We start from the raw sequence: 72,089 nt of genomic DNA, 5'->3' as shown, positions 1-72,089 counted from the left end.
CGAAACCATTTGGTTTTGGTTTTTTCAGAGTAGGCAGTGGTCCATAGGACCACTGCCTGCTCTGAAAAAATATTTTTAGTGGTATTCACAAAGGGGAAAGGGTCCTATTGGGACCCCTTCCCTTTTGCGTATGAGTTACCATCCACTTCAAGTGGATGGTAACTGCGAGTTGGTTTGCGACCACATTCGCGGTCCCAAACTAACTCAGCATGGCGATGCGGTCGCAAATAGGAAGGGCACACCTCTTCCTATTTGCGAGTCGCAGCCTCAAATTGCAAGTCGGTACCGACTCGCAATTTGAGGTTGTGCATCGCGAAAAGCCTTTTGCGCCTCGCAAACTGCATTTTTCGCAGTTTACGAGGCGCAAAAGGCTTGCTACATCTGGCCCCAGATCTCTGTACGCATTGCATTCTCTGCCAGGAACGTTTCTCTTCTTTACTAGCACGTCCCTGCAGTGATTTTAGCTCATCTAATGTGTCAACTACCCTTAATGCAAAGTTTAAGCATGTTTCATTTTCAGTTTCAGGTAACAACTCCTACTGATCTCGAAACGATATACAGTTCAATGCACAAAACCTTGCGACTTGATCTGCATATCCATTTCCCATTGACACAAAGGGGGTTATTACAACTTTGGAGGAGGTGTTAATCCGTCCCAAAAGTGACGGTAAAGTGACGGATATACCACCAGCCGTATTACGAGTCCATTATATCCTATGGAACTCGTAATACGGCTGGTGGTATATCCGTCACTTTACCGTCACTTTTGGGACGGATTAACACCTCCTCCAAAGTTGTAATAACCCCCAAAATCTTGTGACTTAACATGAGCATTGCATTTCACCACGGCAATTTCAAGAGGTAACTGAATCGCGTGCAACAAATCCTTAATCTTTTCGCCGTTTTTCACTGGAGAACCAGAAGAGGTCATGAAACCTCTCTGTGACCACATTTGGCCAAAATCATGTACAATTCCAAATCCGTATCTGCTGTCAGTATAGATAGTGACTTTCAGGTTTTCAGCTGCGTGGCATGCCTTAGTAAGAGCAATTAATTCAGCCACTTGAGCAGAGTACACTCTTTCGAGCCAGGAAGCTTCTAAGATACCAGTGATTGTGCACACGGCATACCCAGCTCTCAGTACTCCTACTGCGTCTCTCAAGCATGAACCATCCTCAAAGATAATGTAATCATTTTCTTCAAGTTGGGTATCTTTAACATCAGGCCTTGGTTTGGTGCACAGATCTGTTACCTCAAGACAATCATGTTCTACCTCCTCAGCATCATCAATGTCTGCATTATCAATAGGAAGTAAAGTTGCTGGGTTCAATACAGTACATCTCTTAAGGGATACATTCGGTGACCCCAATATAATTGTTTCATATTTAGTTAACCTCGCATTTGTCATGTGCTGCGTCTTGGTTCGGGTTAACAAGATTTCAACTGAATGTGGGACCATTACTGTTAAAGGATGTCCCATCACTATTCCTTCACACTGGGCGAGGCTTTGACCAACTGCTGCAACTGCACACAAACAAACCGGTAAGGCTGCTGCAACTGGGTCCAAAGTAGCTGAAAAATATGCTACTGGGCGGTTTGCACCTCCATGGACCTGTGTCAGGACAGACAAAGAACAAGCATCACGTCCATGACAAAACAGTACAAAAGGCTTCGTGTAATCAGGCATACCTAAAGCTGGTGCCCTGCACATACTTTCCCTTAATTCCATGAATGCCTTCATCTCTTTCTCAGACATGGTTATGGCAACTGGGCCATCCTGAACTTCTTTAACAGTCAGTCTCACCAAGGGTTTAGAGATAATCGAGAAGTTGGGAATCCACTGACAACAGTAGCCCACCATTCCCAAAAACATTCTAACGTCTCTTTTTGTTGTTGGGGGATTCATCTGCAGTATGGCTGTCACTCTTTCCTTGGATATTTTTCTCGACCCTTTCTCAATCAGGTGACCTAAGTACTTCACCTCTTTCTGACAGTATTGCAGCTTCTTTGGGGACCCTTTGGGGGTCATTCCGACCCCGGCGGGCGGCGGGCACCGCCCGCCGGGCAGAGACCACCATAAGACCGTACCACGGTCAAATGACCGCGGCGGTCATTTTGACTTTCCCGCTGGGCAGGCGGGCGACCGCCAAAAGGCCGCCCGCCCGCCCAGCGGGAAAGCCCCAGCAACGATGAAGCCGGCGGAGTTGCTGGTGTGCGACGGGTGCAGTGGCACCCGTTGCGATTTTCAGTGTCTGCTTTGCAGACACTGAAAATCTTAATGGGGCCCTGTTAGGGGGCCCCTGCAGTGCCCATGCCAGTGTAAACCGCCAGGAACAGGCTGGCGGGAAGGGGGACGGAATCCCCATGGCGGCGCTGCATGCAGCGCCGCCATGGAGGATTCCCTGGGGCAGGGGAAAACCGGCGGGAAACCGCCGGTTTCCCTTTTCTGACCGCGGCTTTACCGCCGCGGTCAGAATTGCCCCTGAAGCACCGCCAGCCTGTTGGCAGTGCTTCCTCCGTCCCCGGCCCTGGCGGTCATGGCGGAATGACCCCCTTTATGTCTGTTCTTTCCCAAATGGTTCAGTAAGGCAATTGTGTCATACCTGCAGTCATCTTTTGTTCTGGACGCAATCAACAAATCATCAATATACTGCACTAGTGTCAAACTGAAAGGCAGTTCTAATGATTCCAAATCCTTCTTCAATATCTGATTGAAGATGGAAGGTGACTCAGAAAACCCTTGAGGAATTCTGCACCATCTGTACACCTTGTCCAGGAATTTGAAACTGAAGAGAAATTGGCTATCCTCATGAAGAGGCACCGAAAAGAATGCTTGAGACAAGTCTACAACGGTGAACCACTCTGCATCACACGGAACCTGAAACATGATCACAGCTGGGTTTGGCACTATGGGGCAACATTTCACCACTATCTCATTTATTTTCCTCAAGTCTTGCACAATTTCAAACTTTCCTACAAGTCTTTTTCAGACCCATTATTGGTAAATTACACGGGCTACTCAGCACTTCTTTCAGAATCCCTTGCTTCACAAAGTCCGCAATTATCTGCGCTACTTGAATGAGGACATCTTGTGCCATGTGGTACTGCGGTACCTGGGAAAACACATTTGGCTTCACCTCTACTTTAACCAGTTCTACTCCTTTTATTAGTCCCACTTCCTTTCCTGTCAGGTCCCACACTTTCTCTGTCACTGTTCCCTGCAACTCAGGTGGTAAGTCAGTCACTGTAAGCATCGGGAATAGGGTTATCAAAGGATATTCCTCATTTGCGGTCTCCGTCTCTAACTCTGGAAACTGACCATCGTCCCCTTCATCATCACTGTTTGTCTGCACCTCAATCCCTTCATTGGAACAGGTAATCGAACATCTTGTTTTGCACAGTAAGTCTCTTCCCAGTAAGGATACAGGACTCGAGTCACAAACTACAAATTTGTGTAATCCCTGGAAGTTACCAATCTCAACTTGGACCGGATCTGTAATCGGATTTGTCAGGAACTGATTTGCTACGCCTACCACCCTTATGGTACGCCCCGAAAGTGGTAATTTCGGAACCTCTGCACTTCTAACTGTAGAGCGTGTAGCTCCTGTATCAACTAGAAACGAAACCTTATGACCCATCACCTTTCCCTCTACATAGGATCCCCTCTGGTCTACTTCTAGGGACGCTGCAAGCCTTCACTCCTCACTGCCTGAACAATCATCCGACCATTCATTGTTTATTCCATCCTCACCACGCAATGGGAACTGTTGTACTGTGTTATTTTGACTCATTGTTTGACCTGTGACCTGTTGAGGAAGCATCACCTGTTGCTGTCCCATTGGAGCTAATGGTATCTGCATTTGCTGTCTAGGTACCATGGGAATCTCCTGTTGTGCCTGCTGCATTTGTGCTGGTTGAACACGTGGCATTTGCATCTGTTGCACAGGTTGGAGACCCTGCATCTGCACCATGTTATTCTGAAAATTTGGATTTTGGCCCCTCATTTTTGGACCCCTCACATTTTGAAATATACTGACATCATTGCTTTGTTGAACAACACCATCCTGCACCACCATTAGGCATTCCCGCTTCCAATGCCCAAGCCCCCGCACGCGTGACATGGTGACACCTTTTTCATCCCCTTTACATCATTTTGAACCACAACAGTATTCAAGTCTGGACCACGGCTCACAAAACCTCCTCGTCCTCGACCTCTTGGTTGTGCCTGAAACATCCCATTCCCCTGCGGCTGTTGCTGTACCACCTGCTGTATTCAGTTCCCCTGCATCCCTGCTTGCGCTGCCTTAAGCTGCATCTCCATCACCTTCTCTTTCAACTTTCTCTGTTTCAACTCAATCTCGTCACTACAGTATTTCGCATACTGCAACACCTCATCAATCGGCTTTGCTTGCCAACAGATCAAATGATTCTTAATCATCTGGCTAATTTCTGGTCTCAGCCCTTCAACAAACCAAAACACAAGATGATTCATGTCTTTCGGCTCAATTACCTCAGTACTACACTAGTGTTTGAATGCTTTCAACAAGCTCTCATAGTAAGCATGAATCGATTCTTTGGCCACCTGTGATGTTCGATCGATTTTCTGCCAATCAGTTACTTTCGGCGACACTTTCTGCTTCAAAAACTCAATCACTTTATGATAATACCTCATCACTTCTGCGGATGGTGCTCCAGTAACCTTATCCCTTGCCGGCTCCTCTGTCGGCCAATCTATGCCCCTCTTGCACTCAAGCCATAAATCAGGTGGGACTATAATCTCAAACAGGGTATTCAAGTCCTCCCAGAGACATTTCGCAAGCTTCACAAATCTGTCCGTCTGCTGGTACCACTCTATCGGCTTTTCTCTCAACCTGGGATAATCATTTGTGAATGACAGGATGTCACCCCTAGACCACGGTACATGGACTAGAACCCCTCCGGCTGTCTCTCTCATTGGTAACATTTTTATTGTCCCTGCGTCCGGTGCAGCTTTAGCCTGCTTTGGTTCTGGACCATCACCTTTCTCTTTATCTCTCTTCTTTGCCCATCTGCCTTCCCATTTCTCTAAGGCTCCCCAAATTTGAGAACTCTGCAGTATTTCTTTGAGGTGTGCCTTCATTCCAGTAGACCTCATGTGCTCGAAATCTTTAGGCTCGAAGTCTAATCTGTAGCTTCTTTTCAAATGTTTAGTACTCTCAATGTCTATGTTGTATTTATCCGCCAGGTTTGCCAAACTCTGATGCACCTTGCTCACTTCTCTAGTTATTTTGGGGCACAGATACCTCAATTCTGCTTCCGTGTATGACTCTACTCTGTTCACCCCCATTGTTCCTTCCACTAGTTCCATGGCTTCTACACCCAGTCTCCCAAAATTCAGGTATTCTTCCCTTTGAACCTCTCTGTGGTCACTGCAGTAGCCTGCGGAGTGTTGAGTTTGTCTAACCACTCGTTCAATTGTTGCGCTGTTAAGCCCTGCAACGAAATATTTCCAGACTGCACCATTGGTGTTTGTGTCGTATTTGTACTCATTACCTGTGGAGTTAGTGTTCCCAGCCCTTCTTGTCTCATTGTCTCCAAAGGAACCCCAATCGGACTAAAGTCTAACAGGGATTTAGACCTTTCGACTGTCTGTTCTCCATGCAAGTATACTGTGGACCCTCCTTTTATTGCCTCTTGGGTCATTACTCCCTGATCACATACGCCAGGTTTACCTTGCGCATACAGCGGTACTGGTGGACCAACAGTAATTAGCAATGATATGGCGGCTGGTGTCTGACCAAGTCCCAAACCCTGTGGAGCATTAACTCCCGTAGCTTGATTCATCATGGGTGCTGTAGGTACTGACTGCGGTCCTGCAGCTGAAGTGTAACTCGGAACCAGCTGTTGCTGCGGCTAGGGCAGCAATTGTGGAGTTGGTTCAATCTGCACTAACTTTGATCTTGTGTATACCGGATCAGGCGGCACCATCAGACTCGTAGTTGTTTCCAATACTGGAACATCAGGATAAATCCTTTGAATCTGTGGTGGCTGCAACTGTATCTGTGTGTCTGGCGCAGTGGGTACTCTGACACCATTCTGTATCAAAACTGTATCACTTGTCTGCACTGTATTTGAGATACCCTTATTTTGTGCTGGGTCTTCAGAACCCACACTAGTGCTCTTTACGTTATCATTTATGGCATATGGTGGCGGGCGATCATGTAACAATTGATTAAGAAACTCTTCATCGTCTGAATCATCTGCGTCTGCCCAAGACCTCTGAGTCTCCTTTGGTTTATTAGAACACCTGTCTGTCTTACAAGTAGCCTTCTTTCCCTGTGTCTCGTTGTAAGGAAATGCCTCCTTGGCATGGTTGCCCCCTGACTTTTTGCCTTTGCTGATGCTATGTTTACAATTGAAAGTGTGCTGAGGCCTGCTAACCAGGCCCCAGCACCAGTGTTCTTTCCCTAACCTGTACTTTTGTATCCACAATTGGCAGACCCTGGCATCCAGATAAGTCCCTTGTAACTGGTACTTCTAGTACCAAGGGCCCTGATGCCAAGGAAGGTCTCTAAGGGCTGCAGCATGTCTTATGCCACCCTGGAGACCTATCACTCAGCACAGACACACTGCTTGCAGCTTGTGTGTGCTAGTGAGGACAAAATGAGTAAGTCGACATGGCACTCCCCTCAGGGTGCCATGCCAGCCTCTCACTGCCTATGCAGTATAGGTAAGCCACCCCTCTAGCAGGCCTTACAGCCCTAAGGCAGGGTGCACTATACCATAGGTGAGGGTACCAGTGCATGAGCATGGTACCCCTACAGTGTCTAAACAAAACCTTAGACATTGTAAGTGCAGGGTAGCCATAAGAGTATATGGTCTGGGAGTCTGTCAAACACGAACTCCACAGCACCATAATGGCTACACTGAAAACTGGGAAGTTTGGTATCAAACTTCTCAGCACAATAAATGCACACTGATACCAGTGTACATTTTATTGTAAAATACACCCCAGAGAGCACCTTAGAGGTGCCCCCTGAAACTTAACCGACTATCTGTGTAGGCTGACTAGTTTTAGCAGCCTGCCACAAACCGAGACATGTTGCTGGCCCCATGGGGAGAGTGCCTTTGTCACTCTGAGGCCAGTAACAAAGCCTGCACTGGGTGGAGATGCTAACACCTCCCCCAGGCAGGAATTGTCACACCTGGCGGTGAGCCTCAAAGGCTCACCTCCTTTGTGCCAACCCAGCAGGACACTCCAGCTAGTGGAGTTGCCCGCCCCCTCCGGCCAGGCCCCACTTTTGGCGGCAAGGCCGGAGAAAATAATGAGAAAAACAAGGAGGAGTCACTGGCCAGTCAGGACAGCCCCTAAGGTGTCCTGAGCTGAAGTGACTCTAACTTTTAGAAATCCTCCATCTTGCAGATGGAGGATTCCCCCAATAGGGTTAGGATTGTGACCCCCTCCCCTTGGGAGGAGGCACAAAGAGGGTGTACCCACCCTCAGGGCTAGTAGCCATTGGCTACTAACCCCCCAGACCTAAACACGCCCTTAAATTTAGTATTTAAGGGCTACCCTGAACCCTAGAAAATTAGATTCCTGCAACTACAAGAAGAAGGACTGCCTAGCTGAAAAACCCCTGCAGAGGAAGACCAGAAGACGACAACTGCCTTGGCTCCAGAAACTCACCGGCCTGTCTCCTGCCTTCCAAAGATCCTGCTCCAGCGACGCCTTCCAAAGGGACCAGCGACCTCGACATCCTCTGAGGACTGCCCCTGCTTCGAAAAGACCAGAAACTCCCGAGGACAGCGGACCTGCTCCAAGAAAAGCTGCAACTTTGTTTCCAGCAGCTTTAAAGAACCCTGCAAGCTCCCCGCAAGAAGCGTGAGACTTGCAACACTGCACCCGGCGACCCCGACTCGGCTGGTGGCGATCCAACACCTCAGGAGGGACCCCAGGACTACTCTAAGACTGTGAGTACCAAAACCTGTCCCCCCTGAGCCCCCACAGCGCCGCCTGCAGAGGGAATCCCGAGGCTTCCCCTGACCGCGACTCTTTGAATCCAAAGTCCCGACGCCTGGGAGAGACCCTGCACCCGCAGCCCCCAGGACCTGAAGGACCGGACTTTCACTGGAGAAGTGACCCCCAGGAGTCCCTCTCCCTTGCCCAAGTGGAGGTTTCCCCGAGGAATCCCCCCCTTGCCTGCCTGCAGCGCTGAAGAGATCCCGAGATCTCTCATAGACTAACATTGCGAACCCGACGCCTGTTTCTACACTGCACCCGGCCGCCCCCGCGCTGCTGAGGGTGAAATTTCTGTGTGGACTTGTGTCCCCCCCGGTGCCCTACAAAACCCCCCTGGTCTGCCCTCCGAAGACGCGGGTACTTACCTGCAAGCAGACCGGAACCGGGGCACCCCCTTCTCTCCATTCTAGCCTATGTGTTTTGGGCACCACTTTGAACTCTGCACCTGACCGGCCCTGAGCTGCTGGTGTGGTGACTTTGGGGTTGCTCTAAACCCCCAACGGTGGGCTACCTTGGATCAAGAACTAAGCCCTGTAAGTGTCTTACTTACCTGGTTAACCTAACAAATACTTACCTCCCCTAGGAACTGTGAAAATTGCACTGTGTCCACTTTTAAAACAGCTATTTGTGAATAACTTGAAAAGTATACATGCAATTTTGATGATTTGAAGTTCCTAAAGTACTTACCTGCAATACCTTTCGAATGAGATATTACATGTAGAATTTGAACCTGTGGTTCTTAAAATAAACTAAGAAAAGATATTTTTCTATACAAAAACCTATTGGCTGGATTTGTCTCTGAGTGTGTGTACCTCATTTATTGTCTATGTGTATGTACAACAAATGCTTAACACTACTCCTTGGATAAGCCTACTGCTCGACCACACTACCACAAAATAGAGCATTAGTATTATCTATTTTTACCACTATTTTACCTCTAAGGGGAACCCTTGGACTCTGTGCATGCTATTCCTTACTTTGAAATAGCACATACAGAGCCAACTTCCTACATTGGTGGATCAGCGGTGGGGTACAAGACTTTGCATTTGCTGGACTACTCAGCCAATACCTGATCACACGACAAATTCCAAAATTGTCATTAGAAATTCATTTTTGCAATTTGAAATTTTTCTAAATTCTTAAAAGTCCTGCTAGGGCCTTGTGTGTTAAGTCCCTGTTTAGCATTGTCTTTTAGAGTTTAAAAGTTTGTTAAAAGTTTGAAATTAGATTCTAGAAACAGTTTTAGATTCTTTAAAAAGTCTTCCAACTCTTAGCAAAATAATGTCTGATACAGAGATGAATGTGGTGGAACTCGACACCACACCTTACCTCCATCTTAAGATGAGGGAGCTAAGGTCTCTCTGTAATATCAAAAAAATAACCATTGGCTCAAGACCTACCAAAATTCAGCTCCAGGAGCTGTTGGCAGAGTTTGAAAAAGCCAACCCCTCTGATGATGACCTCACAGAGGAAGAAATTAGTGACTTGGAGGCCAATGTCCCTCCTCCAGTCCTAAATAGGGAGAACAGGACCCCTCAAGTCCTGTCTCCAACTGTGTTAGTCAGAAATAGTGAGTCCCTCACCGGAGGGTCCCACATTTCTGAAATCACTGAGGATGCTCTCAGTGAAGATGACCTCCTGTTAGCCAGGATGGCCAAAAGATTGGCTTTAGAGAGACAGCTCCTAGCCATAGAAAGGGAAAGACAAGAGATGGGCCTAGGACCCATCAATGGTGGCAGCAATATAAATAGGGTCAGAGATTCTCCTGACATGTTAAAAATCCCCAAAGGGATTGTGACAAAATTTGAAGATGGTGATGACATCACCAAGTGGTTCACAGCTTTTGAGAGGGCTTGTGTAACCAGAAAAGTGAACAGATCTCACTGGGGTGCTCTCCTTTGGGAAATGTTCACTGGAAAGTGTAGGGATAGACTCCTCACACTCTCTGGAAAAGATGCAGAATCTTATGACCTCATGAAGGGTACCCTGATTGAGGGCTTTGGATTCTCCACTGAGGAGTACAGGATTAGGTTCAGGGGGGCTCAAAAATCCTCGAGCCAGACCTGGGTTGACTTTGTTGACTACTCAGTGAAAACACTAGATGGTTGGATTCAAGGCAGTGGTGTAAGTAATTATGATGGGCTGTACAATTTATTTGTGAAAGAACACCTGTTAAGTAATTGTTTCAATGATAAACTGCATCAGCATCTGGTAGACCTAGGACCAATTTCTCCCCAAGAATTGGGAAAGAAGGCGGACCATTGGGTCAAGACAAGGGTGTCCAAGACTTCAACAGGGGGTGACCAAAAGAAAGGGGTCACAAAGACTCCCCAGGGGAAGGGTGATGAGACAACCAAAACTAAAAATAGTAAAGAGTCTTCTACAGGCCCCCAAAAACCTGCACAGGAGGGTGGGCCCAGAGCCTCTTCACAAAACAATGGGTACAAGGGTAAAAACTTTGATCCCAAAAAGGCCTGGTGTCATAGCTGTAAACAGCATGGACACCAAACTGGAGACAAGGCCTGTCCCAAGAAAGGTTCCACTCCAAACTCCCATCCAGGTAACACTGGTATGGCTAGTCTCCAAGTGGGATCAACAGTGTGCCCAGAGCAAATCAGGGTCCACACTGAAGCTACTCTAGTTTCTGAGGGTGGGGTGGATTTAGCCACACTAGCTGTCTGGCCGCCTAACATGCAAAAATACAGACAGCAACTCTTGATTAATGGGACTAGAATAGAGGGTCTGAGGGATACAGGTGCCAGTGTCACCATGGTGACAGAGAAACTGGTTTCCCCTGGCCAATACCTGACTGGAAAAACTTACACAGTCACCAACGCTGACAATCAGAGGAAAGTACATCCCATGGCAATGGTTACTTTAGAATGGGGAGGGGTCAATGGCCTGAAACAGGTGGTGGTCTCCTCAAATATCCCAGTGGACTGTCTGCTTGGAAATGACCTGGAGTCCTCAGCATGGGCTGAGGTAGAACTAAAAACCCATGCAGCAATGCTGGGTATCCCTGAACTGGTGTGTGTGAAAACAAGAGCACAATGCAAGGCACAGGGTGAAAAAGTAGAGCTGGAGTCTGGAAAAATGGCCCAGCCTACCAAGAGAACAGGAAAGTCAGTTGGGAAACCAACTGCAACACAGCAAAAGAAAGGGAACCTCTCTTCTCAGGAAGAAGTTCTGCCCTCTGAGGGAACTGAGCCTTTGGAGCTTGAACCTTACCAGGTTGAGCTCTTAGGCCCAGGGGGACCCTCAAGGGAAGAGCTGTGTAAGGGACAAGAAACCTGTCCCTCTCTTGAAGGTCTTAGGCAGCAAGCTGCTGAAGAGTCCAAAGGCAAGAAAAATGGAACACATAGGGTCTATTGGGAAGATGGACTCCTGTACACTGAGGCCAGAGACCCCAAACCTGGTGCCACTAGGAGAGTGGTAGTGCCTCAGCTGTTCAGGAAGTTCATCCTAACATTGGCCCATGACATTCCCCTTGCTGGACATTTGGGACAAACCAAGACGTGGGAGAGGTTAGTCAACCACTTCTACTGGCCCAATATGTCCAACATGGTTAAGGAGTTTTGCCTCTCCTGCCCCACCTGTCAAGCCAGTGGTAAGACAGGTGGGCATCCAAAGGCCCCCCTCATTCCACTTCCAGTGGTGGGGGTGCCCTTTGAAAGAGTGGGTGTGGACATAGTTGGTCCACTAGAACCTCCCACAGCCTCAGGAAATATGTATATCCTGGTAGTAGTGGATCATGCTACCAGGTACCCTGAAGCTATTCCCCTTAGGTCGACTACTGCCCCTGCAGTAGCCAAGGCCCTCATTGGTATCTTTACCAGAGTGGGTTTCCCTAAGGAGGTGGTGTCTGACAGAGGTACCAACTTCATGTCAGCATACCTAAAGCACATGTGGAATGAGTGTGGAGTGACTTATAAATTCACTACACCTTACCATCCACAAACTAATGGCTTAGTTGAGAGATTCAACAAGACATTAAAGGGCATGATCATGGGGCTCCCAGAAAAACTCAAAAGGAGATGGGATGTCCTCCTGCCATGTCTGCTTTTCGCTTACAGGGAGGTACCACAGAAGGGAGTAGGGTTCTCACCCTTTGAACTTCTGTTTGGTCATCCTGTAAGGGGACCACTTGCCCTTGTTAAAGAAGGCTGGGAGAGACCTCTCCATGAGCCTAAACAGGACATAGTGGACTATGTACTTGGCCTTCGCTCTAGAATGGCAGAGTACATGGAAAAGGCAACCAAAAACCTTGAGGCCAGCCAACAGCTCCAGAAGTTTTGGTATGACCAAAAGGCTGCACTGGTTGAGTTCCAACCAGGGCAGAAAGTCTGGGTTCTGGAGCCTGTGGCTCCCAGGGCACTCCAGGACAAATGGAGTGGCCCTTACCCAGTACTAGAAAGGAAGAGTCAGGTCACCTACCTGGTGGACCTGGGCACAAGCAGGAGCCCCAAGAGGGTGATCCATGTAAACCGCCTTAAGCTCTTCCACGACAGGGCTGATGTCAATCTGTTGATGGTAACAGATGAGGATCAGGAGGCAGAGAGTGAACCTCTCCCTGATCTTCTGTCATCAGACCCAAAAGATGGCACAGTAGATGGAGTGATCTACTCAGACACCCTCTCTGGCCAACAGCAAGCTGATTGTAGGAGAGTCCTACAACAGTTTCCTGAACTCTTCTCCTTAACCCCTGGTCAGACACACCTGTGTACCCATGATGTGGACACAGGAGATAGCATGCCTGTCAAGAACAAAATCTTTAGACAATCTGACCATGTTAAGGAAAGCATCAAGGTGGAAGTCCACAAGATGCTGGAATTGGGAGTAATTGAGCGCTCTGACAGCCCCTGGGCTAGCCCAGTGGTCTTAGTCCCCAAACCTCACACCAAAGATGGGAAGAAAGAGATGAGGTTTTGTGTGGACTACAGAGGGCTCAATTCTGTCACCAAGACAGATGCTCATCCAATTCCAAGAGCTGATGAGCTCATAGATAAATTAGGTGCTGCCAAATTCTTAAGTACCTTTGACTTAACAGCAGGGTACTGGCAAATAAAAATGGCACCTGGAGCAAAAGAGAAAACAGCATTCTCCACACCTGATGGGCATTATCAGTTTACTGTTATGCCCTTTGGTTTAAAGAATGCCCCTGCCACCTTCCAAAGGTTGGTGAATCAAGTCCTTGCTGGCTTGGAGTCCTTTAGCACAGCTTATCTTGATGATATTGCTGTCTTTAGCTCCACCTGGCAGGATCACCTGGTCCACCTGAGGAAGGTTTTGAAGGCTCTGCAATCTGCAGGCCTCTCTATCAAGGCATCCAAATGCCAGATAGGGCAGGGAACTGTGGTTTACTTGGGCCACCTTGTAGGTGGAGGCCAAGTTCAGCCACTCCAACCCAAGATCCAGACTATTCTGGACTGGGTAGCTCCAAAAACCCAGACTCAAGTCAGGGCATTCCTTGGCTTGACTGGGTATTACAGGAGGTTTGTGAAGGGATATGGATCCATTGTGACAGCCCTCACTGAACTAACCTCCAAGAAAATGCCCAAAAAAGTGAACTGGACTGTGGAATGCCAACAGGCCTTTGACACCCTGAAACAGGCAATGTGCTCAGCACCAGTTCTCAAAGCTCCAGATTATTCTAAGCAGTTCATTGTGCAGACTGATGCCTCTGAACATGGGATAGGGGCAGTTTTGTCCCAAACAAATGATGATGGCCTTGACCAGCCTGTTGCTTTCATTAGCAGGAGGTTACTCCCCAGGGAGCAGCGTTGGAGTGCCATTGAGAGGGAGGCCTTTGCTGTGGTTTGGTCCCTGAAGAAGCTGAGACCATACCTCTTTGGGACTCACTTCCTAGTTCAAACTGACCACAGACCTCTCAAATGGCTGATGCAAATGAAAGGTGAAAATCCTAAACTGTTGAGGTGGTCCATCTCCCTACAGGGAATGGACTTTATAGAGGAACACAGACCTGGGACTGCCCATGCCAATGCAGATGGCCTTTCCAGGTTCTTCCACTTAGAAAATGAAGACTCTCTTGGGAAAGGTTAGTCTCATCCTCTTTCGTTTGGGGGGGGGTTGTGTAAGGAAATGCCTCCTTGGCATGGTTGCCCCCTGACTTTTTGCCTTTGCTGATGCTATGTTTACAATTGAAAGTGTGCTGAGGCCTGCTAACCAGGCCCCAGCACCAGTGTTCTTTCCCTAACCTGTACTTTTGTATCCACAATTGGCAGACCCTGGCATCCAGATAAGTCCCTTGTAACTGGTACTTCTAGTACCAAGGGCCCTGATGCCAAGGAAGGTCTCTAAGGGCTGCAGCATGTCTTATGCCACCCTGGAGACCTCTCACTCAGCACAGACACACTGCTTGCAGCTTGTGTGTGCTAGTGAGGACAAAACGAGTAAGTCGACATGGCACTCCCCTCAGGGTGCCATGCCAGCCTCTCACTGCCTATGCAGTATAGGTAAGCCACCCCTCTAGCAGGCCTTACAGCCCTAAGGCAGGGTGCACTATACCATAGGTGAGGGTACCAGTGCATGAGCATGGTACCCCTACAGTGTCTAAACAAAACCTTAGACATTGTAAGTGCAGGGTAGCCATAAGAGTATATGGTCTGGGAGTCTGTCAAACACGAACTCCACAGCACCATAATGGCTACACTGAAAACTGGGAAGTTTGGTATCAAACTTCTCAGCACAATAAATGCACACTGATACCAGTGTACATTTTATTGTAAAATACACCCCAGAGAGCACCTTAGAGGTGCCCCCTGAAACTTAACCGACTATCTGTGTAGGCTGACTAGTTTTAGCAGCCTGCCACAAACCGAGACATGTTGCTGGCCCCATGGGGAGAGTGCCTTTGTCACTCTGAGGCCAGTAACAAAGCCTGCACTGGGTGGAGATGCTAACACCTCCCCCAGGCAGGAATTGTCACACCTGGCGGTGAGCCTCAAAGGCTCACCTCCTTTGTGCCAACCCAGCAGGACACTCCAGCTAGTGGAGTTGCCCGCCCCCTCCGGCCAGGCCCCACTTTTGGCGGCAAGGCCGGAGAAAATAATGAGAAAAACAAGGAGGAGTCACTGGCCAGTCAGGACAGCCCCTAAGGTGTCCTGAGCTGAAGTGACTCTAACTTTTAGAAATCCTCCATCTTGCAGATGGAGGATTCCCCCAATAGGGTTAGGATTGTGACCCCCTCCCCTTGGGAGGAGGCACAAAGAGGGTGTACCCACCCTCAGGGCTAGTAGCCATTGGCTACTAACCCCCCAGACCTAAACACGCCCTTAAATTTAGTATTTAAGGGCTACCCTGAACCCTAGAAAATTAGATTCCTGCAACTACAAGAAGAAGGACTGCCTAGCTGAAAAACCCCTGCAGAGGAAGACCAGAAGACGACAACTGCCTTGGCTCCAGAAACTCACCGGCCTGTCTCCTGCCTTCCAAAGATCCTGCTCCAGCGACGCCTTCCAAAGGGACCAGCGACCTCGACATCCTCTGAGGACTGCCCCTGCTTCGAAAAGACCAGAAACTCCCGAGGACAGCGGACCTGCTCCAAGAAAAGCTGCAACTTTGTTTCCAGCAGCTTTAAAGAACCCTGCAAGCTCCCCGCAAGAAGCGTGAGACTTGCAACACTGCACCCGGCGACCCCGACTCGGCTGGTGGCGATCCAACACCTCAGGAGGGACCCCAGGACTACTCTAAGACTGTGAGTACCAAAACCTGTCCCCCCTGAGCCCCCACAGCGCCGCCTGCAGAGGGAATCCCGAGGCTTCCCCTGACCGCGACTCTTTGAATCCAAAGTCCCGACGCCTGGGAGAGACCCTGCACCCGCAGCCCCCAGGACCTGAAGGACCGGACTTTCACTGGAGAAGTGACCCCCAGGAGTCCCTCTCCCTTGCCCAAGTGGAGGTTTCCCCGAGGAATCCCCCCCTTGCCTGCCTGCAGCGCTGAAGAGATCCCGAGATCTCTCATAGACTAACATTGCGAACCCGACGCCTGTTTCTACACTGCACCCGGCCGCCCCCGCGCTGCTGAGGGTGAAATTTCTGTGTGGACTTGTGTCCCCCCCGGTGCCCTACAAAACCCCCCTGGTCTGCCCTCCGAAGACGCGGGTACTTACCTGCAAGCAGACCGGAACCGGGGCACCCCCTTCTCTCCATTCTAGCCTATGTGTTTTGGGCACCACTTTGAACTCTGCACCTGACCGGCCCTGAGCTGCTGGTGTGGTGACTTTGGGGTTGCTCTAAACCCCCAACGGTGGGCTACCTTGGATCAAGAACTAAGCCCTGTAAGTGTCTTACTTACCTGGTTAACCTAACAAATACTTACCTCCCCTAGGAACTGTGAAAATTGCACTAAGTGTCCACTTTTAAAACAGCTATTTGTGAATAACTTGAAAAGTATACATGCAATTTTGATGATTTGAAGTTCCTAAAGTACTTACCTGCAATACCTTTCGAATGAGATATTACATGTAGAATTTGAACCCGTGGTTCTTAAAATAAACTAAGAAAAGATATTTTTCTATACAAAAACCTATTGGCTGGATTTGTCTCTGAGTGTGTGTACCTCATTTATTGTCTATGTGTATGTACAACAAATGCTTAACACTACTCCTTGGATAAGCCTACTGCTCGACCACACTACCACAAAATAGAGCATTAGTATTATCTATTTTTACCACTATTTTACCTCTAAGGGGAACCCTTGGACTCTGTGCATGCTATTCCTTACTTTGAAATAGCACATACAGAGCCAACTTCCTACACTCGTCTTCTTGTGTTATTGCCGGAAACATTTTAAGTCCGTCAACTACTCCCCTTCTCCACATCCTGCTCTTGTTATACCATCTAGCCTCAGCTAAAGTCTTTTCTGCTCTTTTCATTCTTCTTTCAAATTTCTGCTGTCTCTGTCGTATGGCCATCAAATCCCAGATTGATAATGAGCTGGTCTCGGAGGTGGTTTTTGTACACTTAACATCATTCGCAAATTTTCCAAAATTCTTACATCAAACGTCCTATATTCCGGAAACGCTAAACATCCTTCCTTCTCTGTCAAACTGCACCATTGTTTTAACCAAAGACATGGCGCGACTCCCTTTTCCTCCATTACAATATAAGCTGGAGTACCCTCAGGCGGTGTAGGCTCCCCCACACTTGCTGTAATATATGTATCTCCCCTCAAAGCACTCTTTAGAGCCTTGAAAAACTTCATTTTTGCATCTTTTATTCTGCTTTAGAATCAAATCAGGAAGTGACTTTAATTCCCAGAACACTCTTCACCCACCTTTCTCAACCTATTGCCTCTCACGGACGGCTGCCAATCCGTGCGCGACCCCTCTCAGCAACTGACCTATCCCAGTGCGGCTCAAATGACGTCACACTCACACACACTGCAGCTGACAAAGTCTTGCAGCTTGTCCTCCTCACACAAAACTAATGCAATATATTGCGAGCACCTTTAACAACAAAACCGAAAATTTGCCGGTTTACTACAGGAAGGGTAACACAATCGCTTCAGAACTTTACAGAGATTTCACTTGAAGCCTCAGCTGCTACTCTCTCCTTCTCCGCTCCCGCACTCGCAATCAGAATTCGACCCGCAAATCCGACTCTCGACTTGTCAATGGTTTGTTCTAGTGCACTTTAGAACTTGCCAAATCTCCATCGAAGTTTTCACTCACACAATTTGACTCAAACTCGACTTGTCAACCATGCCCGATTGACCTATTAAACCGCACAAATTACAACATAAACCCAAGTGTCTCCTACACTTGTCAATATACTCCGGAGTCTTAGACCACGACGGGTTCGTACATCACCAACAACCACGTGGATAATTTTTTAGCACAAAGCGCCACATTCACATGAAGTTCGCCGACTTCCCTACTCTCATACTGCGGAGTACGCCCACTCCTACTAAAACAACTTTACCTGACCTGAATCCACACAAACTTCACAAAACACCTGCAATATGCATAAGCTGAGCAAGCACAAATTCTACACCACACATGCTAAAACGCCGAGAACATACCCAACTTACTTAGGCGAGCTCCGAGATTCCGGGAAAGTCATGGGGAATTTAGAAACGCATCATACCTCCAATTTGCATTATTTCGAAAAACACTTTTAAACAATGGTCCTTCGTCCTAGGGCCCCAAAGGGCCTAAACCGTCGCCCTGCTACCAGAACTGCTAACGCGTCCCTTTATGACTAATTTACTCACTCTGGGACTTGATTTAGGACAATGAATCTTTTGACCCTGATTGAAGACACCTTAGGACGAGATACCTAATCAGCATGTCAATCAATATATCAATAACGTCATCAATATTTACCATAATAAGACAATTCAGATTAGTCAAAGACATTAATAAAACTCAGAAACCACTATGACCTTGCAGTCATGAATAACCACACCAGTTTAGTACTATTATATGAAGTTTATTCCCTATTGATTACAATTCTACTAGTAAGTTTATTAATCTCAAAACAAAGAAACACATTAGCATAGTCACAATATGGCAACTCTGATAAGATTTCATCAAGGCAAGAATCACGAATATTAGAATATAGCACGTCGTCAACATAGTTTATTCTTAGCAGAGTATCATTATCACGTTATTCAAAAAAGCATAGATTCAGTCATTTGTCTATTTCCGTTAGTTTAGTGAACCCCTCAACTAACCTCGAATTAGCATTGGCATGCTGGGCTTCATGCAAAACAATTTAGCAACATCAATTTAGAAAACATCTAACTAGGGTCTCTGTCAAAAGAAGCAGTTGGTGCCTAGAAAGGAAAAGCAAACAGACAATTACAATTTCATTGTCACATAGTTACCCTCCGTATTGGTTCAGCATACAGGTTCGCTCTTCGTCTTCAGGACATCAGTTGATTCACCATCAGCCAGGAATTCAGCAGTCGGGTAAAAGGGCACTTCCCTCATAAGGAGGTAAAGTGTAAACGGGCAATATAAGGGCAAGGATGGTTTGAAGAACCAAACAGCAAAGTCTCTATGCAGAGTAACAAAGGGGGTCATTACAACCCTGGCGGACGGTGTTAAAGCTGCGGTAATACCGCAAACAGGCCGGCGGAGAAAAAAAGTGAATTATGACTGTGGCGGAAACCGCCAACATAGACAGCCACTTTAACACTCCGACCGCCACGGCGGTACAGACAAGCAGTGCGGCGGTCACCACCAACAGACAGGCGGGAGACAAAGTACCGCCCACAGTATCACAACCTACCAATCCGCCACCTTTTCCGGGGCGGATTCACTGTGGATAAAAACATGGTGGAAACAGCTTTTGCAATGGGAAAACGCTCACCTTAACACACTCCACGAGGAAGGAGGGCACCATGGAGCCCGAACTCCAAATACTCCCTGCGCTTGTCTTCCTGCTCCTCTACGAACATCAGCAACGGCAGCGCCGAAGACAACGGTGAGTACTGCACCTACGACATAGGGGAGGGGGGAGGCAAAAGTCAGGGACACACACACGCAACACCCCCACCCCGAACCTGACCCACTACAACACACACACCAATGCATATCCAAACATCACAGTAACAACCCCCAACCCTCCCGGAAGAATGCAAAGAAAAAATTGAATCAGTATAACTATTGTAATTAATAAAAATACAGTAAGCTCATATATACAGAAATATATACACATTCCAAATATATACATCACGATTAGTAGTGCAGGTGTGCACAATTCAATGTCCGTGGACCACTGGGCCCAAAAAGCATGGGCGAGGCCCACACACGATACCTGTCCAGAAACAGAGAGAACACTGCAGGGGCATCAGATAGAAATACAACAGGCACCTCAGGGGGAAAGGAAGGGGGGGCACCTCAGCCGGATGAGTGCAAAGCCAGATCCACGACGGGGCTCCATGCCCATTGATGTATCCTGGGGAGTGCAAAGCCACAGTCTCACAAGTCCCTACAGTGGGTGGGTTGCCCACTGTACCATCCTGGGGAGTGCAAAGCCACAGTCTCTCAAGTCTCTACAGTGGGTGGTTTGCCCACTGGACCATCCTGGGGAGTGCAAAGCCACAGTCTCTCAAGTCTCTACAGTGGGTGGTTTGCCCACTGGACCATCCTGGGGAGTGCAAAACCACAGTCTCTCAAGTCTCTACAGTGGGTGGTTTGCCCACTGGACCATCCTGGGGAGTGCAAAGCCAGTCTCTCAAGTCTCTACAGTGGGTGGTTTGCCCACTGTACCATCCTGGGAGTGCAAAGCCACAGTCTCTCAAGTCTCTACAGTGGGTAGATTGCCCACTGATCAATCCTGGGGAGTGCAAAGCCACAGTCTCTCAAGTCTCTACAGTGGGTCGGTTGCCCACTGATCAATCCTGGGGAGTGCAAAGCCACAGTCTCCCAAGTCCCTACAGTGGGTGGTTTGCCCACTGTACCATCCTGGGGAGTGCAAAGCCACAGTCTCTCAAGTGGATAACAGTCTCCACTGGTTCTGGAGGGGGACTGGTGCCCAGAGTGCTTCATCCTGTGAAGGATTCAGGTAGTGGATGCAGTTCTCCACTGGTTCTGGAGGGGGACTGGTGCCCAGAGTGCTTCATCCTGTGAAGGACAGAGGTAGTGGATGCAATTCTCCACTGGTTCTGGAGGGGGACTGGTGCCCAGAATGCTTCATCTTGTGAAGGATTCAGGTAGTGGATGCAGTTCTCCACTGGTTCTGGAGGGGGACTGGTGCCCAGAGTGCTTCATCCTGTGAAGGACAGAGGTAGTGGATGCAGTTCTCCACTGGTTCTGGAGGGGGACTGGTGCCCAGAGTGCTTCATCCTGTGAAGGACAGAGGTAGTGGATGCAGTTCTCCACTGGTTCTGGAGGGGGATTGGTGCCCAGAGTGCTTCATCCTGTGAAGGATTCAGGTAGTGGATGCAGTTCTCCACTGGTTCTGGAGGGGGACTGGTGCCCAGAGTGCATCACGCTCCTCGTGACGGTCCCAGTTCCGTCACTGTCCCAGCCGCACATGGGCTAACGATGCTTGAGTTGGCGGCGCTTGCCCTGTTCAGCGGTGCTTGCCATGGCGGTCTTTGCCCTGTTCAGCGGTGCTTGACTTTGCCGTTTCTGACCTGTTCAGCGGTGCTTGCCATGGCGGTCTTTGCCCTGTTCAGCGGTGCTTGACTTTGCCGTTTCTGACCTGTTCAGCCGTGCATGCCCCGTTCAGCAGTGCTTGCCATGGTGGTCTTTGCCCTGTTCAGCGGTGCTTGACTTTGCCGTTTCTGACCTGTTCAGCGGTGCATGCCCTGTTCAGCAGTGCTTGCCATGGCGGTCTTTGCCCTGTTCAGCGGTGCTTGAATTTGCTGTCTGTGACCTGTGCTGCGGTGTGTGGCGTGACGGTCCCTCAGTGCCCAGCGGGGCTGTGGGTGCTGGGGCCCTCCAGGGCACTGACACTGGCGGTGGTCTCCGGACCAGTGACGATAGAGCTGCCTTCCAGGGCACTGACGCTGGCGGTGGACTCCGGACCAGTGACGATAGTGCTGCCCTCCAGGGCACTGACTCTGGCGGTGGTCTCCGGACCAGTGACGATAGTGCTGCCCTCCAGGGCACTGACTCTGGCGGTGGTCTCCAGACCAGTGACGATACTGCAGCCCTCCAGGGCACTGACTCTGGCGGTGGTCTCCGGACCAGTGACGATGGGGCTGGCGGTGGCGTCCTGGCCAGCGGGGAGGATGGTGGCCTTCTCCGCCGTGCTGCTCTTACCAGACTTTGGAGACTTCTTCTGCCCCTTCACCACCTTGGGAGGGGTCACAGCTGACTCGACACTCCCCCCGGGACCCTTGTGGGCGGCTTTGCCAGCAGGAGTCTTCACCCTCTCCCGTTGGGCACTATCCAACTTCTGGTGCTTTACAGGGGGTGGACTGGCAGTGCTTTGGCTCCGTGTCACACTGGCTGCCCTGGTGGCCAGTGCACTCCACATACCTCTAACACACACCACTGGTACCGGGCTTTTTTTGGCTGAGGTGCTAGTACGGGACCTACGAATTGGAGGGGTGGGGGTGGTGGGACAGAGGTCAAGGTTGCTCAGGAAAAGTTTCTGACGAACACTGGGACGGGTAGCTGGAGGGGGTCTGGGAGTGGAGGAAGAGGAGGTGGTTGTAGGAGGTGTAACTTTAGATGATTTGGGTGCAGGTGCAGGTTCTGGAGGCTGTCGTGAGGTGGATGGATGTTGGGTGTGTGGGTGTCCGCGTTTGTGTACTTTGGGAGGGGGTGTCACAGACACACTGGGAGAGGACACAGGGGACGTGTAAATGGTAGTGGGGGTGGTGAGTGCAGGTGAGCGGGGTGTGGTGCTGGGTGTTCTGGTGCGAGTCCTAGTGGCTTTAGTGGTAGTGCATGCAGGTGAGAGTGTAGACGAGAATGGGAGGGAGGAGGGAGACGACGAGAAGGGGGACACAGTGGAGGCAGTGGATGTTGCTGTGTCTGTAGGTGGGTGATGCTTGTGTGAGTGCCTGTGGGATGTGTGGTGCCTATGTTTGCCTGAGCTGCCCCTGTGTGTTGAGGTGTGTGCAGGCTGGTCTGATGGTGTGCTTGGGATAGGCTGGGGTACAGGGGATTGGGTCTGTGTGGAGGAAGTTGGAGGGGGGAGGCTAGACACAGGGACAATGGCTGCCATCAGTGCTGAGGCCAGAGATTGCAGGGTTCGATGATGGGCAGCCTGACCAGAATGAATGCCCTCCAGGAATGCATTAGTGTGTTTCAACTCCCTTTCTACACTCTGGATGGCATTCACAATGGTAGACTGCCCAACAGTGAGTGACCTGAGGAGGTCAATGGCCTCCTCACTGAGGGCAGCAGGGGTGACAGGGGCAGGGGCTGAGGTGCCTGGGGCGAAGGTGATGCCCACCCTACTGGATGAGCGGGCACGGAGCGAAGGCTGAGGGGCTGCTGAGAGGGCGGTGCTGGTAGGGGGGGTGGCGGCTGTACCTGTAGAAGTGGGGGGCACAGATGGTGCCGCCACCACAAGGGAGCTCCCATCGGAGGACGAGTCTGTGTCGCTGTTTGCTGATCCGGTGACCGACGTGAAGCTCCCCTCGCCCTCCGTCCCACTGGTGTATTCTGTGTCCGTGGTGTGGCCCTCCATGGCCATGTGGGATGCATCCCCCAATGCTCCGGTGCCACTGTACCTCCGCCTGATGATGCTGATGCACAAAAGAACAGGGAGAGCACAAAAAGGGGTCGGGAAACAGAAGAAAGACAGGTTGAGTGCATGGCTTACCGCTACCGTTGGTCGACAATACAGACACAGCAGCACACTGCACTACGCCGTGCTCTTGGCCTCTACAGATGCAGTTCCTGGGATATGGCCTACATGGCTATGAGTGTCATCTACCCACATAGATGACACAGGGGCATGTATAACTGTACTTGGCACTCTACAGAGGTTGGGTGGAGTGGCACATGACCTGGATTCCGGAGGGGCCTAGCCTACGGAACTCGCCTTGGCCTAGGGAAACCCACAACCCTCCTCCCCCACCCAGACCACTCCACTGCGCACAAAGTCATAAGAATGTGAGTGTACTCACCCCCTTGTGTCTGCTGTGATGCCCTCAAACGCCCATCCAACTCAGGGTAGGCCACCGCCAGGATCCGGAACATCAGGGGGGTCATGGTTCGACGGGCACCCCTCCCACGTTGGGAGGCCATCCCCAGCTGAGCCTCCGCCGTCTTCTTGCTCCAGCGGCGAATGTCCTCCCATCTTTTACGGCAGTGGGTGCTCCGTCTCTGGTGGACCCCCAGGGTCCGGACGTCCTTGGCGATGGCACGCCAAATATCCTTCTTCTGGTGGGCGCTGACCTACATGACATGTACAGGGGAAGAAGAGAAGTCATTAGCAACAGCACCGTCGAAGTGAGTGGCCCACATCCCTGCCCTTGCCATGTGGCACATGCAATCACACTTCTACATGCTCGCAGGACTCTGCCCCCTTCCTACTGACATCCAGCCCTCTCCACCCAGGCATAGCCCATACAACGTGCTCCCTGTGTACTTACCTGTGGACTGGAGGACCGTAGAGTAGCGTGTACTGGGGGAGGACCCCGTCCACGAGCCTCTCCAACTCCTGTGCAGTGAAGGCAGGGGCCCTTTCCCCAGACGCACCAGCCATTGTCTCTTCCAGACTGAGGTCACAGCAGCACTTGCAGTGTAGGTCCTCTCCTGTCGCAGATCAGGTATCGAGTGATTGAACAGCTAGAAAATGGCGGTCACGTCCACGGCGGTGACGTCCGCGGCGGTGCGTATCATCACCGCCGGTGCACTTCGTCATTGGCTCCTGGGACCCATAGGGTCCAATGTTAACCAATGCAGCATTGCGCCGTGGTCTACGACCGCCTACTACGACGGTGTACAACGCCAGCGCAGTTACCTCACATCCCATTGTCCCACTTTAGAGGTCAGGCAGCCGCCATTTCAGGGGCCCACATGGCTTAATTTACAACTGCGTCACACATACCTAGGCCTACACGCAACACACATACAGGAAGGATATTGTATTTAGTGTTGTGTTCTGTGTAGCTGTGGGTACATACCTCAGAATTTGTTGACTCTGTGGTCGCTGTTGTCCTTCCTAGGCACCGTCAGCTGGGACATGTGAGGAGATGGCGGAATCCTCCGGTGTACCGACCGCTGGTGGACCTGTTGACAATGGAGGAGCGACATTTAATCATCACCTACAGATTTGACCGTGCCACAATCCAGGAACTGTGTACCCAGTTGGAGCCTGACCTGATGTCACCAATCTGCCATCCCACAGGAATCCCCCTCAAGTGCAGGTGCTATCAGTGCTCCATTTCCTAGCAAGTGGGTCATTTCAGACAACAGTGGCCATGGCATCAGGGATGTCCCAGCCTATGTTTTCCAACGTGTTGTCCAGAGTGTTGTCTGCCCTGCTGAAACACGTGAGGAGCTACATCGTTTTCCCTCAGGTGGAGGATTTGGCTACAGTGAAAGGTGACTTCTATGCCCTGGGACATATCCCTAACATCATAGGTGCCATTGATGGGACCCATGTGGCTTTGGTCCCCCCCCCACAGGAGTGAACAGGTGTACAGGAACCAGAAGAGTTATCATTCGATGAATGTACAGATGGTATGTTTGGCAGACCAGTACATCTCGCAGGTAAATGCTATGTTCCCTGGCTCAGTGCATGACGCCTACATCCTGTGGAATAGCAGCATCCCGTATGTGATGGGTCAACTCCAGAGGCACCGTGTGTGGCTATTAGGGGACTCTGGTTACCCCAACCTGTCATGGCTACTGACCCCAGTGAGGAATCCCAGGACCAGGGCAGAGGAACGCTACAATGAGGCCCATGGGCGGACTAGGAGGGTGATCGATCGCACCTTCGGCCTCCTTAAGGCCAGGTTCAGGTGCCTCCATATGACAGGTGGTTCCCTATTCTACTCACCAAGGAAGGTGTGCCAGATCATCATCACCTGCTCGATGCTTCACAATCTTGCTTTGTGATGCCAGGTGCCTTTTCTGCAGGAGGATGGTCCAGATGACGGTGTTGTGGCAGCTGTGGAGCCTGTGGACAGTGATGAGGAGGAAGCAGAGGAAGAAGACATTGATAACAGGGACTCTGTCATACAGCAATATTTCCAGTGACACACAGGTGAGAAATTTTTTTTTACTATTACATTCACTTTCACACTTCTACCTCTATCCTGTCTGTCAATTTGAAGTAGTATCTGCTAACTGGGTGATACATTTCCATTACGGTTTCACAGGTGTGGTTACCAACGTGTGTCATCTGCTTGCATCCTTCATGGACTTGTGATGTGCGACATAGGTATGTTGACATTACTATTGAGAACGGATTTTGTCACTGTCATAGCTAATACACATTTTCAAAATCACAGGCTGACTCCATATTGTTTTGTGGTTCAAGGGTGTTTATTGAAGTGCTAATTATTGGAGGGGGTGGCAAAATGGTGATGGCTGATGGTGGAGGAATGTCCATGGCAGAGTCCAGTCTACTAGTCTCACAGGTGCATTGCCCATATGGGCATAGGAAGTGGAGCTGGGGCAGTTCCAATCTGGACAGGGTTACAAAGTGGGACAGTGGGAGGACAATCAGGGTGGTTTCATTTCCTGGCGGGGTCTTGCCATCTTGCTCTGTCCTGTTCCTGGATCTCAGGGACCGCTTGCGGGGTGGTTCTCTGTCTGCAGGGGGTGGGGTGCTGGTGTGGTGGTCCTGTGGCGGGGCGTCCTGTCCACTAGCGCCGGCGGAGGTGGTGGGCAGTTCATCATCCATGCTAGTGTCAGGGGCTCCTTGGAGTGCCACGGTGTCCCTCATGGTCTTTTGTATGTCCTTCAGCACCCCTACGATGGTGCCCAGGGCGGAGCTGATGGTTCTGAGATCCTCCCTGAACCCCAAATACTGTTCGTCCTGCATGCGCTGGGTCTCCTGAAACTTGGCCAGGACCGTTGCCATCGTCTCCTGGGAGAGGTGGTATGCTCCCATGATGGAGGAGAGGGCCTCGTGGAGAGTGGGTTCCCTTGGCCTGTCCGCCCCCTGTCGCACGGCAGCCCTCCCAGTTCCCCTGTGTTCCTGTGCCTCCGTCCCCTGGACCGTGTGCCCACTACCACTGCCTCCAGGTCCCTGTTGTTGTTGGGGTGGTGGGTTATCCTGGGTTCCCTGTAGTGGTGGACACACAGCCGACTGACGTGTCCTGGGTACGGAGGTATGGGCCCGCTGGGTGGGTGCTGTGCTGGTGTTACCAGAGGGTGGAAGGTCAGTGTTGGGCTGTGCCTGTGCGAGGGAACCGACTGTCCCGAGGCCCACGATGGTCCAGGCTGGTCATCTGGATCCAGTTGGCCAGAGCTGCTGTCATCACTGTGGGTCTCTTCTGGGGGTGGAGTGGAGATGTCTGGACCCTCCTGTCTGGTGACGTTAGGTAGTGGTCCTGCAGGCGTATAAAAGCATGATTATTGCATCTGTGTGTGTCATGGTGTGCAATGGGTGGGTGTTCGTGTACCCCAGTGCAAGCATTCCTGTGTGGGGGCTTGTGTGATGATGGTTCGGGGGGTGTTATGGGTATGTGCAGTGGGCATGTGTAGTATTGTGTTTATTTCTAGAACTATATTGTAGGTAGTGTTTTGTTGTAGTATTTCTATGTTTTAGGGGTATCTGTATTGTGTGGGATTTATTTGGTATATTCCAGCTTCACCTGCGGCATTTAGTATCTCCCTCAGCTGGTCAGCATTCCGTGCTGGACAGTTGAAGGTACTGGAGGTTTTATTGAAGGCTGGAGTTCCTGTTATTTTACTTGAGAAACTTGTACTGAATAAAAGGCTGTTATCAACATCATCTGCGTGGACCTGTTCCCATCAACATACTTGATACTACAGCATGCTTTAGTGATGGGTGTCCATGTTTAGTTGTGTCATGCAGGGCTTGGTGTTGGGATGGGTGGTTTGTGTTATAAGTACATTAGTGAAGAGTTGGAGTGATAGGGGAGGGGGTGCGGGTGGGGGTGTTAATTAGCATGCAGGTAGGGTGGGGGATATGATAGTTAAGATTTGACTTACCAGTGATTCCTCCACCGACTCCTCCGAGGCCCTCAGGATGCATAATGGTCAAGACCTGCTCCTCCCATGTTGTTAGTTGTGGGGGAGGAGGTGAGGGTCCGCCGCCAGTCCTCTGAATCGCGATGTTGTGCCTGGAGACCACTGAACGCACCTTCCCCCGTAGGTCGTTCCACCTCTTCCTGAAGTCCTCCCTATTTCTTGGGTGCTGTCCCACTGCATTTACCCTGTCGACGATTCTTCGCCATAGCTCCATCTTCCTGGCTATAGAGGTGTGCTGCACCTGTGATCCAAATAGCTGTGGCTCTACCCGTACGATTTCCTCCACCATGACCCTGGGCTCCTCCTCGGAAAACCAGGGGTGTCTTTGGCGTGCCATGGGGTGGTGTAGGTGATGTGTGGGGTGGTGTATGTGGTGATGCGTGTGGTGATGTGTAGTGGTGTGTGGAATTTTGTGCGTGGATGTTGTGTGGGTGATGGTGTTTTGTGCCTCTGTGTGGTGGGGTTCTCTATTGCTGTGCTCTCTCTCTGTCGCCTTCGTCTCTGATTTTGGGTCGTAGGGGTTTGTGGGTGATGTGGGTGTGTGTTTTATATTGTGTTGGGTGTGTGGGAGTGTTGTTTGTATGTGTATCAGGTGTGTGTATTTTGAATTGTCCAATGTGGCGGTGTTTTGGAGATGTGTGAGTATTTTGAGCGCGGCGGTGTGTACCGCCAATGGAATACCGCGGTTGAAAGACCGCTGCGTGGATTCGTGGGTCATGATAGCATGGGTGTGTTTCTGTTGGCGTGACGGTGGAGGTTTTGTTTTCGCCAGTTTATCACTGACCTTTGGTGTGGCGGACTTGTGTGGGTGTCTGAATTTCGGCGGATTCCGAGATGTGGGTCATAATAGCTGTGGCGGAATTCCACGGCCGCGGCGGTGTATTGGCGGTCTTCTGCACGGCGATAAGCGGCTTTTACCACCAATGTTGTAATGACCCCCAAAGTGTCTGGGTCATAGCAAGTCGCAATAGCATCTCCCTAACTAACTCATTTCCTTGTGTCAAGGGTTTTTATCCCTTTTCTGTTGTACAATCCCCTAAGTTTTAATTGGTTGGGGTCAGCACCCCACTATCCCCCTCCAATAGGGTTTCAATGACTTCATTAAATTTGTCACCCCATAACAGTTCTCACGTAGTTTATTGGTCCTTATGATTGACGTCTTCAGCGGGTAGAATGTCCGGTATGATTTCATACTCTCGTGGTCATCTTTGCATCTTCAGTCAGTGGTTCCATTGTCTGTACCGGTTCAGGCGACCTTGTACCTGCGAGTAGGCTACAGTTACATTCAGCAAGAATGTTTCACTAAGCAAGTCGAATTTCATGAGAACGGATCTACTACAGTTACATTCATTTTCTAGCTTTGGAAAAATACAAGTTCATGTCCTTCAGCAAGTCAGCACACTGCACGTTAGAAAAGCACATTTAATATGAAACCGGGCAGCTAGGCCTCGACTCATGCTAACTAAGGCCTAATGATTTATTAGCAGAACTTTAACATATAACCTTTTATTATTAGTGCAAATCATACTTCAACATAACATTTCATCATTATTAATAAGTTTCATTAGTCATTGTATATATTGACGGCCACTCCCCGTGGGCACATTTCAAGCGCACGTTTTAGCAAAATACATTAATACATTTTCTATGTGGCATTATTATACATTAGTTCATAAACATTTTATGTTAATTTCTAAGTGAATAAGCTGCACTCTCTCACTTGTAACACACAGTACCTGGGATGCACCAAAAATAATGACGCACAGGGGCTGAAGATGAGGAGATGCGTTAGAAAATAAGTCACGGCGTCGGATTTTCCAGCTGGGCACAGATAATGTGTTGTTTCTTTCCATGCTGCAAGGTGATGCATTGATTTCCAGGAGAACAGCCTTGGTTCCTCACTGTGATGCAGGGATATCGAAGGCCTACCTTAGGGGTGACTTGTATGTAGAATAAGGGGCTTTTGAGGCTTGGCAAGTAGTTTTAAATGCCAAGTCGAAGTGGCAGTGAAACTGCACACACAGGCCTTGCAATGGCAGGCCTAAGACATGGTTAAGGGGCTACTCATGTGGGTGGCACAATCAGTGCTGCAGGCCCACTAATAGCATTTAATTTATAGGATTCGGGCACCTCTGGTGCACTTTACTAGGGGCTTACAAGTAATTGAAATATGCCAGTTGAGTATGAGCTAATATTACCATGTTTTAGAGAGAGAGCACATGCACTTTAGCACTGGTTAGCAGTGGTAAAGTGTCCTGAGTCCTAAAGCCAACAAAAAGGAGGTCAGAAAAGGAGGAGGAGGAAGACAAACATTTTGGGTGACCTTTCAGAGAGGGCCATTTTCCAACAATGAGGAAGCAGAAGAAAGGATAGGAAAGGGGATTTCATATAGTTGGTAATAGCAGGTTGCACTTCCTTTAGTTTCTTCTTCCTCTTCTTGGAAGAGAAATGATAAAGGTGACCACCCGCAGACGTCACACATTTGTCCCTTGAAATTCACTAAAAGGAAGGTGAGGAGACACAAAGCATCATGAAAGGTTACAAAGATGGCAGAGACAAAGAAGAAATACCCAAGAGAGGAAAAGCAAACAAGCTGCAGAAAAAACAATAAAAATACACAAGCAAAATTATTTTAAAAATGAAACAATTTGTAACACAAGAGCTTTAACTAGAACTCAGAAGAAAGGAATAGCAAAACTTCTAACTCTATAATTCTAACTAGAACATGGATAGCTGAAACAAGGAAAAGAGGTGCAGTGAGTAATGAAGACAGATTATGAAAGGTTAAGATACATCGAGTGTCAGTATTTGAGCCCTTATAGAAGGCACCTGGGCAGAGCTCTCTTCCAAATACTCAAAAAAAGTGAAACCTCCATTTTGTATTTGTAAGATATACAAAATAACATTATATGTCATGTTCTTAAAAAGTATATTGTTTTGTCTCCTCTGACCTCTAAATGTACCAGACCTATAAATACACAAGTTGTAAACCTCTTTCCCATTTTCCATTGTTGAAAGAAGTGTTGCCTCAAGATGTAGTAGTGTAACTCTTTTCCCAAAAGGCTATTGTTTGTTAACAGTGTTTCCATGGGGTATGTGGGATTGATGGATCCTGTTGCTCAAGGCAACTGAGTGAGGTTTGCAAAGACTAAGGGTTTCAGTACTTGTTTGCATAACAATGATATGAGTAAAGAAAACAGGAGAGGTATGGAGAGAATGAAAGGGAAGGCAAAGGAAAGGAGGCGGGCAAAATGATTTAAGGAATCAAAGGCACAATAATTGAGAATTTGACTAATGAGAATAAAAAAGTTCCTCATGAAGGGAGGAGGGAAAGGTAGGGGGAAACAAGTGAAAAAGAGGGTTTGAGGTACACAGAGCTGGTTAGTAAGGCAGAGGTATAACTCTGTACTGAAGCTGATACTAAAAACACGTCTTCATGGTACATGCGGATCAAAAAAAGATAGCAAGTTACTGCACCCCTTTTTGCTTTTTCATAATACTTGTTTCTGAAAACAATTTAAGGTAATTTAATCTCTAGCCTCTGAGTCTTTGTTTTATATTCCACTGCAGAAGGTTGGAAATGCTGTGATCTGCCCTGGCCTCATTGAAAATCAGGATAGCAGGTAAAAATCAGTAGTGAGTAGCGCTGCCAGAAAAGCAGCAACCTATCGCCTAACTCAAAAGCAGGCTAGTATGCTTTGACACTTTTTTAGGTTGAGTCTAGGAAGCGCATGCGCTGTCTCTGCGGGACATGCTGTTTTCAGTATAGGATGTTTAAGCAACGCCCACTCTTGCCATTTGTTTTTTGTTCTGCTTGTCTTAAATGCTTCACTTTTATTGGTGCATTGTCCTAAATGGCCCTCCTTTGCGCGCTAAGTTCCCACTCAGGGAGCATTCACTAAGAGAACATTTTTGTTGGCCATCACACTAAGTCATGCTTCCTCCAGTGTGTGATAGCCCCACCTCCCTCCTCCTGTCTAGTTGTTTTTCAGATGTCAGGAAGGCTCTCTCCCTTACTGACACTTTTTCATTTTTCTTTTCTTCGGCCTTTCCCATATGTGTTGTTTGCTCGCAGTAAATGCCTGATGCAGAAAACTAAGTGCCAGCCCTCAAAAATAAGTGCTGGTGCCCCGCACCGGAAACTGCCAGCTCAAATTAAGCATTGTATTATTCCCATAGTCTGTGTTTTTCTCATCGCCCTTTTCCTCATACCCCTGATCGTAATCCTTCTTAATCACCTTTTTTTGTCTATGCCCCACTCTCATCACCTCTCTTTCGCCCATCGGCATCCTACCACTCCTGAAAGCCAATGATCACTGTCACGCTCTGTTGTTAGCTTTCTCTGGCTTTCCACCTCGACCCACAATCTCTGCTGTTCTTTCTTTCTATCTTTCTCCTGCTTCTAACCAGCCTCACTCGTCTCCATGCCGATGTTTTTTCCTCCCATCCACTACATCGTTCTTTCTGTGACTTATCTCCTTCCACTTTCTCTCCTCATTCTAGCTCTTCAGTCTCAAGGTCTTCCCTCTCTCTCTCTCTCTCTCTTTTGCCAACTTCCTTCAGATCACCTAGTGCTGTCATCACCCTCTTTTCACTCTTCCTCTTCAACAACTGCCTTCGGACAGTATCCCATCATCAGCCTGCACCCACCAATCATCGGCCTCCTTCTACCTTCCTCTCCATCAATGTTCTCCTTCACCTTTTCTTATATTTTACTGTCAGCATTCAGCTGCATTTCACCATCATTTGCCTTCTTCTGAACGTCTCCTGGATTCGCCCCTTCTTCCTATTCCTCAGACCACTAGCACTCTAAAAACTATCAGCATTATAATCAGAAAGAAGAAAAGAGAATTTTATTCAATAATGATGAAGAAGAAAACTTTATTTTATTTATTGTCCATTTCCTCTCACTTTGGGCTGCATTTGCCCTGTTTCCGTCTTAATTTCCATCATCTCATTCTTTCTTCTTATCTTGTTGGCCCCATTACGTTTGTAGGCTTCATTGGCCTCCTTTCCCTTATCTTCTCACTTTTGCCTGCTACCCTTCAGTCTTTTTTCTCAGTCTTTTTTCTCAATCATCATCATCCCACTGTTTCTTTCTTAAACTCCTTCCTCTTCATAAATTTCCTTTCTGCTAATTATCGTCCTCTGCTTTTTTTGATTTCCTTTATCAATGCCCTCTTCCCAATTACCGTACCATTTTCCTCTTTATCTTCAGCGTCTTGATCCAGAATCTGTTTAATTTCCAGTAAGCATGCATTCTTGGGGTACAATTATTTATTCATTGCCCGCAGGCAATGTCATCTGTAACAACTGCCAGGCAATTATGTTTTGCACTTGGGAGTAGTTTGTGTTTAAGGGCTGTGTTTAAAAAAATATTCCAGTCGTCCTACTAGCCCTTTAGTTACATGCAGGGCCACTGGAATTATGTGGCACAAAGGACCAAAATATGCGGTAGGATTGACCAATTAATGTGGTAAATAAAGTCAAGTTATGCATTTACAATGCCAATAGCTCCAACTCAAATAAATGCGAGACTTATTGCAAATGCTTGTTTTATTATTCCTACTGAGTCAGTGACCTGCTGCTATGTCTCCTGCCATTACAGTTCTCATACCACCCTTTGGGGTTTCGTTTTATCCTCTGAAGAAGTAATATGCCCCTCCAGTGAGATCAACCACACTGAAAGCCTCAGAATTTCTAGTTTTTGTCCTGAGCTGTACCCTCAGGGCAGCACTTTCTCCAATTCAAAGTTACTACTTTTCAACCCTTCCTGAAAATACTTGTGAAATGTATAACATACATCTCCATTGATTTCAATGGGATCCCATCCAAAACAAGCGACCTAACCTTATTTGAAGACCGAAGGTGGCGAGTCATCGCTTTGGCTCCAGTTAGGTTATCACATACATTTAAGTTTACAGAATCGTTCCTATCAAATACGCACTATTGTAACGCCCTGCTAATTACAGGAAGGTAGCCTTGACCCTAGGTGTTTTCATCTTAAATTTTTAGATACGGCAGCCACTATTCACGGGTATATTGTACCCTTCCTACATTTGATGTATAACCAACTCTAGTTCGGGTCACAACAGCTGACCCAGCAAGGTAGTCCCGTTAAACTTCCGGCTACACCGACCGTACGTCGTTCCAACCCATGTATTTCCGGGTTGAACTGACAATAATAGCGTTACCGTACAGCGGCCGTTACTCGGTTCCTATCGCCGTAAATTCCATTGGTCCGTTGTCCCGCCAGTCAGCGCGCAGGAGAATTCGACTGGCTGCGTGCCTCACATCCCGTGGCCACTTCCTGCTCGCTGTTTGTGATTGGTCGCTGCCACCCTGCAGGGTCAGGATCCAACAGACTCTGCATTGTCCGGAGACCGACACGGACATGGGCACCCGGGACGACGAGTACGACTACCTGTTCAAAGGTGCGGTGACAGGGGGCGCTGGGGGGCAGAGATGCCCTTGAGAGGGATGCGAGGGGCCGGGGTAGCGGGTCCGCAGCCGCTGTGCCTCTGCGGCCAGCACCGGGAAGCGGGCGGAGGTGTGTGGAGAAGGGGGATGTACAGTCGCCCTGACAGAGCCATTGTAGACGAATGATTAAATCATCACTTTGGCTACAGGCATTCCACCCGGTCAGATTGAAAATGCTCTTTGTGCGGTGTCTTTTAAGAGGGCATTGTAAGGGGTGCAGACGGGGAAGGGGTTGCGGGTGGGGCCTAGGGTAGCATGGTCAATCGTGGGATCTGCAGCAGGACGATTATAGGGTCTGGGCAGGAGGCATGGGTACTGCAGAGGGAGGGTGTTGGTGGTGGAGGTTTTGTTGAATCTGTATTGCATCTTCATATGTCCATAGCGGGGCATCGTGGGTTTGCAGATGGGTATTCTGACGTCAGGAAACGTGCATCCTTGATTTTGTTGGGGTGCGTCTGTCAGCTTCCGCGGGACGGGGAGGATAAGAGAGGTCAACATCGGGGCGTCGCCTGATCAGCAACTGCGTCTGTTTGGTGTTTTTACAAAGTAGAAACAAGATGCCGGCTACTCCAGTGAATGAGATTGTGATGAACCCCCCCCCCCCCCCCCCCAAGGCCATGCTACGTAAAGGAATGATGACGGCTTCCTTGTGCTGAGAGATTTGGTATCTGTTAGTGGTTAGATACTCGGGATTTATGGACTTGTGAAGGCCTTCTTTAAGTTTTAGGAACATCAGAATGTCATCATCAGAGTTGGCATAACTGACAGTACCATTGACTCAGCGACAGTTTAGTCTCAGGTAAAGGCTACAGGAAATAAGTGTGTGTAAAGAGCACAAGGGAAACATGATGCACACCGATCCTAACATGAATGTGTTGCAGTAAAAGTTCTGTTTTGGAGGCATTTCATATATGTAGCTACGACCTTCATAGTCCTATGAGAATTGTCTTATTGACACTGTGTTTAAGTGGGGTTTCGTGATTACCTTAGTCTTTTGCCCACAGAACCTTCTGCTTTACATCTAGTAATGCAGATTCCGTGCCATGTTTTGAGAACTAGATTGTTGGAGGTTGAAAACCTACTAACACTCTACATATTGTGGAGATACCAGTTTTGTCAAAGTATGGGAGCCATGATATCATGTGGTACTTGTTTTCTTCCAGGTTTTTGCATTTGTATTTTTATGTAGAAATTATGTATCCACAATATACAGTCCCGGCCTTGGCAGCACGGCATGAGCTCAGTCGGGAATATGATGGCCTTGCATCCATGGTTACTTCTGTTTATAGCAGTGGTCTAAAAGGTTTGCAAACCGGGTGTTTAACCGAATCATCCAAAAGATAAGAGTGAATCTTAAAGTGTTTTTTTGGCCCATGCATCCTTCTTTTAGATAAAGACAATTTAAAAAATATTTGCAGTTGTCATAAATAGCATTCAGAGACATGAACATAGATTATAGAATACTGACAATTGCATAATGTTGAGATGTTTGAGGTTGTGCTCTTGGGTTTATAAGGATCTCATGGTGCATGTTCTTGTTTCAAACATTAGCTCTTCAGAATAGAGACATGACTTGCAAGTTATGCCATAGTCCCCCATTGCTTCACCAACTCTTGGGGGGGAAAATATGCCTTCTTCTTGAGGCTGTTTAGATCATCTGAAAACCGAGCACCTCATTGAAAGAGGTGGACTGGGTGATGTTTACGTTTTTGAATGTTAAAGGGGAAAAATAACTAGTCTGAAGTGTATTATGGCCAGGATTACTCCTGAGTCTAGAAGATTGTGATTATTGGGGCACCTTGTGTGGCGAACAAAGTAATTTGTAAATCGTAAGCAACCAATAAATGTCCAACTTTGAGTTAGTATGTTATTTTTTATGTTTGGTTAAATTGTGAAGGTTGGAACGTCTATTGGAATTGCATCTCTTTTAACCACAATTGTAGGTTTGATCGAGATGCCATGTAATCCATATCCTGGAGCATTTCCAGATTTCAACAAAAAAAAGCGTTTAGCTCAAACCGATAAAAAAAAATTGCTAGAAGGTAAACACATCGGATTAGCAGTGGCAGGAGCTCCACAAAAGCTCCTGATTACCTTTCAGTTGTTTAATCCTGTATTTGGGTATCATAAGGTGTTACTATCAACAAATGGTGGACTATCTGCAGCCTACTTGTTTATATATAATTCAAACATGATGGAAAGAATAGTTAATTGTTTGGATTGTAAATGTAGTTTAACTTTTAATAGAAATCATGCTTACCTCACAGACCAAATATTTAGCATCTATGTTTCCGGTATGATGATCTGTATATTAATCATGTATCCTGGTGAGACATGTTAAGTATGTAATGAACCATGCTGATCTGCTATCCACAAGGAAAGGGGTGTGTCCATTGGTCCTATACTGTGATCTCGGAATAAACCTGACATTTGAGTCCAGTTTTCTTATCTTTTGGGTCTGCATGAAATAAAACAAGAGCCACCATAGTTACATGAACCTTATATCTTTATGCTTGTTGCCTACTAAATTCAAAACTTCAAATATTTACCACAACATTGTTTTCTTCCAAAAGGTAGTAAAGGCAAAGATGGCAAAATCGCATTACCTTTGTTTTGGGAAGAAGATATTGGATGGAATCTTGAGATTGTGTTTAATCCTACCTATGATCTCTGTACCTTTTAGTATTTCAATAATATTATTGTGTGTTAACAATAGCTCTTTAATAATAGAATCAGGCTTTGATTACATAATATACTACACAATCTACCTTTTCCTTATCTCCTAAGAAACTCCTAAATTTCAGTTGTAGTCGTAAACAAAAGTTTTCCAGAGTTTATCTGTTCTTCTCAAATGGGTACACATCGGGGTATAGTGGATTTGTGGGAGTAGACGACAGCCGCTGGCAGTTACATTCAGGTCGCAAGGCACAGATTAGACCAATATTTTCCACTATCATATCAGAAGTCACTCTTCACCAATAACTGGACGGATTATTTAGGTTAAAAGCTTCTCTTTTGCCCTTATTTGAACTATGACTTCCAGCGGTGCCCTATTTCCAAACTCTCCAATACGACCTTGATTTCTTGTAAATTTCGCAAACACCACCTGCCACAGCAGCAAGAAAATATATATTAATTAAATAAAACACCAATCGTTAGTTTCCTTTTATCTTATTATCAGGCTCATTGTTGGTGGACTTAATGTATTGCTTTCAGGATTTATAAACTGTGGATTCTGCAAGCTTTCCACGGCTTCCCGACTTCGCTAACCTCACCAGCATCCAATTGAAAATATCTTTATTCAATTATAATCTAAATTACATTGCGAACCACCACTGGCATGCAATGCAACCAAGTAAACAAGGCAACAGTATGAGGTGACTAAGTGAGGCGAGAGACCATCATGACTGAGGGTGAAGTGGCTAATCAAAGCGAGCAGCCATTGTGTGGTCTTCCAGGCAGGCAGTGGTTAAAAGGCACCAAGGGCCTGCTGAGTCAGGCAGCAGCACAGTCAGTCCAAGGAGAGCTTCGTGTTGGTTGCAAGGTGTCTGGGAAGGTATCCAGATGCCCTTTGGACTCTCTCTTTTGGTTCACTTTTCAGTAGGAGTTTTAGAGGAATTCGGTTTCATCTGTATATCTTTTGTCCCCAGGGTTATTTCGAATGTATTTGGTGAGCTGCGTATACAGGGTGACACCGGGAAGCTCTTGGGTTCTGTGGCTCACCATTGCAACACATGCTCTGACCTGATATCAGTGCCTGACTCATGGGATTCGTGAGATAATCCGGCAGGGAGTAAACATTTCCTGTCGGGATGTGTGTTTTTTAACGATGGGGTGGAAGTTCGTTATCTTTCCATTGTGCAAAGCGGCCATGCGGTGCACTTTCAAAGCTTTCGAGAGCGCGGAAATGGAAACGCGAATTTAAAAGCAGTGGGGCCTTTGGAAGAGGAGGGGGACGATCAGAGTGACCCTCTAGGTTACAGAATAACACTGTCCCAGCCACCCCACGTTGAGTCGCTATTTCCTGAATTCTTTGTAATTGTACAGGTCAGACATCGGATAGCCATATTTCTCGTCTTTATTTCTCCCCAACTTCTGTCTGATTTGTGAGGGTGGACTTCCCTCTCAGTACCCACAGGTCTCTGCCACCTTGGTTTGTTCACCATAGTTGTTTCTTGGAATCCCTTTCTCCAAGGGTCACTGTTCTAGGTGTTCAATGACCCCAGTGCCCCAGGCGTTCTCTTGCGGAGCTCCCCGGATTGAATAGTGCAGAACGACAGACAGAACTAACAGGTAGACGGGTATGCAACACGAAAGGGAGGAATCAGCAGAGCAAAGCTGCTTGTGGTAAGTGAAGGATAGCTCTGCTTTCTGTCTGCCAAATAGGGTTAGCTCTACTGTCTGCCACAAGAGAGGAATAGTGTTGCTGTCTGTCAAGAGGCGGGCATCTTTACTGGGTGTGTTAAGGGGACGATAGCTCTGGTCTGCTATGATAGAGGAGTCAGTCTGCTGAGCATGCGATAGTTCTGCTGTCTGGCACAAGTGAGGAATAGCTTTGTTGTCTGGCAAGAGAGGTACAGCTGAACTGGCTGTTGTGAGTGAAAGGTAGCTGTGTTGTCTGCTGGGAGCGAGGGATCAGCCTGCGGATCAGGGGATAGCTTCCCTCTCTGGCACACAGGGACAGCTCAACTCGCTTGGAAGTGAAGGGCGGCTCTGCTGAGAATGAGAGAGTTCTGCTGTCTGGCACAAGTGAACAATCGCGTGGTCTGTCAGGCAAGAGTGGGACAGCTCTTCTGTCTGTGGTAACCGGGGCCTATCTCTATTATCTGCATATTGCAGAGCGATGCATAGCTCTGCATCCTGAAAAGTGATTGTTTGCAGTGTTCTTTGGCCAGGTGAGTGCCTTTTCACTTCCCCAGTGCTGCTTTGCTTCAAGAGCTCTGCCTAGGAAATCTGTAGGTATCCATAGACCTTCCTGCGTTCTCTCACTAATGAACATATAAAGCTTTTGTCTGGTGTAGAAGCACGGGAACAAATGCCAGAAACACTGCCCTTTCTATGTCTTAAAGTCAAATATGTTGTGTTTAATTTGGTCCTTTCTGCACACAGCAGAAAACAAGCCTACATGTACACGAATATCGAAACAAACGGTGTGTCTCTTTTATTGTTCGCTTCCCAGTTATGTTTTAAAATGGGTTTTCTGTTTGATTTCTGTACCCACAAAAGACCTCTGTGAGAACTTTTTTCTGTTGAGACAGCGCTGCAGATCATGGTTGTACATTGTGTAGTATATAAAACGTGTCTTACTGTGGGCCACTTTAGGATTCAAGACATCATCATAACAAACAAACACCCCAAATGTTTGGTGCTTATTCCAACTTTTTTTTATAAAAGACCTCTGCTTTTGGGAACATGGTCTGTGAGTAGAGGTGTAAGAAATGTTTTCAGTTTAGTTTTGCATAAATATGCTAGCAAAATTTCGTAAAAATTCAAAACAGGAATTTCAGCCTAAAATGAATCTTCATGCCCGTTTTTGATGCTAGGATGTATGACATGTTCAGAAAACACATGTCCGGCGACCAGCAGCCATTCGCGATCTTGTCTTTTGCGTTGCTCCTGTGCTAACCTGCTGCCATGGATACAGCGTAATTATGCCACATGGATTTGATGCAATTTGGAAAAATGTGTGTAACAAGCGTAACATAATACTTCAAAAATGTACACACGATTACAGTGAAGTAGCAGGAACTTTGTCCAGGCCTGATGTATATTTGAACTTGCATGGTTAGTGTAAGACTAAGATGGAACGATTTCCCATCCTGGTTACACTACATTTTAAAATAGAGGATTTTTGTTTCCTTCCAGTGATCAGACATTCCCCTCAGTCCACCACTATGAGATCTCTATACCCTCCCAATGCTTGTATGTCCCACCCAGCAGCTGAAAAAGTAGTTGGTTAACTTTTGCAGTGGACCGCACATCAGGGGGATACACTTTTATTTTAACTATAAACTGTTATTTGGTGAAATCTGGACATTATTCATACCGTTGCATTGTCAAGTCTGGTTTTATAGTGTGCATTGTTTGGCTCATTTTGTACAGTGCAGAGTTCGTATGCTTCGTAAGATATGATGCACTGTGAATACTCGTAGCTAGGTGCAGCATAGGGTTCACTGGACACATTACAAAGTCTTGGTTTAGAGGCTGGGAGGGCTTATTTCTATGGTTGTCTTCTTGATTGTGATAGAAACCAGTATGCATTTTATCTGTATTTGTGTGTGACTCCCATGCGTGAATCGTGTAGATGAGGTGCTTAGGTGAGTATGTGTGAATGTGAGGAATAGTGGTTGTGCAACTAAATGCAGGGCTGATGGATTCAAATTTTTCATAGCCTAATGTTCATTGTTGTATTGTTTTCTCTGTGTGACCTTTGTGTTGAAGGAGTGTCATATGTGGGTTATCTTGTGAAGTGTTTGAACTACATATTTTCTATTCATCTTGGTAAATGAATACAGGAATTGTATCTTATGTGTTATTTAGACAGTTTGGGTTCCCCTTTCTAGCTGTGATGTGTTAAGCAGAACTGCAATGAAGTGATGGTAAAAGTACAGCAAAGTGGTCAAAATAATCATTTTACAAGTAAAATGTGCATCGGTTCTGAGAAATCTTCCTTTTGGTTTGATTAAGTGCCAATGTGTACAGTGATGTGTTCTGGCACCCCGTTGTTGTTTGTTTTCACAGTGGTATATACATTTAGGCGTTATCAGGTCATCTCCACACACTACACCGAATGTACACCCGATTTAAGCGAATCAGAGCAAAGATAATCCTGACGACATACTTAAACCATTTGGACCTTTGGGTTAGACACATATCTTTTCCGCATTAAGTGAGGGAAAACAGATTCTGGTGATCGGAGGGACACATTACAACGTTCTCACTTCATTTGCCTCACAAGCCTGGTTCCCCCACTATGTTCACATCGTAAAAAGCAAGAAATCGATTTGTCATGTTTATGTAAATAGACCATTCATTGTTTCTTCAGATCGAATGCCATAGTCAAGGGTGGCAATCAACAAACATCCATGCTATAAAAAAATATATTTTGCAAACAGGCCTTAGTGATCGTGCATTTGCACTACAGAAATATAACCTATACGCAGGTCTGAGAAAAGCTCACTGACAGATGGCTTCAGTCGCAAAACTAAACCCGCACTAACTGGTCCAAACAACACTGATCAAATACAGGACTCACCCCAGCCCCAATAAGTCCTTCTGAAACGGAGGTCCTAGCAGTTTGCATCATTTGACTTCTGACTGCAATTTAGTCTGGAACCTACTCTATTATCATCTTCCATAAGATTATTTGGGGAACCTCCAGATAATAGAAACTGGGAGTTTAGTGCCCCAGACTCTGGTATATCTTTAAACCAGCATTAAGTGCAGAACCAGCAACTTCTAGTTCTGTAAGCCCTCAAAACTGTCTAAGTTCCCGTCCTGCTGATGACTGGCTAATGATGAGAGTCTCAATGAAGAACGAAAACTAGGTTACACCCTTCAAGCTGCTTGGACGTGTTCTGATTGATTCTGCCGCTGAGCTTTTTACACTTACTGTAGTGCCCTGCGGTGGCCCTGACATATGTCTTGCTTTGTTTAAATACCAAAGTAAAGACGCCAGTATGATTTGAGAACAGTGTGTCATGCCTTCAATGTACGTTAATAATGTATTCTCTTTTTCTACAGTTGTGTTAATTGGCGACTCTGGTGTCGGGAAGAGTAATCTCCTCTCACGGTTCACACGCAATGAATTCAATCTGGAAAGTAAAAGCACCATCGGTGTGGAATTTGCAACCAGGAGTATCCAGGTCGATGGAAAAACAATCAAAGCACAAATTTGGGACACTGCAGGGCAAGAAAGATACCGTGCTATAACTTCTGCGTGAGTAATGCTTCTGCCATTGGGTGTGAGACAAAGATTGTTTTTGCTTGCTTTACAAGATGGTCTTGATAACCAGAAGCACCGCCAGTAACGTATGACTTGGTTAAAGGCGGTATAGTTTTTTAGGTCGAGCATAGCAGCGCGACGGGATGGTATGTATCTGGGCTTTTAATTACGCCCATCACTGTCACTCGTTCATGTGCTTGCCCTTCAAAAATCCTTTGTTTTCGTTGGTAATTGCTTTACTTTTGTCCCTCCTTGGGGCGGTTTAGTTACCGCTGTGGCCATCGCCCCTGTCACATGGATAATTGCACTTTTGCCAATAACTTTGACTGAGAGCGAACTTCTTTTTCCTTTTTTGTCTGTCCCGCTCATGGCGGCCGTGGCACTTTGAATCTTCTATCTAATGTCAAATTGTTTTACTATTCATTTTCAAGTTATGTGGCAAGAAAAGTCTGGTTAGGAGTTTACAACGCTAAGGGCTTTAACTCGAGCAAACGCGAGACCTATTGCATTGCACATATTTGTTTAATCTTGCCTTGTGTTTTTTTTTTCATTTAGTTTAAATACTGGTCAAGTGGATGGCACTAGAAGTTAATTTCCCACTATCTTCTCGATACGGAGATTAGTTTTACCAACTACAGCAGGCATAGGAAGCGGTTCTATTCCATGGTTTTCCTTCATTCATTTTGTGCAGTCTGTATAGCACTCCAATTAGATCAGCACAATCACTGAACAGACAAGCTGGATGCAGATGTGGCGCATGCTCTTTTTGAAATGACGCAAAAGGATCGTTCCTCTCATCAAGTATCTCCGGCCGCCAGTGAGAGGGCGTTTTGGAGTGAGGTTAAAGAGACTGAGAGCTCCTTGTAACTTGTCCTTATGCCATCAAAATGATAGTCCCCTGACATTGAAAAGTAGAGCTCTGTGAATGAGGCTAATACTTTAAATTCGTGTTCTTCCTAATGTGAGGGGTCAGAACTAGTTTTAGTTTCCTGATTTGTGTGATTCATCTTGCTGAGCCTTTTCTAGTTTGTGTAATTTCATCAATAAACAGCAGTTCAACCCCTTTCTCAACATAATGCGTACGTTGATTCTTTAGTGTTCAGTACTATAATATTGTCTACGAAAGTCTCCTCTCATTAAATGCATACGTCAGGAATAGTCAATCAATTAATCAAAAAAAATTATAAAGTGTGCTACTCACCCGTGAGGGTCTTAAAGAGGGTGGGGGGGGGGGGGGGCAGGAGGGTCACTGTTTGAACAACCATGTTTTGAGGTTCTTTCTGAAGAGCAGGGGGTCTTTGGTTTTGCGGAGGTTGGTGGGGATGGAGTTTTGGGGGCGAGGTAGGAGAAAGACCTGCCTCCTTTGGTGGTGCGTTGGATGCAGGGGACTGTGGCTAGGGCGAGGATGGCTGATCGAGGTTGCAGGTGGAAATTCACTCTTTCGTTGAGGTATATCGGGCCGGTGTTGTGGAGGGATTTGTGTGCGTGGATGAGGATCTTGAATGTGATTCTCTTGTTTATGGGGAGCCAGTGAAGAGATTTGAGCTGTGGTGAGATTCGTTTGTGGCGGGGGAGGCCAAGGACGAGGCGTGCGGCTGTGTTCTGAATTCTCTGGAGTTTACGTGTGAGTTTGAGTGTGGTGCCGGTGTAGAGGGCGTTATGTAGTCTAGTCTGCTGCTGATGAGTGCATGGGTGACTGTCTTTCTGGTCTCTGGAGGAATCCATTTGAAGGATTTTTTTAGAGTGCGGAGTGTGTGGAAGCAAGAGGAGGTTACAGCATTGATTTGCTGTGTCATGGAGCGGGAGTGGTTCAGTATGATGCTGAGGTTGCGTGCGTGGTTTGCGGGGGTGGGTGCGAGTCCTAGGGCAGTGGGCCTCCAGGAGTTGTCCCATATGGTTTTGTTGAGGCCGAAGATGATGATCTCGGTTTTCGTTGGAGTTCAGCTTGAGATGGTTATTTGTCATCCAGTTGGCGGTGTCGAGGAGAGTTGCATGTAGGTTGGTTTTGGCGGTGGTGGGGTTGCGGGTGAGGGAGAGGATGAGTTGGGTGTCATCTGCGTAGGAGAGGATAGTGATTCCGTGTGATCGGAGGATGTTGGCTAGGGGGATCATGTAAATGTTGAGTGTGGGGTTGAGAGAGGACCCTTGGGGGACTCCACAGATGATCTTGGTGGTGTGGAGTGGAAAGGTGGGAGGCGGACTCTCTGGGTCCGGTCAGTGAGGATGGAGGTGAGCCAGTTTAAGGCTTTGTGGCGAATTCCTATGTTGTGGAGGAGTGTGCAGAGTGTTTGGTGGCAGACAGTGTCAAAGGCTGCGGAGAGGTCTAGGAGGATGAGTGTGACAGTCTCTCCTTTGTCGACTTTGGTCCTAATGTCGTCAGTACATGCGATGAGGGTGGTTTCCGTGCTGTGTTCTTGCGGAACCCGGATTGGGAGGGGTCAAGAGTGTTGTTTTCTTCGAGGTAGTGGGATAGGCGGGTGTTGACTAGTTTCTCGGCGACCTTGACGGGGAAAGGGAGGAGGGAGATGGGGCGATAGTTGGAGAGGATCTCTGGATCGGCTTTGTTTTTTTTTGTTTTTTAGGAGAGCAGTGATTTTCGTGTGCTACCAGGGGTCTGGGTAGGTGGCGGAGTCGAAGGAGGAGTTGATTATGTCGCGGAGTATGGGGCGATGGTTGGGCTGGCTTTGTTGTAGATGCGATGTGGAAAGGGGTCGGAGGGGGATCCGGAGTGGATGGAGTTCATGTTTTTTTCGGTTTCTTTGTGTGTGGTGGGGGCCCAGGTGGCGAGTGTGGTGGGGGGATCATGAGTGGGGGTTGAGTTGGGTGCGTGAGGGGTGTGTGTGGTGGGTGTGTCTGGTATGAAGCTGTTGTGGATGTCCAGGATTTTGTGGTAGAAGTGGTTGGAGAGGGCGTCACATAGGGGCTGTGTGTGTGAAGGGTCTGTGTTGCTGGCTTTGGGTTTGGCTAGTTCATTAATGATGGTGAAGAGTTCTTTGCTGTTTTGAGAGTTGTTGTTAAGGCGTGTCTTGTAGTGGTCTCTTTTGGCGGTGCGTATGAGTTGGTGATGGGTGCGAATGGTGGCTTTGAGGGTGGAGAAGTTGGTTGTAGAGGGTTCTTGTTGCCATATTTTCTCTGATTCGTGGCATTTGCGCTTGGAGTCTTGGAGTTCGGGGGTGAACCATGGGGCGTTCTTGATTTTTCGGGTGGCGATGTGTTTTCTGAGGGGGGCTTGTGTGTCTGCGCAGGTAGTGATCCATTTCGAGAGGTTGTGTGCTCCTGTGTTGGGGTCGTTGGTGTGTGGGGGTGGGGGGAGGGGGTTGTGAGCCAGTTGGGAGTTCAGGCGTTCTGTGGGGATCTTGTCCCACATGCGCTAGGGTGTGGTGTGTTGATGGTGGTGTGTGGGGGATTTGGGGAAGGAGAAGTGGACGCAGTGGTGGTCAGTCCAGAGGAGTTCGGTGGTGTGGGTGTAGGCTATGTGTTGGCTTGAGGTTAAAATTGCTTCGAGTGTGTGTCCTGCTGAGTGGGTGGGTGTAGTGACCAGTTGTTTGAGTCCGAGGTTGGTGAGGTTGTCTATGAGGGATGTAGAGTTGTGGTCTTGTAGGTTCATAGTAAATCACTCTCATGAAAAATAAAGCCCGATGCGCTTATTAACAGCTTTTTGTCCTGTCTGCAGGACTGAAGAAAGCGCATCACAAAATGAAATTACAAGGCAACAGTATGAAGAACCTTTCATGCAGGAACCTGTCGCTGGGCTTGTTTGCATGTCCTACCTTGTTTTCGTCCCATGAGTGGCATTGTTGATTTTTGTGCAGAGTTATTCCTCCTGTAACCAGGCACACATCGGGAGAATACACTGCTACACACTTTCAATAATGTGGTTTCTGAGTGTGTTGAGAGCCATAGCTGGAAGACGTTTTTACGTGCAGGTTTATTCCTATAGTATGGTATTGCAAAAGATAGTTGGTTTTCTAGTAAAGAACTGGAAACAGTCGTACTAGTCTCTAGTTTGTTTGCCACTTTTGCATTTAGTTGTTGCAGGAAATGGCTCTGAATTTAATCACCAACCCCCCCCCCCCCCTCCCCCCAAGTCTCCATAAAAATGTACGGTTAAAACCTGCACAAAAGAACTGTTGTTGAAAGGCACCTTGGGGCAATCTGGTGTCTGTCTGACAGTAAGATGTGGCTTATGTAATATGACTTGGTTCGGTGTGTTGTATTTTAAAGCCTTCCGCCATACACATATACATCAAGTGGCCGCTTAATGCTAGAAATTTAATTTGAGTCGCATCTGGGGCACAACACGAGCCACGAGTTAATGGAACTCAGAGTGGTCCTTAGTGTTAAGAAAGAAAATGGACGAGAATTCGATAGCTATGGTGCCGATATTTTCGGTAGCCAGATCACTTATCTTAGCTTGTCTTGGAGCGTGGTACTGTTTCATATCTATCTGATGTGCAAGTGGTTAATGTTTGAGCTTGTCAGTTAAAAAGGCGGTACCGTTGTGGACAGTCTCGGGGGTATCATTCTATACCTTAAAATTGAAAAGGCTAGATTGGGCGCTGCTGGAGAGCAGGACACATTGCTGAAGGGTGCTCTCACCGATTCATGCCTAGCACATTTACCAGTGCTCAGGATGTGTTAGGTGATATTAAAGGCAAATAGCTATCAATGAAATGTGAAGATTTTAACCAGCCCTACTTCGGTGGGGTGACGTTTTAAACAGTTGTGCTGAAGTGGCTGTTTTTTATTTGTCCATTTTGATCACAGGGTTATAACATTGTATATATGATGTATTTTTGTCAATGGCATTGTAAACAGATAAACTGGCATTTTGTCTAACATATTTCACACATTAGGAGTCGGTTCTTTGAAAACTGTCTATTGCAATATCCACGTGGTGTTTTGGAGTCAGGAAGCTATTAAATCCCTGAAAGGTGTGATAAGAAAATGGAGGACGTAGGCCCGAAAATAAGTAGCGTTCTTTAATCTAGTTTTGTTGTGCAAAGAGAGAGTATGGGAAAATGTGCCAGTTTCTGCTGTTACGAAACAGGCTCAAGGGGTTTACCCAATTGCTGGTTCCTGGAAAAAAAAAATATTTGATTTCAACTTCCTGAAATTATGAAACCATTCATGTGTAATCTCTAGCTCTTTTGAAGAATGGAGCTTCGTTTCTGTTTTTTAATCTTCCTGCTCTAGTTTTTTTTATTATTATTATTTTATAACAATGTACTAGATTATTTCATAAAAGTATCACAAGCTAACAATACTTTCTAAATTTAATTTCCCACCTTCCATCAGTTGGTTGAACCGACTGTGATGAGTAACCCTTATTTGTAAGTGGATCGCAGACTATGCTGAAAGGTCTAATGCTAAACTTGTGAAAATAGTACACAGACTTTCTTACAATCAAAACACATCAATGTAGTTTTCTGTTGGTTCAGTGAAGGTGGTTGTACGTATAATTACGTGTTTGTAGTATACTCTTGAACGAAACGTGCTCAGGCTGTGTTACAGGTTCCTATCTGGAGCAATGGAGTATGATGCATAATATGCCAGCAAAGTGGGTATAATATTGCTTCTCGGCCTTTTATCCAAGTTGATCTGTAGTGTCTGTTCAGTCTTTTAGTCCAGCTGTAGGCTTTCTTTATGGGGCTTTCTACTGGCAAAGTCAAGTTTTCTCTTTGCAGATAGTGATGGCCACCCCCTTTGCCCGGGTACCACATAACAGGTGCCGGGAACTGTTTATCCAGAGGCCAACGTGCTTTTGCGAGGCTGATAACAACCATGTGCAGAGATCTACACTTCATAGTGACCTTTTGGATACTTCTGCCTGGAGCCATCATCATTGCTCCGGTCTCTGAGAGCCTTAAGTGCCGCCCTTACAGCATCCGTGAGAAGTCTGTGGCAGTTTGTCTTCGCCACACCCTCGCTTGCCATGTCCATCCTCTACAACGAAGACAGATCTACACTTGCACACCTCAGGAAACTTCAATTGAATTCTCCAAATTCTGTTTGTTTTTTGTTTTTGTTGTGTGGTGTGTGTGGGTTATTTTTATTTTTTTTTTAAATTTCGGAGTATTCCACCCCCATTCTCTTATATTCAGAGGACTGACATGCGGCAGATTCTGCTTGTAATAGTACGAAATGTAGTCTCCGTTCTGAACCAACAAGTTTAATCTTTAGTTGTAAACACCGCTGGAAAAACAGATATTGGGGGTTATTCTAACTTTGGAGGAGTGTTAATCCGTCCCAAAAGTGACGGTAAAGTTACGGATATACCACCAGCCGTATTACGAGTTCCATAGGATATAATGGACTCGTAATACGGCTGGTGGTAAATCCGTCACTTTTGGGACGGATTAACACCTCCTCCAAAGTTAGAATAACCCCCATTGTGTGTTATTTAAGTGGAGACTAAGGCCAAGTTCCCTGTGTCCCTAAGTATCTACAATCAGTCCCATGAATATAGAGTGTCCCTTTTAATACTTCGTGACAGATGTAAGCCAGTCCCTTTCATGAGACGTGTCGCCTCAGGAGAACTATGCGTGGCAGCTACTCTGACTGCCCCAGGCTGTAACTCTGTTTCACAGTGGATTACCAGGCTATTACTGATGGACAAGCCCGTCTACCTCTTTCTTGTTTTTACCCATTTGTGCATCTTTCCTGTCTTTGTCATGCTTTTGATTTGGAAATCGTTCACTTGCATTAGTTGTTTCTGGTATCCTTCCTATTGAAAACCAACCTACCATGCTCGACTCTCTTCATATACCTGTCTTGCCAGGTGTGGTACAGATGTGAAAGTGATGGTTTCATGTATGGGTGTCCACCAAATCCCACTTTCTTGTCTCCTCTTTTAATGGCTCATATTCATTGTTTAATTGTCCACCTTGGTGGCTCTATTTCCTAGTAACCTATAAAATGTGAGAGCCATTTGTTCAGACCCCGTTTACTCTACTAGTCTTTTTTCCTCCTTCAAGTGTTATGAATAAATGTGGTGACCTGTTAAGATGCTCTGAATTACCAGTAGTTCTAATAGTGACGTCTGTACTGTGATTCCAGGTATTACCGTGGTGCAGTTGGAGCTCTGTTGGTTTATGACATAGCCAAGCACCTAACTTACGAGAATGTTGAACGCTGGTTAAAGGAGCTTCGTGATCACGCGGACAATAACATTGTCATAATGTTGGTGGGAAACAAAAGTGACCTGCGTCATTTGAGAGCTGTACCTACTGATGAGGCCCGGGCTTTTGCAGGTTTGAAGAACAGTTATTTTTAAACTGATTAATGAAGTAACTATGAAAAGTGGTATATCTGCCTTCCCCTTCCTAATTGGAGACCTTATTGTAAAATGGGAATACTGCTCAGTGGGCTTGTATTAATATATTTGGACTAATTGGAAAACTAGAATTCCTTGTACACGGCCATTTTTCAAGTGCAGATGTGAATACTTAACTTCTAAACAAACGGCAGAGCCTTCTCTGAATTAAATTTGCTTTGTGTCCATGATAATAATAAACGGATAAAATAAATATTCTGTTTCAGTTGCAACAGGGTAAAAATGGTAAGTTAAGTGCCAGCATTTTTGTCCATTGCAGTAGGCATTAGTAGGAAAGTAAACAGCCTGATTGTCATAGAAATGGGTGTTAGTTTGAATTGTACGATTTATGTGTGTTTACATTTTTTTTGCTGTTGACTTTGGTACAACAGGAGTATATTTTCTGGTGTCCACGTAGGACCCAAGTTTAAAAGTGGAAAATTAAGCTACCGGTCTACATTTCTCACCTATATTTGTTCTCCAATTCCTTCTTCTCTCCTTAACTTTTTTATCTATTTTTGTCCATTCTTCCTTACTTTCACTTTTCCTCTCCATTTGTTCCCTCTTCTTCAGTATATCCCCTTCCTACCTTCATTCATCCCTATCAAATATTTCCCATCCTTTATTCCTTTTCTCATCCCTTTTACACATCCTCCCTTCTTCACACTCTTGTGAGGCCACATTTCTTCTTGGCCACATTTTCTGTCCTCTCTCTTCTTTGTTCCTTACGTTATTCACAAAAGCTTTTCATGCTGTTCAACCAGAGAGGATGACTTTTTGGTGGGCAGTGTCTCTGAGTGCCCACTCTACTACTTGCGTGCCTCATGGTGAGCACAGTCCTGCCAAAACAATGGAGGAGGAAAGCCTCTGCAGCTTGGTTGTGGTCAAAGGTTTTTTGTTTGCTGACTAGGCGGGTACTCCCTCTGAACCACTTTCTGCTCTGAAAGGGGAAAAAGAGCAACCAGGAAAAAGATGAATGAGTGTGATAAATGGCACCCACAGCACAGCAAAAAAGGTTTTACTCCTCAGTATGTTCCCCGCCCTCCAAAGGAATCCATCATTACCAAGTCCCCTGTTTGGCACTAAAGGAGAAAGGAATGCTCCGGGGGTCATTGCAATGAGTCCTCTGCAAAGAGAAAAGAATGAGAGTAACCTAATCCTAGAATGTAATCAAGGCAAAAAATCTGCATCCAGGTGGGCAGTGGTGGTTGAGCCATAAAGCAAAAGAGTATATGGAGCAGGTGACTGTTTGATTCCCAAAGGAACCGGGCCTCCTAGGAGTTTTGTACCGTTTGCTTTACACTTGACCATTGTAACCGTCTGAAATAGGTTGGCTGGTACGTTTGGGAATGAGAGCCATACTTCTAGAAGATACTTTCACTCTCCAAATGGTTACCCTTACCACTTGCTTTGTGATATTCAGTCAGAGATGGTGAGCTTCTAAATGGGGTGACTCCCGAAAAAAGGGTGTCCGGTACATGTCCCAGTTTCAACAGCCACCCACCTCTATAATCACCTCTTGATGAAGTACATTTCCCCCTAAGATATGGTACTCTTACGTGAATGCACATCAGAAGCTTGTGGAAGTAACTCATAGAGTGTAGACTTTAACAACTCTTCTACAAGGAGGAGGACGCTTGGGTGGAAGAACATATTCATGGGCACTACATTATATGTTACTTTATACAGGACATCTAGTGACCTGCTTCTTTGATTTATGAAGGACTGCAGTTGACTCTTTGAATCTGTGAGCATCTCTTCTTTATCTTGCGTACAAGTATGAATTTAGGTCATGGAGGCTACATTGGAGTTGCTATAAATTTGATATACAGTCTATTCTGAATTGCCAGACTGGGTTGATATTATACAGAAAACCTATTGTAGTAGTCCGAATAAAACACCGCTTAGGCTAATTGATTGAAAATGTAAAATATTTACCTGATATATACTTTGATTAATCTGTTACTCAGTCTGACCATATTAAGACGCACACTGGAAGTCCTATGTTTGAACTGGAAGTTAGGCATTTAAACCTCAGGCAGTTGGGTGTGACTAGATTGTTATCCAAATTGTAATTCTGTTCCTTTGTTCTGTACCACAGAAAAAAATAACTTGTCATTTATTGAAACCTCGGCGCTGGATTCAACCAACGTGGAAGAAGCCTTTAAAAATATTCTGACAGGTATAACTATACTTTAATACATTTTTAAACATTGCTTAAGAACTAAATTACATGCTCTTGGGTTGAGGCAGGGATACAGGTGTTTTGAGTGAATTTTTAAGGAAAAATTTGAATATTTCAGGAAAAAAAAGTTTAATGTACACTTTATTCATACATTTTGCTAGTTTTTCTCCCAGAAACTTTTTACATGCATATTTTTTAACACATTCCACCATGCAGAAGGAACTCCAAGATCAAAACAATGCTTGGAGAAGGAAAACTGGTGATCGTTTATGAATTGCATAAGTCTGCTCTCAAAAGTGTGATCCAACAAAATTGTGGCTTCCCATCAAAATAATTAATGGAGAGACTTGTACGCCCTCCATCAAGAATGAAAATTAACTTTTTTTTCAGCATAGTGATGTGTGGTAAAGAACTTCACAAGTAAATCATTTGAACAGTCCCAAATACACGTTTTTTTGGATTCACTGGGTAGAGCGGACATTCCCTTGATGCTCAGAATCTACTGACCTGCCAGGAACGTTCACATTGAACAAACACATGGAATCTCACTAAGATGAAACTTCATTATACTGATTGTGCAAGACATAACTCATTATAACACATTCCCTTCTCCACACTAAAAATGATGATGGCTAAATGAACTAACAAAAGTATCATGAACAGAATAATAACTTAAGGTAATAATCACATAAATAATATTGAGTCAACCTAATGTATTGCTTGGAAAATACTCAAAGCTGGGAAGAATACATCCAATGCACTTGACTATAAACATTATGACGTGGTGTAGGAAGTTGGCTCTGTATGTGCTATTTCAAAGTAAGGAATAGCATGCACAGAGTCCAAGGGTTCCCCTTAGAGGTAAAATAGTGGTAAAAATAGATAATACTAATGCTCTATTTTGTGGTAGTGTGGTCGAGCAGTAGGCTTATCCAAGGAGTAGTGTTAAGCATTTGTTGTACATACACATAGACAATAAATGAGGTACACACACTCAGAGACAAATCCAGCCAATAGGTTTTGTTATAGAAAAATATCTTTTCTTAGTTTATTTTAAGAACCACAGGTTCAAATTTAACATGTAATATCTTGTTTGAAAGGTATTGCAGGTAAGTACATTAGGAACTTTGAATCATTTCAATTGCATGTATACTTTTCAAGTTATTCACAAATAGCTATTTTAAAAGTGGACACAGTGCAATTTTCACAGTTCCTGGGGGAGGTAAGTTTTTGTTAGTTTTACCAGGTAAGTAAGACACTTACAGGGTTCAGTTCTTGGTCCAAGGTAGCCCACCGTTGGGGGTTCAGAGCAACCCCAAAGTCCCCACACCAGCAGCTCAGGGCCGGTCAGGTGCAGAGTTCAAAGTGGTGCCCAAAACGCATAGGCTAGAATGGAGAGAAGGGGGTGCCCCGGTTCCGGTCTGCTTGCAGGTAAGTACCCGCGTCTTCGGAGGGCAGACCAGGGGGGTTTTGTAGGGCACCGGGGGGGACACAAGCCCACACAGAAATTTCACCCTCAGCAGCGCGGGGGCGGCCGGGTGCAGTGTAGAAACAAGCGTCGGGTTCGCAATGTTAGTCTATGAGAGATCAAGGGATCTCTTCAGCGCTGCAGGCAGGCAAGGGGGGGCTTCCTCGGGGAAACCTCCACTTGGGCAAGGGAGAGGGACTCCTGGGGGTCACTTCTCCAGTGAAAGTCCGGTCCTTCAGGTCCTGGGGGCTGCGGGTGCAGGGTCTTTTCCAGGCGTCGGGACTTAGGTTTCAGAGAGTCGCGGTCAGGGGAAGCCTCGGGATTCCCTCTGCAGGCGGCGCTGTGGGGGCTCAGGGGGGACAGGTTTTGGTACTCACAGTCGGAGAGTAGTCCGGGGGTCCTCCCTGAGGTGTTGGTTCTCCACCAGCCGAGTCGGGGTCGCCGGGTGCAGTGTTGCAAGTCTCACGCTTCTTGCGGGGAGTTGCAGGGTTCTTTAAAGCTGCTTCTGGAAACAAAGTTGCAGTCTTTTTGGAGCAGGTCCGCTGTCCTCGGGAGTTTCTTGTCTTTTTCGAAGCAGGGCAGTCCTCAGAGGATTCAGAGGTCGCTGGTCCCTTGGAAGGCGTCGCTGGAGCAGAGTTCTTTGGAAGGCAGGAGACAGGCCGGTGAGTTTCTGGAGCCAAGGCAGTTGTCGTCTTCTGGTCTTCCTCTGCAGGGGTTTTCAGATAGGCAGTCCTTCTTCTTGTAGTTTGCAGGAATCTAATTTTCTAGGGTTCAGGGTAGCCCTTAAATACTAAATTTAAGGGCGTGTTTAGGTCTGGGGGGTTAGTAGCCAATGGCTACTAGCCCTGAGGGTGGGTACACCCTCTTTGTGCCTCCTCCCAAGGGGAGGGGGTCACAATCCTAACCCTATTGGGGGAATCCTCCATCTGCAAGATGGAGGATTTCTAAAAGTTAGAGTCACCTCAGCTCAGGACACCTTAGGGGCTGTCTTGACTGGCCAGTGACTCCTCCTTGTTGCTTTCTTTGTTCCCCCCAGCCTTGCCGCCAAAAGTGGGGGCCGTGGCCGGAGGGGGCGGGCAACTCCACTAAGCTGGAGTGCCCTGCTGGGCTGTGACAAAGGGGTGAGCCTTTGAGGCTCACCGCCAGGTGTTACAGCTCCTGCCTGGGGGAGGTGTTAGCATCTCCACCCAGTGCAGGCTTTGTTACTGGCCTCAGAGTGACAAAGGCACTCTCCCCATGGGGCCAGCAACATGTCTCTAGTGTGGCAGGCTGCTGGAACTAGTCAGCCTACACAGACAGTCGGTTAAGTTTCAGGGGGCACCTCTAAGGTGACCTCTGTGGTGTATTTTACAATAAAATGTACACTGGCATCAGTGTGCATTTATTGTGCTGAGAAGTTTGATACCAAACTTCCCAGTTTTCAGTGTAGCCATTATGGTGCTGTGGAGTTCGTGTTTGACAGACTCCCAGACCATATACTCTTATGGCTACCCTGCACTTACAATGTCTAAGGTTTTGTTTAGACACTGTAGGGGTACCATGCTCATGCACTGGTACCCTCACCTATGGTATAGTGCACCCTGCCTTAGGGCTGTAAGGCCTGCTAGAGGGGTGACTGACCTATACTTGCATAGGCTGTGAGAGGCTGGCATGGCACCCTGAGGGGAGTGCCATGTCGACTTACTCGTTTTGTTCTCACTAGCACACACAAGCTGGCAAGCAGTGTGTCTGTGCTGAGTGAGAGGTCTCCAGGGTGGCATTCGACATGCTGCAGCCCTTAGAGACCTTCCTTGGCATCAGGGCCCTTGGTACTAGAAGTACCAGTTACAAGGGACTTATCCGGATGCCAGGGTCTGCCAATTGTGGATACAAAAGTACAGGTTAGGGAAAGAACACTGGTGCTGGGGCCTGGTTAGCAGGCCTCAGCACACTTTCAATTGTAAACATAGCATCAGCAAAGGCAAAAAGTCAGGGGGCAACCATGCCAAGGAGGCATTTCCTTACACGTGGGCATTAATAAACCTAATCCTTCAAAAACCCGGGTGGTCTATGATACCTTACACTTCTCTCTTCCCTGATGGCAGACAGAACATCACTATGACTTTTACTTGGCTTCTCTTCACTTGCCTGCCAAGAATTTGTTAGACTTCTTTCCCCTCCAAATTCCACATCCTTCATCATCATGAAACTGCTACATCCTTCAGCCTCCCTCACAGGACATTCCCCACCTCTGTCATACACAGCAACTCTGCGACGATTTCACGGCTCTCCATTCTCTAGCAGAAAGTAAATTTGATACATACGTTTGACTTTGAATGGACCTCTAACTTAAACAAACATTTTATTATTCTACCAGCCTTAACATTCACCCAGTCACCAGACTTCTCTGCATCATTTGTCCATTCAGTATTTCCACTCCATGCTTCTCTTTTCCGACCACCACACGTCACCCATTCTTTCTTTGAGGAAGGCACCAATTTGGTACTCTGTACTCTCCCTCTCATTATTTCAAACGGAGACTTGCGGTTAGTTTTCTGCACAGTGGTACGATACGCCCACAACATTTCCTCCACTGATCGTTCCACATCCTGTCCACTCGCCCTTGCCATCTGAATAATGCCCTTCACCAAACAATTAGCTCTCTCAACCATATCATTTCTTTGTGGATTTTAAGTAGAGGTGTGATCCCACAGACGAACAAAACCTCTTCATCTCATGAAAGACAAGTTGAGTACCATTGTTAGTTAGAAGTACGGATGAAACTCCTTTTTCCAGAAATATCGTCCTCGGACTACCAGTGGTGATCCCTGTAAAAACTTCTCTCAAAAATTTCACGCCACCGCTGCCACCATCACCACCAATTGTCAATGTGTCCTTAATGCCACAAGTTTGGTTCTCAAACCTAGGGGTGGCAAAACCTGTCACCCCCTCATCAGCAGCTTATCTCCACATGTCAACATTTTGGCCAATACCTTAACAAATGGCGGCAGTGATACAGATACACAACTCTCCCTTCTACTCCTGGTAATCAACATTCATACAACTTCCTTTAACATTCCATCCACATCCAACTCACAACACCATTTGTCAATGGTAAATGCACCCTCACCCCCCTTCACTGCATCTAGAATTGAAGAACAGCACCTTCGCTATCACGGGCTGAAACAGATGGACCATCTATATCTCACCATTCCACACACATCCTCGAGAAAACAATCTGCTGGAGTAATTTTCCAGCCTTAGATGTGTTCAGTTTGATACCGATATGCCTGGAGCCTGGAACCTTGTCAATCTTGCCGAGCCTTTACCAGCCCCTCCAGGAAGTAGTACTTTCACATGGGGTTCGTGATTTTACCTTAGGGTAAATTGCGTACCCCACACATGTTCGGTAATACTCCACATTCCAGACTGCTGCCAGCCCCTCTCCTTCTATAACGGAATAATTTATTTCCAAAATTGTAAGGATTCTTGATGCAAATGCCACTGTTTTCTGTGTTGCTCAGTATTGGAACACTCATAGATTTGCATGCATGAATCTTTCCCCGTCGTCCACATGGGAGTCCCCCGGTACATTATAAGAGCTATGTAATGTTAAACATAATGCTTTAAGCCCTGTGGCCTTTACTTTTGTAGCATATCTTAGTCTGGTTTAAAAAGAGACCAAACACAGGTTGGATAAAATGGATTTGAGATTGATGTCGAAGAGTACCAATATCTCTTTCACAAATCTCTTTTTTTTTAATCCTAGCAAAACAGTCTTCCTGTTTATGATCCCATGTAAAATGTAACCCTTTTCAGAGTAAAGATCACAAACATTTCATCTTATCTGCAAACCTTTCTACAAACTTTGAATAATATGATATCAAACCCATAAAGGATCGTAATTCTTTTTTATCCAGGGGAGCAGGAGCAAACTAACTTGCTTTCAAGAAATCTTCCTTAGGTTTGACCCTGTCCAGCAAAATGGTATAGCCCAAATACTAATTTTGTTTTTGTAAAAACAAATATTTGTATTTTCTGAGCATAAGAGCTACTTCTGCAGTTGTATGCAAAGCCTGCTTCAGTACAACATTCTGCTGTTCGATGGTTTCTCCAAAGATTAATATGTCATCTTGGAATTACACAACATTTTTTTAACCCTTTAAATACTTCAATAATCATGCGTTGCAAAACACTTGCCACCGATGACTCCCCAAATGGCATGCGAGTAAAATGAAATGTTCTTTCTTTGATAATGAAGGCAGTTAGCGGCTTGTATTCCTCAGTGAGTTTAATCTAATTGTATGCATTCTTCATGTCCAACTCGGAAAAGTACCTCCCACCTTTTAGTAGTCACACCATTTCACTAATGTTAGGTAGAGGAAATGTATCTGCTACAACATTTCGATTGAATGATCTGAGGTCAACACAGAACCTTAACCGCCCATCAGATTTTTTAAAATGATTACAATAGGCGATAACCAACTATATGCCTCCACTGGTTCTATGATTCCCCCTCCTCCAACATTTCACAATTTTCTAACCTCTTCCCGAACTACAACTGGCACTCTCCTGACTTTGTGTTGAACTGGTACTGCACCTCTCTTAAGTAAGATTTTGTGCATATATCCTTTAAATTGTCCAAGTTTGTACTCAAATATATGTTTAACACTATCTAGATTCGTCTTCTACCACCATAATTTGGGATGGGACCGTAGGGTTAATGATATGTAGATCATATTGATGTAACCATCCCTAGATCAGAGGCCCATGCTCCACTACGTAAACCTTGCCTTGTTTACTCCTTTTCTCAAAAGAAACATGAGCGTTCATGTAAGCTAGGACAAAATAGTTTCGCCTTGATACCCCAGAGGTGAAATGTCTTTGGAATTCAACACCACTCTGCCCCACTCACATTCAAGCATTTCTTTAGGAATTATAGTGTACATGGATCCTGTTTCCCCCATAAGCTGGATCAGACATCTGTCCACCCCAGAAGTGGCCTTGGGTCTATTTTCCTCTTGTTCTCTTCAGCTACATCTCCCACACATCCCATATTCAAAATCCTGTCAGCCCCCCTCAGCGACCATAGTAGAGACTTCCGATACTACTTCCACTTTGTTACGAAATGCAGTTTTACACATCCTAGCAAGATGACCTACCCGACCACATTTCTTACATTTTGTTACTTGCAAAACAAGATCTAGAGTCTTACATATGACCCATGCTTCCATACCTGCTGAAGTACCTTGTTTATACTGCATACCAATTTTAACTGATCTATTAGAGGGTTTAATCACTGCAGCTGCTTCCATGTCCGGTTTAGTGAATACCCACACCTCTGAAATCTTATGTCCCCAATTCTTTTTCTCCATTGCTTTCATAGATAAATCGGATTGTTCCATAACTTTAGCAATGTTTATTGCATCCTTCAATGTAGGATTCTTTGCTGCTCACAATCTTTCTTGAATGTTTTTACTTTTGCACTGTACTATTACCTGATCTCAGATGTGTTCATCTGTCATCCCACCAAATTGACAGTTAGTTTGATAATTCCCTTAGTCTAGCTGCAAATTCATCGATAGACTCTTCTGCACTTTGGTGTTGGGTGTAAAACTTGTATCTCGTCATGACCACATTGTCTTCCTTTGTGAATCTAATTTCTAGACTGCATCTAGCCTCCTTGAATGTCTCTTGGATAGGTTGACCATTACATTCTATGGCTTGCAGCAGATATCTGAAAGCGTGTTGAGCTTCTTTACCTAAAGTTCAGTGCAGGATGAAGTTCTTGACCATCAAGAGCCTCTAAATAGTTATCGAACATTAAGATCCAATGTTCCCATGGAATTGGTGGGTTGTCTGCTTGTGCTAAGTAACATGGCGGCGTAATCACCAAAATGTGTGTGGATTCCATGGGTGAAATGTGAGAACTAGTAACACAAATCAGTTGCTGCCAGAAGATTACCCGTTAAATCAAACTGCCACAGGAGCAGATGCCTATTACCCAACTCCCTCCAACAGATACTTGCTCATACTTTAATTGATTATCTGAACCCTGCATCTGCTAGGGGAAAAGGGGAATGGAAATAGAAACAGAAAGACAGCCTCTAGATCCAGTTCCAGCCTGTTTCCCACTTGAAGATAGGATATTCAGTGTGTGTCTCTGAAAACCTGCACCTTTCTTCTTATTGGGATTTCTTTAAAGGAAGGACCTGCAGTCGGGTGATAAGAGCATAGATAAGCACATTCCTATCGCGCATTCAACTGTTCAGCCATTCACATTCCCCCAATTCTATTGTTCTCCTAACCTGGATCCTTTGCGAGACTAGCCTCTCTCTGTGAGAACAATGTTAACTTAATATCTTCTTTTCTCCAGGAGTCAGAGGTTTCCAAGGTTCTCTGGAGAACAGTTCAAAAGTTCACAAATATACAAACTACTAATGTCTTTTACAGGAAACAAAAACTCCTTCTCAAGGTTCAGTTTTCTCAATCAGTCTTTAGGAATTAGTCTGAGCACTGAGGTTTGTCTCTAAGACTGACAAGTCTCCAAAGCAAAGAGTTCTTGATTATATATGTACATATATATGTTGGCAAGTCTGGAAATTGTACAAAAGGATTCCTTACTGCAGTTGCTTGAAGTTCTGTTAAGCCAAAACAAATTCTCCACAGAAAGCCGATAGCCAGTTGTTGGAAGAAGGAAAAAATGCAGCTTCTTCCAAAGGGAAAAAGTAGCTGGTGTACACACCGTAACAAGAAAAAGAATTAATTACTCAAAACTGGAAGAATTCTCTATGAAACGAAGCACCTCAGGAACACGGCTCATTCTCCTCAGGATGACAGTTGAAGTGCAGGGCTTTCAGAGGGAAACAGCTGGAGGGAAGATTCAGCACGAGACTAAGGTAGAAACACTAGAGCACTGACCTCAAAAGGAATTGTGGCCACCATCTTGAGTGGCAGTTAAACCTGAAGAAGCTAGTTCTAAGAACAGCGTCCACAAGAGCCACCGGGATTGAGGACGCCGCTGCAACCAACGTGGGTACAAGGAAAATGGGAATCGTTTTTGCTGAGGGAAGAACTTAACGCTGGCAGTAGTTTTCCTGACAGTTGCCACACAAAACAGTAATGACCATTAATCTCCTCAAAGGATTTATATTTTATGGCGTGCGCATCACTGCTCCAGGATGCTTATCAATGGGTTTAGCTCCCCAAGTGATTTTATTGTTGCAAGGCAATATTCCTCCCTTTGGCTGAGGTGAGGGGATCACCGCACTCTCGCACAAAGATTGTGGCCTTTTCCATATTCAGCCCAACTTAAGATTGCCGCTGTGCCTCTAACTTTGTGCGTCCATACACTTGCGTCACACATGGACATATGTTACAGTCCCCATGATTAGAAAACTGAATGGTATGACCAAAATAAAATATCTGGACTCTCTGCCAGTCCCAGTTGTGAATAGCCCTTCCCTTGTCCGGCAGTAGGTTAGAAAAGAAAATAACAGTTCAAATTAGCTGGTTTTAAACGTATACAAGACTAACTTTGGTAGAAAAGTAGCATGGATTATTTTGTGTCAGACAGTTAAAGGGTCATTGGATAAAACCGTCTGTGATTTGCTAATTTGGCAGGCTGAAATATCCACCACCAAGAAAGCAACATTAAAAGTCAACAGGGAAATATTACCAAAAGAACTAGTTTCACAGAGCATGAAACATTATTTTAAGAAATTGGTTGACGTTTTCTGGCTGATATTTGAAAGAGACAATAGAAAATTCTGTGTTTAACAATAGTGAATGACTAGGACTCTGCTGACGTCTTTTAGATAAGTATTGGTGGTTGAAAGGTAACATTTGTCTTAAATTACAGGACAGATGAAAAATGAAACCAGCAAGAATAATTTAACAGGTTGACTTATCTTACAAGATCACATAAGACCACCGATCAAGCTATTATTTAGGATAGAGCTGAAGATACACCTCTTTAAAGCACAACCCTTCACAACTCGTTAACAGTCCACCTATGCGTTTACCTTACAGCAATATTTCCAGTCACTTAATGACTATCTTTACCATTGACTGAGTACAGTACTCCACTGCCTTTCATTTATGTTTACACTGTACTATTACCACAAAAATACATACAATTTTTGTTGAAGATTTAAAGTACATGTTTACGCCAAAATGCATATTCTTTCTTGAGTCTTAACATAAACTGATGTGCTTGCAGAATGGACATCAGCTCTGTGCCCATTGCATACCGGAAGACTTTATTCCCTCCCCCCCCCCCATTTCCCAGAGATCAAATGGTTTTAATTTGGACAACAGGCAAAACTGACTGAACAGGTACAGGTCTATTATAGTGAATAGTCCTCTATTTTCTCTCTGAAATACAAACAAAACTTACTGTGTGTATTGCTTGTTTTACCGGGGAGGGTCCCAATGTATGGCAGTGATTTGGTAAAAATATCACTGGCTCATCTCAGCCTTTTGTGAAAGCAGGAAAAAGGCCCTATATCAGACAGTTAACTACTCCTAGAATCAGTCTAAGAAAACAATATTGGTCAATGAATATGTTTGTCAGTAAAAAAAACAAAAAAAATGTGGCCAATTTCATTGGAACATTATCGGAGTATTGGTTAAAAAGAATGAACAATGAAGTCTCCACGCATTTATAAGAAGTCCTACCTATTAAAGCAAATCAGATCAGAATATAGTGGCCTAAACGATTGTGAAAAAAAATAGTTTGGCTATAGGAAACACTTTTTAGGTTGTACACTACAAGACAGTGCAGCTGTCTGGTTTTGTTAAAGACATCTTGGGGACATTCAGAAAAGTAACCTAGGAATGCATTCTGCCCATTGGTTACTGTTGGCTTTGTGGTCTCCTCATGTTTTCAAGCTTTCTTTTTGCTTTAGGCTATCCAGCTTGAGTTCGTCCCTCCTGTTGCCCAAACCTTGTTTACTGCATTCTTCCACTAACCTGCTTTGTGTAAACAGGCCTTTAAATCTTGTCACATTTACTTTGCATTCAAAGACGAGGTCCAATGTCAGGCTCTCTCTTACAAGGAGCTTGGTGTTTACTTTTCTTTCTCTGACTTCAAAGTGAGAGAATTTGTGACAGTCCTGCTGAGGACCCGTGTAAGGTGAGAAGGGATTTATTTTTCCCCCCTAGCACATAACAAAAAAATGAACTGTGCTGATGTTTCAGAATTTATCAGAGTTAGGACAAATGAAGCACATTTATTTTGTAATTAAACAAATATTTGAATACAGTCAAAACACATCCATACATTAGGTGATGACATTTGCACACTTTATCGTTTGTGTGCAGCAAAATCGTATTTCGGTACACATGTAAAGGTCATTTCAATTGAAATGTGTTTCTGTAATGGCAGTGTGCTGCTACACCATGCATACTCCTCACTACATCACTTCACTCTATGCCACGTTACCCCATTCTATGACACTCCACTCTGTGCCACTCGACTTTACACCCCTCCACTCTAGGACACTCTGCTACACGCTAAGCCACTCAACTCCACGCCACTCATCTACTCACTCACCCGATGGCACAACACTAGTCAATGCCCCTCCACTCCAATCTACCCCACCCCACTTCGCCTCAATCTGTTCCATTCTACTCCACTCCCAAACTACTCCACTCCAATCTACTTCATTACACTCCACCCAGTCTACCCCACTGCACTCCAGTCTGCTTCACTCCAATCTACCCCTCCCCAATTTACCCACTCCACCCCAATCTACCCCATAGCACTCCAATCTACTCCAATTTAATCTACCCTATTCTAACCCAATCTACCCCAGACCCCTCCAATCCACTCCACTATGATCCTATCTACCCCACTCCACTACAATCTACCTCACTTCAATCTACCCCACTGTACCCTAATATACCTCACTCCATTCCAATGTACCCCACTCCATGCTAAGCTACTCCAGTCACCCCACTACACTCAATCTGACCCAATTAACCCCACTCCACTCCAATGTACCCCACTCTGTTCCTATTTACCCCTGTCTGCCCCACTCACTTCAATCTACCCCACTCTAATATACCCCAATCCAACCAACTCCACTCCAATCTATCGGAATCCACTCTAGTCTACTGCTCCCCAGTCCAGTTTACCCCACTGCATTCCAGACTCCACTCCAATCTATCCAACTCCTCTCCACTCTATCCACTCAAATCTACCCCACCCCACCCCACTCCACTACAATCTAACTAACTCCTCGACAATTCACCCCACTCTAATCTACCCCTCCCCAGTCTAACCCACCCCAACCTACCCCTATCTATTACACTCCAACCTACTTCAGTCTACCCCACCTCACTCTATGCCTCTCCTATCCACCCCACCCTTACCTAATCTACCCACTCCAAACTACTACACCCAATTATCCCTCATCAGTCTACCCAACTCCAATCCAATTTACCCTAATATAATCCACCTAGTCTACCCCATGCCACTCCGGTCTACCCCACTGCACTTTTACCCAGTCTGTCACTCCATTCTGATCTATCCAACTCCACTCCCCTATACCACACTCCATTCTATTCTACCCAATCCTCTCTAATCTACCACATGCCACTCAGATCTACCCCACTACAGTCCAGTCCACCCTACACTGCCCAACTCCAGTCTACAACATCCAATCCACCCCAATCCGATCTACCCCTCTCTACTCCAGTGTACCCTACTTCACTCCAGTCGACCCCCACCATAATCCCCCAAACTACCTCACTGCACTCTACCCCACTCAATCTACCCCACTATACTCTACCCCACTAGACTACAATCTACCCCACTCACTCCACTCGCGACTCCAGTCTATACAACTTCACTCCACCCTACCGCAACCTACCCCACTCCAATCTACCCCCAGACCACTCTACCCCAGTCTAACTCTCCATTCTGCTCTACCCAATCTACCCCACTGCAGTTCACTCCATACTAATACATACCACTCAAATCTACCCACTCCAGTTCAGTCTAACCCACCCCACTCCAATCTACTTTACCCTACTCCACCCCAAACTAATGTACCCCATCCAATCTGCTGCACTCCAATCTATCCCAATCTACCCCACTCTACCTCGCCCCATCTGTCTACCCCCCCACTACATCCAAATCCAGTCTGCTCCACTCCAGTCTACCGCAATGTACTCTACTCCTATTTTACTCCAGTCTACCCCCCTCTAATCTGACTCACCGCAGTCTAACTAACTCCACCCCACTCCACTTCCTACTCCAATCTGAATCACAAAATGGGTTTAATATGCACTACAAAGCCATTTAGCTGTTGCAGAACCTGTGATTCAGTGATTTGCAAGGTTTGTGACTGTTACGTGGCTTAGCCTGCCCTGAAGTGTTGTAGTCTGTGGGACTGCTACAACTACTACATCTTTAAAATTTGCATTTGCTGTAGAACTAAGAATCTAGGGCCAAATGTACAAACACTTTTTCCCATAGACACAGAATGGGCAAAAACCTTTGATACACCTGGCCCTTAGTCTCATCCTATGTAGTGTAGGGGCATGATATCTGATGCTTGGTGCTGCTGCTGGCTGCTCAGTCAACTCAGATGCATTTATATTTTCTGGGAATCTCTGGATGAGGATCATCTCTGACATGTGGCTTAAGTCATCTGCCAGCAAGTCTTTATTCGTACTATAAAAAAAAAAAAAATAGGTCTTTCCTGTTTCTTCATCCCGTATCTTCCCACAGTCACTATCTTATTCCTTTAATTTTTTCAGGCATATAAAGTCTTAATTTGATAGTTTTCATTTACACTTAACTGGAGAGCAAGCACCTTACCATGGAACTGCATAATAAATATCAATTGCATAAACGTGTTGGACTATATTGTTCCGCATGGGCTTGTCAAGGGAAGCTCTGCTAGAGAACTATGCAGATTTGGATCTGCTAACAGTGTCATAATGGACCTCTTTGTAACCTGAGGCACTTAAGGATTGTTTAATAGAATAATAGTATGTTCATTGCTTAGATTAAATAACAGCTCACTGCTTAAATCATTGGGCTGCGGCCTTGTATGCTTAACGGTGACAGTGATTAGTATATACTTTGACAAAACTCACACTTTCACCTTTTCGCTTGATACCTAGCCTCTCCTGTTCTCTGGCTTCTCTGGAGTATAGTTTGGACAATCCGTGTGTTCTCCATTTTTGGGAGAGTTGTTACTGATTTGAATTACCCAGAGTGGTGTCAAAATTTAGATTGTGGAAGAGGCGGAGGCTCCTGGTGTTTGCTTTATTTTTGCTTTGTATATTTAAAAATGTCCATGTATGCTTAACTGGGTGGGTGTGACAGGGTCATGGCAAACGGATGAAGACTGATTGAAATGCACCTGGTATGTCTGGTTCTGTTACGGCACTTGACTTTCTGGACATTTTGTATACCTCTTCCTCCTTTTTTTCAGTTTTTGTGGTCCCAACAAAGTTGTCATCATAATTCCAGATTGAATTTCAGAGACTTTTTCATGCTTTGGGTGGGCTTTACCAGACTGATCAGGGATAGAAGTAAAAGATTGTTGGAGCTAGGAACCAGAAATTGACCTGTTGCTTCTTCTGTTGATACTTTTTTTCTTAAGGTTCCCACTTTAAATATCAGCAATCTGGATGAGGGTTTGGGATACCTAGTGAAAAATATGGGTACTGACTTGAAGCAGCAATGTAAGTCAGAGAGAATTTGTGAAGTAGGAATGCCCAGACTCTCCAGAGAAAGTATCAGTGGGATCTTGGAGGTTTGTGTCTGATGCTTTTGAAGCAAGTTTTTAGTTTTGCAGAGAATAGTTTTTACACTTTTTTGGTTAAGTGAGTGACGTAACATTTTTTGGAAAGAAACGTTGCTCTTTGGTAAAAAGCGCTCCAGGTTGTTTCACGTAAACTAATATATTGTATTGAGCTATGATAAATAAGATGACCCTTTGATGAAGATGCACAAGTTATTCATTGGTTTAATTGTGGATCCTTTAATTGTTCGTCCAGACTTTCTGTGCCGACATGCCATCTTCTTTGTTCCTGTATGCCTGTATCATCCCTGTAGCATAAGTCAAAAAACGCAGTGAGGTGGAAATAGTGGCATACTTGTTGGGCTTGACATATATTGGTCCCCATAGATTAGAGCGAAGTCCCTACCCTATTTATTGGTCCCCATAGATTAGAGCGAAGTCCCTACCCTATTTAAGAGGATTAAAAGTTACATCCTTATTAATGATTTTTCAAAAGTGGGGCTGTAGCAGATCCAGTTCGGGCTCAACATTGGAACAGCACTTTTGAATGACCTCCCTAAACCAACACTTTTACAACTGAAAGCATTCTGACATGCAACAGATTGCTGATTTCGGGTACTTAAATCAACTACTGCATCACCCTTGTTTCAGCAGTATGGCTGCCATGCTGAATTTGCACTTCAGTGTTGGATACTTTCTGCAGTGCATGCCCAGATCTTGACAAAGCATTTGCTACACTTTGCTTAACGGATGTGGCTTCTGTGTAAATGTATTTAATAAGAGCGTGCTATAATATTTATTTATTGAATTTTCAAATTGTCAGTCAAAGGGGTAAAGCACCTCAGACTTCCCCCAGTCTACCATGCAAGAAACTCTCCTTGCATGCATATCCGGCGTGGAAACACCTACATTGAGAAATCAACAGATAAGACGGTTTATCCTGCTGCACCAACAGAATCTTAGTTCTTGCTTTCCTTCCTTCAAAACTAGTTCGGTATTGTCAGAGCTGCAGGTGGGAGCTAAAATGCTTCTCGTAGAGAATGTAGTCACATGGAATCTTTACAGCAACCTCACTGCTGGTATCCCCTTCCTCGCCTCTAGGAACACCCCATGTACCGCCCGCCCACACAAGGTCCCAAATGTTTTTTTTTTTTTTTTTTAACCTAACATCCAAAGGTGGAGCTTGTAGCCTGCACACCAATTGGTGAATTTATACAGGAGTTAGAGGTCAAGGACTAACAGAGCCGTTATCATCACAAATTATGTATACCCTAACCTTATTGTTAGCCTACCCTCCTTCCCAATTTGTTGGAGAACCTTATTTGACAGTCCATAATTTCCTGGCAAAGGTAAACCACATAGTTAGGGAAATGATTGCAGAGAACTTATTTGCCCAGAGCTGCATCTTTGCAAAAAGATGTTTTCAGTGAGTTAGTGTACAAAATTATTAAAGCATGACTGCCTGCAATAGGTATGTTTGCTTTTGAAAGCCACCAAAGCTGCCTTTGTTCTGGTAGATTATGGTTGAAGCCTTGGACTTCTCTCTTATCAAAGGATTTAGAGATATGCAAGACTATCCTTGTAGTGATAATAGCTTTTTTGATGCATATTGTGAGTCGTTACATTTGATAAGAAAATTACTGTGCATTTTTTTTCCAAATATAATTTCAAGGCATTGAAAGTAACAGGATTAGGGGGGTGTTTAATTGCACCAGAAGGCTTGTGGGCTCTTGCTTAAGAACATAACATATTTCTCATGGAAAATCTGAGGCTCCACTTGTTTTTTGTTTTTTTTTATCGAAAACAAGGTGAGCTCTCTAGAGGTGACTGACACCAGCGAAGCTAGCATCCAAGTCAGTAAGTAATGTTGGTTGCAAGAAGCTTAATTCTCAAAAGATGTTGTATAGATGCTCAAACCGCATACGATATCATTGCAGTGATAAATCTCAGACAACCGGATTTTTAAAAAAATGAGGCCCAGGAAAGAAAGGTCAGATTCACTGAAAACGGGCATCTGCCTACTGGAATACATAGAGATCTCTGTATCACCTGGGTAGTTTATACACAGTAGTATTTCTAAAGACAAGAGGGACAGGGAGATTATTGGTCCAGTGTACTGTCTCCCTTTACATGAACCTATAAACAAAATAAGTACACTGTTCCAGGCTAAATTAGCACAGGGGACAAGAAAGGACTGCAGTCAAGAAGTTGTAGGAGTGCCCTCAAGCATCACATTAGGATGCTAGGCATCATCATCGGGTTGACTCCTCGCCAGACTGGCACTGCAATGTCTGACGGGCCACCATCCATGAGATGGAGGCTCTTCAACCAAAAAGATGTTTAATAAATTGAAAGAAGTCTGCAGCCCAAGCTGACAGGGGAGAGAAAGGAGAGTCAAGGGTATAAAATTGGCTCTAAACACCTCATATTCATTTTTAATATTTTCGATAAGGGTTAGGTCAAGGTTAAAAACACAACTAGGAGTATTCAGGCGAACAATGCTCCCAATACTCCTTCAAAACCATGCTGGAAGGTCACTTACAGTCTGCAGATCTATTGTATCAGTCAGTCAGGTGGTATGTCTCCCATCCCATGTAGGAAACGGGCATCATAGGGACGCGTAAAACCTCATACCCAAGGAGAGTACATTTAAATTCTCCTGGAGGTCCGTCTTGAACCTACCCGAGGTCGCGTACGGGTACGTGACCTTCCAGCATTTATTGTCTTGATTTTTTTCATGGAGAAGCAACTATTATCGGTCCTGATGAAGCGCCAATGGATCCTTGTGTGACCGTGAGGGCGCGAAACATGTCGACCTAATGCTAGGAGCAAACAATTTGTCTCCTTTCTAGTTTTGAAGGAGTATTGGGAGCATTGATCGCCTGAATACTCCTAGTTGTGTTTTAACCTTGACCTAACCCTTATCGAAAATATTAAAAATGAATATGAGGTGTTTAGAGCCAATTTTATACCCTTGACTCTCCTTTCTCTCCCCTGTCAGCTTGGGCTGCAGACTTCTTTAAATTTATTAAACATCTTTTTGGTTGAAGAGCCTCCATCTCATGGATGGTGGCCCGTCAGACATTGCAGTGCCAGTCTGGCGAGGAGTCAGCCCGATGATGATGCCTAGCATCCTAATGTGATGCTTGAGGGCACTCCTACAACTTCTTGACTGCAGTCCTTTCTTGTCCCCTGTGCTAATTTAGCCTGGAACAGTGTACTTATTTTGTTTATATATACACAGTAGTATGTCTTTCAAGGATACCCGCAACCTTGGATTTGTTAGGAGGCCTGCAACAAAACCTGGGCCATAATTGTGGTAATTTTTTTTTATTTTTTTTAAGGAACCTGGAAAAAGAAGGGAGGGTGTATAATTGACCACACGGTCAAACTAAGAGATGCGGAACAACCTGTGCTTCAACTGAAGACTTTGTCAAAGATTAAACTCTCAGAACAAATTTGAGGAAGATCTAGGAAGCCACATTTTTGCCTTTCCAGAGTTCTTGAACGTCTGAAGTGTATGATAGATCAGCGCAGTGGGAGGAAAGGCATTTATGCAGGTGTCCGACTTACTTCCACAACTATGAAATTCAGCGCTATTACCACATCCTCTCCTATTTGCTGATTGAAGTGACATTGTAATTTGAAATGGGCTGCCCCTGAACGTGCTGCCTTATCATACCAACTTATTCAGCTTATCAGAGTATTGAAAAGCAGAAACACTATACTCTTTAAACCCCCCCTAGATTCAGAACTAAGTTCAGTGCGCATTCTTCTTTGCTACTGCAACCTCTTTTTGGACCTCAGCAACTGCAAAGTTAAGGACAAAACCTTCAGTGATATTTTTAAGACAACAATAGATACCTCACTTATTCTGGCTGTGTCTAAAAAGATTGTCTAACACGTTTCCTGGTTTTTTCTTTTTCCTTCCCACTCCAACATTTGTTGTTTTCCTTCACCTTGATGTATCAGTAGTTGAACTGGAAAGCATATAGATATATAATATAATAAAGCACAAACTTAGACCTATATAAACTGTGAAAAGAAATTGCCTTATTTGTACGTATGCCAACGTAGTCCACCTGATCTGTTGCTGAATGTTGCCACAGCGTACTATGGTAAATACAATTTTAAATGGTTACATATTAAAATGTCGAAGTAGCTTAATCTATGCGTACTTGCTGTTAAATATACAAATGAGTGAACAAACAGTAGAGTCAGTTCCCTCTTCTAAATTATACTGCGTTTACCTGTTTTATTAAAAGGAGTGCCTTGGCCTTTACATAGGCAAACATGGTGATGATCCTCAAATCTATTTGTGACATTTAGTGCCCATGTTCACAATGAAACAAATCCTATATAGTACACTCACAGTATGCAGACATCCGAGAAGAATTGTCACACATTTATTCCGAGTAGATGCCAAAAACTGAAAATGTATATATTTTGAAAAAGGCCTATACGTATATGTACAAATATATATATATTTTTTGTTTCAGAAATTTACCGTATAGTATCACAGAAACAAATAGCAGACCGATCCGCACATGACGAATCTCCGGGCAACAATGTTGTTGACATCAGTGTGCCGCCAACAACTGACGGACAAAAATCCAACAAACTCCAGTGCTGCCAGAATCTGTGACCTCTTGTACAGTACACTCTGTGTGCCCCTCCTCGCTTCCACATGCACTTCAACTAGAACCATGTGTTTGCTTCTCTCAAGTGCACCCTGTAATGCAGTGACTCCTCACTCACCTGCCCTTCCTCTTTGTCTTTCGTTCTAGGATCGGTGTCCTGTACATTGTAAAAACTCCCTTTCAATGTGATGATGTTTGGGCTTGAAATGTTGCCACTGACCTGATACGTGTTTGGGGGTTTAGATGGATCAAAGTGTTGGAACACCTGCGGCAGGATATTACATTGCTGCTCTCTTTTCGGAAGTTGGTCTTTTGTGGAAAGTCAATGAAGACATGATTATTAACACAAGAAAAAAACGCCTTGTTGTTTTTTTTTCTGATAGTAAGAATTTTACTTAATAATGTTTTAATGATCACAGTGCATTCTGTTTTGTGTATAAAAATGGAGGGTAAAATATGCTACTCTACCAAATTAAAGTTATATATAACAATCAATTCAGTAAGGCGCATCATTTTCAGTGGATGCACATGTGGTCCCTGTTTTTCTTAAACTTGGACTAAAGGGCATTTTTATTCAGATTTTGTCTGCTTGCATTAATACGTTTTGACTGGGGAGTATTTTTTTGTGCCATTATTTAGGTGGAGCATGGAACACCATAAGATGTATGCATTACATCCACCCATTTATGTATACTAATGCATAGCTATACTTTGAAGTCTGAATTTGCTTAAATATGATATGTATCCTCGAACTTTGGCTTGGCGTCCCTGTTTATGTACTCTTAGCTCTGTTAAGTACGTCCTGAATGTTTTGGTTCAGGGAGTGTGAATGTACGTATTTTAACAAGTTTTTAATTCTGCAGTGCATCTGTTTTACAATTAGCATTTAGTCTGCACTTCTTGTACCTCCTTAGTTTCTTCCGCAGAATCTGGTTTCTCCATTTAAATATGCGAGTTCATGAAGCAATATTGTGTTATTTATGCATTTGGGTAATATGTACACAAGTACACTATGTGTCATGGAACCAAATAATATACATTTGGGTTTGATTGTTTTACCTCTGAGCTGAATGTACTCCACTTTTGACCCTGGGTGCCATTGCTCATTTTTGCTCTGCTAAAATATGTAGACAATGGGAGGCATGCAAATGTGCAACGCTATGCGGGTCTTGAAGCAAACGGATCAATTTAAAACATCTGTATAAAAAAACTAACACTAACAAATAAATCAAAGTAATGTGAAATTGTTTTTAATACAAAGACTGAACCCTAGTTTAGTGCTCCACCACCTGCACAGCACCACAGTCGTAGTGAAAGTTGACTAAAATCATTTTTTTGTTGTGATGTGTTAGCCCCAAGTGACTTGTAGTCATTTTCTAAACAGACTTTTCAATGTGGGAATAGTCTGCTTCCATTTGGATACCAATGTAATGGGGTGATTTTTTTTTACTTGGATAAGGAATATGGCAGTTTAACTGTATGAGTCACCTTATCAGATGCATCTCCATTTCCAGTTGACAGAAGCAGTTTGTCAATTTCCCATCTTTCCTTCCAATGCATGTCAGCTGAAATTGTTCCACCTATACGTTACATGGTGCAACCAATAGGAGAAGGTTCCCTTTCTTTGGAAAAATCAGCCATGGTGTACTTTGGGCAAAGCATTTTAGTCAATTACCCATTTCTTCTGCAGTCTAAGGATTTTACTTTT

General features: G+C 45.6%; 1 protein-coding gene across 1 annotated transcript; it reads left to right on the top strand.

The window, feature by feature from the left end:
• Nucleotides 1-33,767: 33,767 nt before the first annotated feature.
• Nucleotides 33,768-71,133, top strand: RAB11B (RAB11B, member RAS oncogene family). The gene is made up of 5 exons (XM_069216584.1): nucleotides 33,768-34,039; nucleotides 41,829-42,024; nucleotides 49,090-49,283; nucleotides 51,447-51,527; nucleotides 70,241-71,133. Exons 1-5 carry the CDS (start codon nucleotides 34,000-34,002, stop codon nucleotides 70,384-70,386), a joined length of 657 nt encoding a protein of 218 aa, XP_069072685.1. The 5' UTR covers nucleotides 33,768-33,999; the 3' UTR covers nucleotides 70,387-71,133.
• Nucleotides 71,134-72,089: the final 956 nt, after the last annotated feature.

The sequence above is a fragment of the Pleurodeles waltl genome, chromosome 12, assembly GCF_031143425.1.
Source record: "Pleurodeles waltl isolate 20211129_DDA chromosome 12, aPleWal1.hap1.20221129, whole genome shotgun sequence".
Taxonomy (NCBI): domain Eukaryota; kingdom Metazoa; phylum Chordata; class Amphibia; order Caudata; family Salamandridae; genus Pleurodeles; species Pleurodeles waltl.
Note: the sequence above shows the minus strand (reverse complement) of the source record. Positions and strands in the feature narration are given on the sequence as shown.

Excerpts from the sequence above, each read along its gene's own strand:
- RAB11B (XM_069216584.1), top strand. The coding sequence starts at position 34,000 with ATGGGCACCCGGGACGACGAGTACGACTACCTGTTCAAAG. Across the intron at positions 34,040-41,828 it reads GTACGACTACCTGTTCAAAG|TTGTGTTAATTGGCGACTCT; the intron begins GTGCGGTGACAG and ends CTTTTTCTACAG. Across the intron at positions 49,284-51,446 it reads TGAGGCCCGGGCTTTTGCAG|AAAAAAATAACTTGTCATTT; the intron begins GTTTGAAGAACA and ends TCTGTACCACAG.